Here is a 72,089-nt window from a genome sequence, read left to right on the forward strand (position 1 = left end):
ACATTCTTAACCAAACCCATAGATTCCAAGACTTTATACCTCTGACTTAATCTATCATTGAATGCACACCATCCCTAAGAGTGTGACCTGGAGCAGGTGGCTCTTTGCAGCTGAGACAACCCATGAAGAAGATACAGCTAAAGGCTATTTGCTGACAGCACTCTCCACAGCGGGTGCAACGTCACTATGTCCATCACAATCTCCAAAAGCAATCATTGTTTTAGTCACAAGACTAGCACATACTAGATGTTCAAAAAACTATTATAAGAATTAAAAAGTGGACTTATCTCAAGTCCATCCATATTCCCTACCACCCTAGTCCAAGTCATCCTTCACATAATAGGGTAACAATGCCTCTCTGAACTGTCTTCCTTCACTTCTGCCTATCCTATAATCCATTTCCATACTGCAGCCCGAGGACAATTTTTAAAATATAAATCCAGTCATGTCAGTACCGTATGTTAATCCTCCAGCAACTTCTCTTTGCTTTTTGCCGAAATAAAGTCTAAACTACAAGATCTGCTCACTTTTCTAAAATATTTTCTTTCTTAAGCAGCGTGCCCTGCCATCCTTCTTACACTGTTCAAACACACTAAGATCTTTCCCACCTCAGCATATTTGCCCTTAGGCTTGCGAATTCCAGAAACCGTCTTTTCTTCCTGCAAACATTTCTGTCTCCATCTCCTCCTTCAATTCTCGCCTCGAATATTACTGTCTCAGAGAGGCTGTCCACAATCATCATATTTGATGTAATTCTGTCTCTCTAATCCCTCCTCACTAGTAAATGTCACATCATCCATTTACTCTTCTGATAAAGCTTACCACAATTGCACTTCTGCTGTTTCCATATTTGCTTACCTGATCATTGCTCTGGTTGGCACTACTAGAACTTAATGATCTAAGTACAAATTACTGAATTAGTTAATACATAAAAAAATAATTTTATTTGAGACCAGGATGAGGAATAACTTTGCTTGAGCCCTGTACTTTATAGGTAAACTGAGGCTTAAAGCATTTAATGTATTTTATTAGAGTCAAATAATAAATTTATTTTTACTGCAAAAAAAGTTTTCTACTACTAAATTCTTTCTACTTCTGCATTCCTCCAATATTTTTCTACCTTCATAGCATTGTAGCTTTAACAAATTGTACTCGAGTATGGTCTTTTTATATACTAGCTTCAGACTAAATATACCTTACTCACCACTAATGTCATCCTTTCAACATTTTCTACAACTTTAGTGTTGCTATATATACATTATCAACATGTTAGATTTTCTTATACAACTACCTAGTACCTTGCACATATCTTTAAAAACATTTTTGTATATTCTTTTCTTTTTTTAATTAAACTAAAATCTACATGCTTTCTACACAAGTGTTGTTGACTGCTTTATACCAATGACATAAACCTGATCTTTTGTTTTTCTGGCTTTTGTTTTCCTCAGAGTTGTCATTAACTTGTCCATATATCTAATAACAATTTGTACTGAGGTGGAGAGACACTCATCTAATGTCTAAGATGCAACCTAGCTAATCTTCTACACTACAGAAATTGAGATTACTTGTATACACAATCTAGGTGGTGACTTCAATGCACACTGTCATATTGGGTAATTTTGTACTCTTTTCACACAAAGGGGAACCATGAATGTAAACCCACAAGACATCACTTGAAATATTCATGTTCTTATTCCACTGAAGTTCTTTGTATTACCTAAGAGCAATTTTTCTGATGAGTGATGAACATACCATGTTACAGTCTTTCGCATCTTGCAGAACTCATCAGTCAAGCATATTTTGAGCTTGCTGGTGAATAACAAACTTACCCCCTTAATAACAAACTTACTGTTTCTGTACTCCTTTGGTTTTCTTGCTTCTTTAGCTAGTCATGAGTTTTTGGATGCCCAATAAGAAAGGCATTGAGCTGAATTCTTTTCTCTGCAATATTTTTAAATAAATAATAGCAGAGTTGGTTTTATTTTAATAACCTGTAAGTCGCAGAATTGGGCCTCAAATAGGTTGACTAAATTGTCCAAAGTCACAGAGCTAGTAAATGACATAACCAGATTGGGAGTACAGGCCCATTTAATCTAAGTTTCATCCATATTATTATTACAATAAACTGCAATTATACCAAATAAGAAAAATAGGGCCTTTTTATAATAATATTTTATGCCAAATAACCATGGCAGAAAGCAGTGCAGTATGTTTTAACTATGTTTTGAACAGCTGCTGTGTCAGCCTGCATTTGCCATGAGGTATTCCACTTCCATGGACTTCATAGGCTCAAGCAGTATCTCAGGAAAAAAACAAAAAAAACTGGCTAAATGTCTAGTCTGCTAGCTCACATAATACATAGAATAAAATACTATAGATCACCTTCTTGAGGGTGGAATCCTACTTTTACATTGTTAATGGGTGTTTTTCAGTCTCACCGTTCAAGTATCCTTTATGTATTTACATTTTCAACTTGTGAGTCTCACCTCAAGACAGAAGCTATACATTTTCTTTCCCTGAGTACCATGCACTATGGCACAGGCATGTGACCTGTGTCAGCCAATCAGAAGCCTACAGTAGATATTTCAGTTTCAAAGGGATTAGCATGAAGAAGGAGCTATTATCTGTGGCATCAACTGAGGCAGAGGGAGTTAGACAGATATCACCTTGCAGAGGCAGAAGAGGGAGAGATGCCCTATGTCTACCCATGATAAAGCTGGTTCTGCATGATCTTAACAGACGGCAGTCACAGGATTATTTGTACAGATTTTCTGGCTATGCATTCTATAAACCTAATTCCCAGTACTTCCAAAGGTTCTCCACTTTACCTCATATCTTTTAATACATTAATCTTCTACTTACTTTAAGTAGGCTAGAATAATTTCTGTTGCTGTTCAGTATAAACTGTGTTACACTAGTAAAGATCTTTTATAGACTTTTTATAGTCTTTTTTTTAACTTAAGTGCAAAATAGGGCTATAACTGAAGGGAATTATTAGAAAAATATCATTTTCTTCAGTAGGTCTTCAGTAAATATATGTTTCTATACTATTATTCTGTTAAAAAAACTCTTAAAATACATTAATTTGTCAGATGCTAATTCTATCATTGATCTAGTTACATAAAATCTAAAATTTAACAGTACATAAAGGTAAAGAGTAACATAATTTTCTGCATGTTAAAATGGAAAAATAATGGCAAACCTAGAAGGTGATATAGTCAAGTGAAATGTTTTACTATAAATATATGAAATTTATATCTTTTCTCATAAGGTTAACAAAAACTATTTTTTTAATAAGTTATCAACCTCTTATAATCAACAGAAAAGTCAGGTTGGCCTTAGTTTTGTGTCCAGGGTCTGTGTTTTTACTTGGTGTTTAAAAAATTAACAATGACAAACAAAATGAGTAACAAAATTCACTAATCAGCTTCCCCAATTAATGTGCATATTTCATCCTAGTATATTCTATAAAAACCAAAGATAGTGGTTTAATTATTCTGGTGCATATTTTCAATGTGCATGAACTTAATGAAATTCCTGGATTCTGAACTCTGATTTAAACTCTTTGGAAGCATTTAATACAGTTCTTGAAATCCTTTTAAAGGAGAACTAATTTGCAGAACTTTCCTTTTCACTTTCAATTTCAGTGACAGATCATCAAAATACTTTGCTTTTTTTCTTTTACCTTAAAAGATATTGAACTAGATACAGCTAATTAGAGGACTGCTTTCACTAGTAACTTTTCTCCATATCTTAGTTTAAACTCTAAGCTAACATTAATTCTTATTAGAAAAGAGATTAAATAAGTATCACTGGAAAAGTAAGGTCATAAACTTAATTCTGCATGTAAACATATAAATGGTAAATATATGCATATTTGTCTTTGACATTAATAAAACCAAATCACATTTAAAATGTATCATCTATTTAAAATAATGATTACATGGCTATATTTTGAAAAATACTATATGTATATTATTTCCTAAAGTGTCAATATGCAATGTAATATAGTTTTCCCACTCAAATTTATAATGAACATGAAACTGACATAAGACTTTCCCAGTCAGAAATGTATTCATTTCTCTCCTCTACACTAATTTTACCCATGAAAATTGTCACATACTCCATTTACACTAGGTTATTTCAGTATATGTTTCATCCAGGAAGACTGTGTGTTCCTCTGTAGCCACTAGCAACGTTTATATTTTCACGACAACAAGCAGCCACATACCATATAATTCTGTATATAAATAGCTGAGACCTGTGGGTTTCTATGAAGTCATTCCAGGAAGAGCATATCTTGCCCTAGATCATACCTAATGTCAATATTATTGCAGGTTATCACATTTCTACCATCCAAAAGACCTACTTACAAGCCACAAATTAAGATAAAATTAATTAACATTAAAAATTTTTAAGTGACTATTTACCCAATCCTGGAGTAGTAAAGATCTTAACAGTGATACTCTCAAAGCTGGAAGAGGAAGCACAATTATAGAATTATAAACGTGGTTTTCTAGAGCAGACTATGACAAAAATCAAGAAGCAAATAATTTACAAATTGCGATGCTAGTTGCAGATGAATGACTAAATCAAAAACTATACCAAAAACACTTTAAAAAGGAAAAATTAGAAAATATAGAGAAAATTCATTGAACAGCCAATTCAAGTTGCTAACATGAAAATATGTTGAAAGTCACAGTTAGTCATAGAAATAACATGAGGGTGAGATATCAGTCACATCCATTAGACTGGGAAAAGTTAAAACAGAAAAAGATTGGTAGTAAGTGTGGGAATAAAGGAACATGGGCACTTTTATCTATTGCTGATGGACACTTAAAAGGTTATACTTTTACAAAACAATCTTACAACATCTATTAAAATACCAAGAAAATCTCACACGTATACCTGTATGCCATGTATCCATTAATGGGGATATATTCATAGAAGTCAAAAGATAAAGGTACAAGTATATATGTACAATGATGATTAATATGCAATTTTGAATAATGGTTTTAAAAAGTGAATGAAAATACATGCCCATGAATGCAGTTCTTACATTAAAGCTCAAACAGGTGATCTGTAGGACTTTTATGAGGAATGGCTGAGAAAAATAAGTATGTATAATCTAACTCATGTTGGTAATATTTCTGTAAAACTAACAATGATGAAATTCTGGTGTGTGTTTGTGCACAGGTCAAAAACATAAGAGGCTGCGTGTAACACTTACATCTACAAAGTGTTACAATAAAGGGAGTAAGGGGCTTACAATCAGAGAAGCTGTACTAACTTTATGAGCTTGAATCCCCTAGCTGGCAGTCCACAAACGCTCAGGAAGAAGCAGCTGTGCATTTTATATCTTCCTACAAGTCTTTCTACACCTGCAGCTAAAGAATAATGGCTTCTGTTATTCTTCAGTCTTCCAAATACCATGCAAGAGCCTCCCATTGGTAGAATCTGATCCAGAACTAATATAAGAAATGCACATCTTAGCTTCTCCCCTGGAACCAGCAGTTACAAGTGCATAGAAATAGCATAGAAAGATAATCACCATCCGGATTGGGGGTGGGAGGGAATGGCGGATAAGGGGGATCAGAAAAATAGGAGGAAATGGGAGAACGCTGAATATAAGGAGGAAAATATTTGTTCTAAGAAAATCCAGTATATAGTTACATAGTATAATCTTATTTACCTAAAATCATTTATATACTTATGTATATACACACAAACACACACAATATACACAGAATGTATGTATATTCATATATGCAAATGTTTAATAGATGTATTTATTTTTTATCAATAGAATTAGACTGAGTTTCAAGTATAGCAAGTATATATTGTCAGGTGAAGCAAATGAATTTAAGGTTAGAGTGTGATTCTATTCTGCATAAAAAGAGATCACCATATTTTGAAAAATAAAATTTGTGTGTGTTAAGTGTTATGGCTGTGTACATGTGTGTGTGTATGTGTGTATAAAATAGAGAAAAGATGTAGTAAGTTATAAAACTTGTAAATATATCAGTAATAAAATTTTAAGGTACTAATTTTAGCATCCCTTACCCACCAAATAAGAAAACACTGTACATTTACCCTTAGATTTGTATATTTGTGTTCTAATCATCAATAATATACAGCAGTTAGTATTAGTATTGAATGTCAAAAGAAACTCTATAAATCTTATATTCTGTCAACATATATAACATAATACAAAGACTGTGACTATATCAATTGCTTTCCTTAATTTTCTTTAAGTCCTAGTCATCATGATTTTAACAAACTCATTTGTATTGAGGTAAACACATAAGTTTTTTGTACACAGATTCATTTAAAATTTCATGCAAAATGAATAACTGACAGCTGAGACTGAAAAGAGAGATTTTCACCAACGGCTATGCTTGATTTATTTTGATTTGAAAATTGACGATGTAATGCCCATTTAAACAGGTGAAGGTTAAAGAGCTGAGCCAGGTTTCTTTAAGTGCTAATTACTGCAGCCACAGAAAAGTACAGATAAAACTCAGGAATGAAACACTGTGGAAGCCATTACTGTTCACTCCAGTTTAGGAGAAAATGTGATGTAAATGCAAGTTCCTGCAACTAAGTCAGTCCTAATACCACTTCTGTAAATATGTTTATCTAACTGAAAGTTACAAAAGAACTGTTGTTAAGATATTGCATAGAATGCAGTTGTGGTTCAAAATGGTGACCTATTTTTATATACTATATACCACGTACATCATGCATTCATATATATCCATGCACATGTATTTTAAATTTTATATATATTTGCTGACAAATAAGTTATTTTTAAAGGAAATATATATTACAACACTAATCAGTCACTTTAGTTCAGCCATGACATACAAACATGGTTGTGTATGTGTTTCCATGTGCACATGTTTGTGTGCATGGTGTGAATCCACTTCTCAATATATGACAAATTATTATAATTTCAAAAACCCAAGGAATAACATTTTTACAGTATTAGTGTGTAATATAAATTGGTGCTATACAATAAATAAGCATTTTCCTAACTTCAGTTTCTATCTGATTTACATAGTAATGCATCAGAAACCGAAAATTGCAATTTTCATTATTTTCTGTGTACATGTGATAATTTATTATGAAGTGTTGGCTCAAATAAAATCATAACAATTAAACAAATAGTTACAAGAAATAACACTTTTGAAGCTATCATAATACTGAGAACAAAATATCTGAAGGACTACAGAAAATTCAATCATTTTACAATATTTAAGGAGAAGAAAAAAACACAACAAACTGATCATAACCCAAAAGTCAGGTGGGAGAAGCACTCATATTTTTATTGTTGATTAAAATTATGTTACATGCTATTAAAGCACAAGTATTTTATACATGAAATTACAGCATAAAATATCTAGATAAGGTGCTTCATGCATGGGAGTTAGAAAATAGTTCTCATCTCAATATTTTATGCTAAATGGAGTTCAGACAGAGTTCAAAAGAAAGTGATTCATGATCATGAAAAGATATTTGCCTTAGAAAGATTTTAAATAAGTTTTCCAGCCCAGGGAACTGCTCTTTTTAAAATTAGATTAATGATGAGTTTTATGACACTGAGTAAGTAAGCAGGTGGACATTTACTTTTCTTGTTGACATTTTTAAAAATGATAGTTCCTTGTTAAAATATTGAAAAAGGACTACTGAAAATAAGCTATAAAACCGTATCTTTTTGTGCAGCTTCTATGATTACCATCACTTGTGATCCCTCTTTCTGTTTCCCTGCAACTCAAAATACTATCAGTATTTATGATTTATTAATAATACCTAAGTAATTATAAAATTTTAAAATAATTTCAGCCAAATACTTAATTTATTATACCCTGATATTTCAAAACATAAAAATGCAAAAGACAAAGTGATAAATGTATCTATAATATATGTGACTAGTGAAAAACTATTTCCTCCATATATAAAGATGTTTTTACAAATTAGCAAGAAAAAGAGAAATGTAAGAGAACAATGAATAATTGTCTATAGGCTTGATTAAATGCAAACTATGGAAAAAGCCCCAATTTATCATTATGATCTTTACCTACATCCAATTACAGTATAGTATTTAGTTTTATACATTCGTAAGTTAATTTTTTCATATTTCATATATTTTTCATATTTCATATACCACTCTCTCTGCTATTACTCATTTATTCATTCAAGAAACATTAACAGTGTTCTGGCAATTGACAAAACTGTAAACAGAAAGTTCCCGCTCTCAGAGCTTATGTTCAAATTGGAGACATAAAAACAAAATGGACAAAAAAAATAAATAAAAATACAGTCAAACACCAGAACATTATCAGGGCTTCACAGCACTTACACTTTTAACATTAAATATAATGAAAATCATGACAGGAGGCTTATTTTGGATAGAACAGGCAGAGAAAGCACCTCTAAGGAGTTGACTTATTGATCAGAGACTTGAATTATGTGAAAAGCTGTATTATAAAATATGTGAAAGACCCACATCCCAGCCTCCGAAAACAGCAAGAAGAATACCTCTAAACTGGGTGTTTGCTGGTTGCGTTAGAAGAACAATAAAGATGTTGATTAGATTGAAAGAGAACAAGAGAAGAAAATAGGGTAGAAATTGCGTAGAAATTGACAAGAGATAGGTTGCTAGAGGCAAATCCTAGAGGATTATCAGCGATTCGCTTTTAGTTTTGTCAGCAAATGATAAACGTGTGTGAGTGAGAGAGAGAGAGAGACAGGGAGAAGAAACATCAGTTTATTAGTCTAAGCACTTTGGAACTATGGAATGACTTTTGGATTAGATTTCTTAATGAGATCAGCAATGATAGGGGAGAAGAGGGTTTGTGAAGGATAAAGAAGAGTTTGATTATAACTATTAGATTATGACTCATGTTCCTATTAGTTGATGTTGGATGATAAGTGGATAAATGTAAGATTTTTGGTGAGAACTAGCAGCTAGAAGTGTAAATGCAATGGTCATCAGCAAATTGAGAGGGTTCAGAACATGGAATTGCAAGAGATCACATTGAGAACAGAGAAGTTCTGAGACCAGTCTGGAGTCACTCAAATATTCAGAGGTCCTGAATTTTAAAATACCAACAAAATGAACTGAAAAGGAGTGTCCTGTGAATGAAGAGATGAAGCAGAAATGTAGGTTATCCCAGCAGCCATGAGGAAGGAAGTAATCACCTCTCTCAGTGCTGGTGTAATTTTTATGGTATGATTTCTTTTAATTCATGATATATGTTGTATCAATGAAATTAATTATAATACAAGTGTACTGTATTCCTTCTTCCTAACAACCTTCTGATAAGTATTTATGCAGATCTTTCAATTTAGTCTTTTGAGGAAGTGTATAATTTTTTTTCCTGGAGTTTGCAACTAGTAAAGCTGGAAATGTTTCTACCAGTTGTGATTTTACCATTTTTCTGTACTGAATGAATTTTAAAAATATGAATCCAGTTTACATGGTTTCAAAAACTCTTCCAATAATAATTCAAAACTTAATATATTTAATTGATATTGCTGGTTAACTTGAGGTCTGATTCATGTAAAATCACAAAAAGTTATACATAAATTATCTGCAAATATTATAAGTTCTTTCTTCTCAGTTTGATAATTTTGTTTGGAAATTGTATTTTTAATCACAGTTTTCCTTATAATACTGAATTTTAATCATAATTTATTACTTTTATAGCATGACTAATTTATTATTTACTCCAAAAATGACGTTATGAAAAATATTTAATAATAAAACAAGTAAAAATAATAAATGCACACTTGGGACACTGATCTTTGAATTTTACATGTTTACACTACTGAGAGGTATAACTCGTATTCCATGAAAACTTCTACCCAGCTTCAGAGCTCCATGGGTTTGAAGGAGGCCCTATTTGCAACTGTACCTCATCTTAACATATTCCTTCTCCTGATGCAGCATCCTCCCTTGCCCTTTGCTCACTAAAAACCAATTGCACTACAAATCTTGGTCTCATAGTATGCTCCAGGGGACTCGCCGAGTCATATAACCAAGAAGAAAATAAACAAATGAATGACAATTCACAATGAAGTTATAGATCAATAAACAAGTTAAATCTTTCCATCAAAACTTAAATCTTTCCATCAACAGATGGTAGGTTCCCAGCAAAAAAAAAAAAAAAAAAAAAAAAGCCTAAAGAAAATTATTTAGAAGGAAAGAAAATAAACCCAAGATCAGAGCTTCAAGAAAAAGTGTGGTAATCAAAACTTTAAGATTTAAACCATTGACTGACAGCATAAATGAATAAAAATGATGAATAATTTTGGTGGAAAATGAAACAAGCTACTATTAAAATACCGGACAATAATAAAGTGTAATATGAGATGGTATTTGGAAACACAGTTTTCTAAGATCTTTGTACTGTAAGGGATTAGACTGAGAGCAGTGACAAGATTTAGTAATAATGATAATAATACACTATTACGAACAATTTATATAAATGCATTTGGAAATGTTGATAGTTTAGATAACATCCTAATAAAACATTTATCTGAAATTGTTTCAAGAGGACAGAAAATAAATTAGCTCATTACCATTCATATTGTGGTATAACCTTGATTAAAAATGATTATGCTAGAACAGAAAAGAAAATTATAGCCCAATATTACTAAAAAATAGTAATGGAAAATTACTAAATAAAATATGTATTAATCAAATCCTACAGAGCTTGGATATTTCTGGCAACAGTATTTAGCCCAGAAATATAAAATATATTAATATTAGGATTACATTTCAGAATATTCACAAATCAGAATGGAAAAGTGTAGTATTAAAATTGACATGAAAAAGCATTATATAGAATTCAGCGCAAAATCATAAATAACAAAACAACCACACCATCACCAACCAGCTCTGAATGAAAATCTTCAGTAAGATGGCACTACATAACCACTAGGATGTCTATAATCAAAAAGAGATCATAGAAAGTGTTTACGAGGATATGGAGAAACCAAAGCCTTCATACATTGCTTGCGGAAATGTAAAATGATAAAGCCACTGTGAAAAACAGTTTAACAATTTCCTAAAAAGTTAAACATAAACTTAAAATATAACACACCAATTTCACTCCTGGAATTTAGCCAAGAGAAATGGAAGCGTACATCCATAGAAAGGCAAAATAGGAGCTCATGGCAGCACTATTCATCATTTCAAAAAACATGAACAATCCAAATGTCCATCAACTAGTGGACAGGTAATACATAATAATAAAATGTGGTCTATCCATGCAATAAAATACCATTCAACAATTTAAAATAATAAAGTCCTGATACATGCTACAAAGGAGATGACTGCACAAACATTATACTAAGTTAAAAAAAGTCAAACACAAAAGATTACATATTCAATAATTCCATTATATTAAATTTCCAGAAAAGGCAAATTTTAGAGACAGAAAATTAGTGTTTGCCTAGGGAAGCAGTGGGAGTGGGGTCTTTTCCAGGTGATAGCAATATTATAAAACTAGATTTACAGTTATTGCTGCACAACTTCATAAATTTCAAAACGTGGCAATAATAAATTTAGAGCTCAATGGCTTTTCACCAAGAATTACCATCCATGGTCATATAACCAACACACAGATTGATAAATGGACCTTACATCCTAGGGATGCTACTCATGGCCTTTTCTGTCACTTCCACATTACCCCAAAGGTAAATCTAATGTTTAAAAACTCTTATATAACAGCAACAGAGACAAAGTGCTATTTTATGCCTGCCTTCCTTTGTTTAGCATTATTGTGAGATGCATCTGTTACTACATATGGCAGTAGTTTATCATTTTCATTGCTGTGGAGTAATACACTGTATAAACCTGTTTTAATTCATTTATTCATTTGTTGTTTTTGATGGACATTTAAGTTGTTTAATGATTTTGGCTACTGCAAAAAATTCTACTAACTTTTTTTGCACATATCTTTTTTTTGCACATCTGTAGGCATTTCTGTTGAATATATGCCAGAACAGGATTTGAGTCATAGGAGGATCTCTATGTTTAACTTTAATAATTATTTGTAGTTTTTCAATATGATGCCAATTTATACTTTGACCAGCAGAATGTTAGACTTTAGTTGTTTACTCTTAGCCATTTAAGTGGGTGTATCACTGAATACTACTGTTGTTTTATCTTGTTACTCCCTTACCATGGGTGACGTTGAGCATCTTTTCACAGTCTTTTAGATAGTCTCTTTTACAAAGTTCCTATTCTGTACTTTTGTTCATTTTAAAAAACTGTTGTTTTTTCCTACATTGATTTTGGATAATTTACACATTCGGACTACCAGTTGTGTGTTAAAAAGTATGTTCCTTCACTCCATGACTTGAATTTTCTCTCTCTTAATGGTGTCTTTTGACAAAGAGAAATTTAAATGTCAATGAAGACCAATTAATCAATATTATTTCATCATTTGCTTTTCATATATGGACTTGAATTTAGAAAATTTGTTGAATTCTCTTATCATTTTTTTTTCCTTTTTACATGCTCACTCTGTCACTTGCAAAAAGTAAGTTTTATTTTTTTCATTTCCTGTTACAATTTTTATTTTTCCTAACATTTTGCATTAAGATTCCTAGAAAATATAAAGTGATGAGAACAGATATTGTCTCATTCCTACCTTCAGAGAGAACATCTGATATTTCACAAGTGTAAATATTATAGGAGTTGAGAACTCTTTACAAGAGTACAGGCATTCTCTTAGTTTTCTTTGTCAGACCCATATTACCTCATTACAACAGGCTTATAAACTGTTCCTCTTCTGGCAGCCTATTCTTCACTTCTATACATCCTCTTCACTTTTTTCAAAAAAATAAATAAATCTATCCATGCTAATCTTCTGGTTTGAGTTTCACTCTCCATACCAAATATCCAGAACCATTAACGGGCCAGCTAGTACACTTCACAAACTGGTTCCAGTTGAACTCAGCAAGTTCTATGAACCCTAATATTTTAAAGTTATTTCATCTCCAGCTGAAATGTTGTTTTACTTCCTACTCTGCTTTGTATGAGGTATAGTTTTTGGGGTTGCTTTTTTTTTAAACTAGAAAATGCTTTCCATGTTAAAAAACGGTAGTGGGGTTACTCTTTTTAAAAAAAAAAAAACATATGCAAACTGGTTACACTGGTTTGAAATTTAGAAGAAAAAAATACAGACAAAATAAAATACCTCATACCCAATGTTTTTAATGTCTTTCTTATATAATACCCTTTGTATTTCATATTTCTTGATATTCTGAATCAGACAGAATAAATTATAGCTTGATTGTCCAAAATAAGAATGTTAAAGCAAAAGTCAGTTGAGAAAAGAGCATGTGAGGTTTCCAATGGCAGGGGGATTGTAGCTCAGAGACAATCAGATTTGCATATATGAACACCAATCCCGACATTTTCCCTACTCTGACAGGGAAAGCAAGGAACTTCTGTTAATTCTACTCTATTACACTGTACTTAAACTCTGTTTTTAGAAAATCTGTTATTAACGCTTTTTAATCTTGCCAACGTATTCTACTCTACACTAAAATTAATTTTTTGATTTGTGGTGTTATAATCATTTAACACTCAAATTGAACTTTTACAGATATTTCAGCATTTCATAAACTATACTGTAAGTTATAAATACACTAAGTGTACAGTTAACAGCAAGTTGAAGACTAGTAAGATGTACCATTAATCGATTTTGAGAATGCCATATAAGCACAGAACACAAATGAGTAAAGATTCCCAGATATTTTAAATGATTTTTCTTATTTTAATTTCTTTAGAACTACTATAGACAATAATCTTGCAATTAATTAATACTCCTTAAGTACAATATTTTATTTAGATGCCTCAAAATCTATTGCTTTTAATAAACACATTTAATTCTTGTCATACTTTAAAATGTGTCATATACTTTAGCTTTTTTCTCTTGATAAAGTTACATTATTTAAATTTCAAATAAATGCATTTTTTAAGTTTCATGAATAATAGAATCAGGAAATTAAATTTAGAACCACTTTAATGTTTAAGTAAAATAACATACATATACTTGTTCATAAACTTTCCATTTTTAAATCACCTTGATTTAGTCATTTTTTTGTGCAAAGTAGGACTGTGCTTCATAAGCAATCATTTTGATTTTATGTTGTGGAAGTAATCATTTAACAAAGGTATGATAAACTCCAATTAGACTCTTATTCATGAAAACTCATATAGCAATTATGTTGAATCATTTTGTTTCTCAAGAGCACCTAAAATCAATTAAATGCAATGCATTTCACATGAAAATCTATCTCTGTCTTTTTAGAATAAACACGATATATCTTGACATGATAGTTTCTCTTTCATCTTCTTTCCTAAGGAACTGAACAGACACTAATGGCCTTGTCCCAAGCTTCCTCTTACCACATCCATGTATTTTTAATGATTCTCTTTTTATCGTAAATTCTGTTTGAAAATATGTGAAAGGGTTTTGGCATGACCCAGAATAGAATTACCTTTTAGAAACAGGATCTAGGAGTTCATTCAGAAACTAAAAGGGCATACCTGTACAACAAAACAGACTTCAACAATTTATACAGTTGTTACAATTTATATTTAAGATACAATTTATAAAATTGTATTTATAAAATTGTATCTTAAATAAGAATGATTTAATATATAATTTGTGCTTATATTGTCTTTTTCTAGTAAAAAAAAGCAGGTGTTTAGACTGACATATTACTAAAATATTCATAATTATATACTACATTGAGTAAACGATGAGTATATAAGTCCTTTCACAGAAAGTGGCACAAGAGATGTCAAAGGGGAAAACTATGGAGGCTACACTGCCTCAATTCTTTTGACTAAGGCTTGGGCAGAGTCATGAGACACCAGAAAACCTGGTTTACTTGATGGGGAGTCAGGATACAGAGGCATAGTGGGTACCTGTATCTTCCTTTCTGGGACTCTGTGCACTATCCAGTGTGACCGTACATAGTAAGTGAGTAGTAGAAAACCAAAGTTTGGTCAAGTACCTGGATTGATAAATCAGAGTATAGCCTGTGACTCATGAATGTCCAATCAAGTTTGGAAAAAAGAAAAAAGCTATCCAAAATTCTAGGAGCCTCAGTTTTATTGGGCTCCTATTTCTAAGAACACTGGAATTTTAAGTTAAGGAAGCCTCAGGGGAGAAGTATAAGAAAAACGCAAGTATAATCACTGGCTATTACAATGTGAGTATATTGTCCAAATGGATAATTCCAAAGTCCCACACCAACAGATAAAGTGAAGATAGATCTCAATGCCAAGGAGTAGAATGGGTGAAACAGCTCAACCAGGAGAAGTTAGTAGACTACAGAATAAGTGCTGAGAAAACTCCTGAAAAAAAAAATGATATTTATTCATGAGTGGCAAAGCAATAGAATAATACTCATATTTAAATTCAGCCTGAAAAAAAATCTCTTCATTGGTATAAATTTCAATTTAGTGATAAAGTAAATTGCTGTTCTCAATTAACTGGAGATTTAAGACTACTGTTGAGTTATAAAAAATGTTTAAATTTTATGTTTGTGAATATATTGTTAACTGACTGATTATACTTGTAAAAATAGGAAGTAATTCTTGCCTCCTTGTATTTAAGCTTGAAGATAAATGTTCTTCCTTACTCTTTCATTAGAGAAATGCTCATATTAGCCTATTCCATACCACTACAGCGGTGGGTGGCAGAAGAAACATCCCTTTCCTTTTAAAAATTATTTCAATTCAATCTAAAAACTTGAAAACTCTTTACATTTGATATGAGGATCAAATATATAATTTTTAAATTAATATATAATTTAAAGGGGGAAACAGAGACAAAAATGCTATAATCTATGTAATCCTATACCATTTTAATATTTTAGGACAGATCAGTATAGAAGCTGTATTCTTTCAGATATCCACATAATCAATTGCAAATTCTGTTTTGTAATGACTAGTTTTCCCTCACATCTTTAACAGAAAATTACACTGAGCTTCTGTTTGAAAAGCTTATAGTCATTCTTGCTTCACATATTTTAAATTTACATGCATTCGTTTTAATTTAAACCAACTGTAATTTTATCTATATAAGTAAACTCTTTATGATTATCAGTCCAGAATGTAGGTTTAATCATTATAAATAAGTAGTATGATTTTTGTAGAAATGTTTCCTAAGTAGTGTCATACTGTGGCCACTGAGTAATAATGTTGTTTCCTCTAGGTAGGGAAACCACTAATTTAAGAATTCTACTGCAAACAGTTAACTTGAGTTTCCTATATACAAATATATACTGTTTTGTTTTTTAAAGATTCTTCTCTAACGGAAAGAAAAAACATTTCTCTTGCCACGAAAAGTAGGCAGAGAGATGGCATAGAGAAAAAAGAAAAATAAGAGATAAGTAATAAAATATAGAAATAAGGACCCAAAGTCCTATAAATTAGCAGTGAAGGAAGGCAGGAACAAAGAGAAAAAGAAAGAATCAAAGAAAGAACAGATGGAAGGAGGGAGGGAAGCAAGGAAGGAATGAAGGAAGAAGAAAATTTACAGCTACAATTTCAGAGTTATTTTGAAAGCATAATGCTAAATTTCCCAGGTATTTTGGAAAATTCAAGAAAATCAGATTATGAAGTGGAGTAGGCTGATGAAGTGTAGACCCTATGGATCTATTCTCACAGGATAAGCCATCACAGAACCAGACAAACTTTTCCAAAAATAAAAAATCAAATATATGAAAAAAGCAGTGACAAGAATAGAGTCAGCACCTTCTTTATATTCTGGCTGTCTTTCACAATTTGGAGCCACTGACACACAGAGGTACTGACAAAGATCAGAAGGACAGTGAACATTAACAACACCAAAACAAACCTCACCATGCACTTTCTTGACAGCAGAGACCAGAGCAGAGTACCTCCAACTTTAAGCTCCTCGGGCTCCTGAGAAATGCTGCTGTGAGCACACTCTTATAACTTAGAAGTAAACAAATCAAAAGAGAAAAACATCAAAACTTTCTCTTTATGAATATACTTGGAAAGAAGACATGTTCATATCATATCCTATATCCTGACATTATTTGATTTATAAAGCTTGGACCAAACTGAATAATGATGGTAAATAAAATGGAAAAATGTATATCCTCAGAAGGAATTATATTAAGTCATGAAAATCAATTATGTAATGCAAACAGTTGAACTTTCAAATATTATTCTTTATTGCCACTAAAGAAAGAAAAAAAAAAGAAGAACAGCTTCCAAAACAACTGCCACAAAACATCTTGGTACCTAATATTCCAAATATTCAAAGCTCACAGTCACAGGAAAAACAAATAAAACTGCAGCATTAAACACTAGTGTGCCTAGACTTTCTTCACATGATGACTACGATGCTTAAGAGATTCAGTTAAACCCGTAAACTGGATTCTTTATCTAACCTTCCTAGATGTTACATTATTCTGATATATAAAGCAAACCTTCTAAATATGAATTTGATAAATTACATAGTTTTTACCTAACATGAGCCATGAAATTATTTATAGCAATTAGGGAAATTTAAGAAATCGTTTTAATCCAAAAGGAAGATATTTATTTCTGCATCCAACATAGGAGTATTTAAATATATAACTCAAATATTAACAGACCTAAAAGGAAAGTAGACAGCAATACAGTAACAGTAGACAAGTTTAATACTCCACTTTCCTGAATGGATAGATCATCCACACAGAATATCAGTAATTAAATACTGGCTTTAAATAACTTATTAGACAAGATGGACTTGACACATACAGAACATTCCATCCAAAAGCAACAGAGTTCACTTTCCTCTCAAGGGCACATGGAACATTTTCTAGAATAGATCAAATGTTAGGCCATAAAATAAGTCTTAACAAATCCAGAAGATTGAAATTATGTCAAGCATGTTTTCTGCCAACAATAATTTGAAACTAGAAATCTGTTACAATAAAAACTGGAAAATTCACAAATATATGAAGATTAAACAACATGCTCTGAACAACCAAGAGGTAGAGACAAACAAAAAGAAGCTAAAAAAATACCTTGAGACAAAAGAAAATGGAAATATAACCAACACACCAAAACTTCACCAAGACAAAAAGAGAGAAGATTCCAATAAACAAAATCTAAAAGAACTAAAAAGTATATATTACAACTGATATCAGAGTAATACAAAGAATCATAAGAGACTAAAATGAGTAATTACTTGGCAACAAATTGGTCAACCTAAAAGAAATGGATAAATTCCTAAAAATATACCGTCTACCAAGACTGAATCATGATAACATAGAAAATATGAACTGATTTATAGACTGATTACTAATAAATGAATCAGTACTAGAATTACTAGTAATTGAATCTTTACTAGAGATTGAATCAGCACTTAAAACAAATAGAATTCTAGGATCAGATTCCTTTACTGGTGAATTCTACCTAACATTCAGAGAAGACCAATCCTTCTTAAACTCGTTCAAAAAATGGAAGACAAGGTAACACTTCCAAAATCATTTTATGAGGCCAGCATTACCCTGACACAAAAACCTGAAATGGACAACACAAGAAAAGAAAATTACAAGCCAATATCCCTGATAAAAAATTGATGCAAAAATTCCCAGCAAAATACTAGCAAATGAATTCAGCAATAATTTAGAAGCATCATTTATCATTATCAAGTGGGATTTATTCCAGGGATACAAGAATTGTTCAACACCTACAAATCAATTTGACACATCACATTAACAAAATGAAGACTAAAAACCATATGATTATTTCAATAGATGCAGAAAAAGCATTTGACAAAATTCAACATCCATTCATGATAAAAATGCTTAACAAAGTGGGAATAGAGGGAATGTACCTCTCAACATTATAAAGGCCATCTATGACAAGCCCACACCTAACATCATATTCAAGAGTGAAAAGTTTTCCTCTATAATCAGTAACAAGCCAAGGATGATCACTCTCACCACTTTTATACAACATAGTATTGGAAGTTCTGGCCAGAGCAATCAGGCAAGAAAATGAAACAAAAGGCATCCAAACTGGAAAGGAAGAAGTAAAACTGTCACTGCAGATGACAGGGTATTATATTTAGAAACCATAAAGACTCCACCAAAAACACTGTTAGAATTAATGAATTTTGTAAAGTTGTAGGATATGAAATGAATATGCAAAAAACTGGGCATTTCTACACACTGATGACAAACTGTCAGAAATTAACAATAAAATTTACAAATGCATTAAAAATACTAAAATAACCAGAAATAAATTTAACCAAGGAGGCATAAAACTTTTATACTAAAAACATATTTAGAATTGGAAGAGAACACAAACTAATATGAAGTTACTCTATCTTCATGGACTGGAAGAACTGATACTGTTAAAATGTCCATAGTGTCCAAAGCAATGTATAAATTCAATGCAATTACTATAAAAATTCCTATGGCATTTTCCCCAGAAGTAGAACAATCCAAAAATTTGTATGGAACCACAAAAGATCTCAAATAACCAAAGCAATCTTGAGGAAAAAAAACCAACAAAGCCAGAGGCATCACTTGCCATGATTTCAAACTATATTACAAAACTGTAATAATGAAAGCAGTATATTGTCATTAAAAACAGACACATAGATAATGGAACAGAGTACAGTGCCCAGAAATTAATTCATGCATATATGGCCAATTAATTTATGACAACAAAGCCAAAGATATACAGTAGGAAAAGGACAGTCTTGCCAATGAATGGTTTTGAAAAAACTGAACAGGCACATGCAGAAGAATGAAACTGGATCACTGTCAAACACCATACCCAAAAACTAACTCAGAATGAATCAAAGACTTAAAAGCACTGAAACTATAAAATTTCAAAAAAAAAAAAAACATGGGAAGTAAGCTCTTTGACAATGATCTTGGTGATGAGTTTTTGGATTTGAAACCAAAATCAAAGGCAATAAAAACATAAACAAATGGAGCTACAGCAAACTAAAAACCATATGCACAGTTAAAAACAAATCAATAAAACAGAATGGCAATCTACTGAATGGGAACAAAATATTTGCAAATCATATCTGACAAGGGGTTAATGCTCAAAATATACAAGGAACCATACAACTCAACAGCAGAAATACCCACAATCTGATTAAAACACAGGCAGAGGATCTGAATAAGTATTTTTCCAAAGAAGACATTTTTCAATATGTACAAATATCAAATTATGTTGTACATTTGAAATTAATATTCAATTATATCTCAATTAAAACCATGTAAATTAGAAACATTCTAATTATAAAATATAAATAATATTTATCACATTTATTAAATATTTGTATCTATTTGTATATATTCAGACTAGTAATTTGGTATCTCTTCCCACTCAGGTAATTTCTTATTTGCTTCACGAATCTAGCAACAAAATCCTTTCATGTAGAAACGCACCAAAAGTCTTGGTTGCAGCACCTTGTAGCAGCTACAGAAGAGGTAAAATAACACCATATGGATGATGCTAGAGGACCACTAATAAATTCAGATAAGATCCCATCAGAATACTTGGAAAGAAAATTAATCATTGAAATTAAAAAGAAAAAAAGGTAAAAATACAGAAGTCATTCTTTTACTAGAACCTATATTTATCCTCACTTATAGTAAAAAAAAAAATACGTAAACTCAATATATTCTGAAATAAAAAATCTCCCCCATTATATGGAAATATAAAATAAAATTGCCTAAATAAATATTTGCTGAATGAATGAAAAAAGGAAATAAAATTTATTGGCTTGCATTTGTAGAATGGGCACGTTTACATACAGTAACATGACAGGATGCATAAGGATTTAAGAGTGTATATCAAAATACAAATCTTCAAACCTTGATATAGTAATAATACTAATAACTAACACATATGGGATATTTTTACTAACAGGTAGACACTGATTTCATTGTAAAGAACTAGCACATCTGTATGTATTTATTAAGTTCGTACCATTTTGCCCCCATTAAACAGAAGATGTAATTGATGCTTAGAGGTGGAAAAAAAGAGTTTATCAATCAAAACAATAAATATCAAACAGTTGTAAAAATAAATGAGAAAAATCCTGATATTCTTTTATGAATAATCTCTAAAATACATCAAGCAAAATTTAAAAAATCAGTTTAGAGCAGATTGTATATCCATGTACATATTTGCATATAAAAGCAAAAATTATCACTGAAAGATGACTGGATAGATGGGAAAAATTTAGGATTGAGGTATGGTAAGTACACCTTTTACATTTTTTGTATTCAGAACCATGTAGATAGATGCTAGCTATAAACCATAAGTTAATAATAATGGTAACGGCTCTCCTAGTCGTCATGCTATTGCTACTCATCATAGTTTTATCATATACATGAGTCTGTTTCTGTTCTATGAATTAGTCATTTTTTTTTAGATTCCACATAAAAATGATATCGTATGGTACTTTTCCTTCTCTTTCTAGCTTACTTCACTTAGTATGACAATCTCCAGGTCCATCCATGTTGCCACAAATGGCATTATTTTAATCACTTTTTATGGCTGAGTAGTATTCCATTGCATACACGTACCACAACTTCTTTATCCAGTCATCTGTAGAAAGATATTTAGGTTGTTTCCCTGTCTTGGTTCTTGTAAATAGTGCTGCTATGAACACTGAGGTGAATCCCCTACCACCATAGCACACACACACTGCACCTTACTGAGACAAATCAATTTTAGAGACTGCATTTGTGACTCCATGACAGCTACTGGTGACCACTCCTAACCAGAGAATGTGACTGGATTGTTATGTGTAACCTACAACAATGCTTAAGAGAAAATTGCTTGTCTCTGTTCCCTCTTTTTTGCTCTTCTCTAGTTAGAATTTAGAACTATATGGTTACATAAAACATAAAAGTGTAACCTTAAAGTGCAACTTCTCTCTCTGCATTAGCAGCGAGAGAGAAATAAACTTTTATATATATAGTTTAAGCCATTAAAATCTTGAGTCTATTACAGGGGCATAACTAATAATTAGCTAACTAATATTAGTGGTATTCTAATGGACTTGCCTTTTGATTCCACATTATATTTTCAGATTCATCCATCTCTACACATATACCTATAGTTTATTCATTTCTCCTGCTTTATAGCAATACTGAGTTGCACACTAAAAAAAAAAGGTATGGAAAAAGTCGTGCCTTTCAAGTATTGATGAGCTAAAGTAAGTTATGAAATATATGTACCTATTGACAATAACATAAATTTCAAGCCCCCTGAGATGCAAACTAAGTGTTAATTTAGAGGACTATGTATAACCTTAAACTATATATTAAAAACACAGTACTTAAGTCTCTCTCACCTTTGGAGACAGCCCACACTGTAGTGTGTATCTACTTTTACTTTAAACTAAACACCTCACATCTCTCTCGGTCTCTCTCCCTCTCACCTTTCTGAGATGGCCCACATTCTGCCTATGGAGTGTGTATCCCCTAAGCCGTTTTCCCTTCTGAGTCAGACAGACTGCACTCTGTCCATGGAGTGTGTATCTCTCTAAGCAAACTGCTTTCCCTTCACCAAAAAAACAAAAACAAAAAACCACAATACTGAAAACTGAACTAAGTTTTCATTTCAAGAAACAAGGAAAAGAAAAACTGAAACAAAGTAAAAAAATTAAAGTAATGAAAGAAAATATTGGCAATTACCTACAAAAACTTTAAAAAGTATAAATCAATGAATAATATTGTGGGCTGTCTGATTAGAGAAAGAGAAAAGGTGAGAGTATATTTGGTAATGCATGAAAACCCTTGTAAACATTAAAAAACTGAAAAGAATTATACTCTTACAAATTAATGCATGGAACTGGGCTAAGACAAAGTTATAAGAAGCTCATATTTTAAATATATTCATTGTTTACAATATACAAATAGCAATCAGAAATAAAAGTATCTACCTATGTTTTGGTATGATTTACACTGAATCATTGCCTGATATAAAGTAAGTACTCATTAAATGCACATAAATAATTGAATGCAAGATTGAATAACAAAGTTCCAAGGTTTGTGAGTTAAAGGTTACATAATAGTAACTGGAACTGTCGCTTTTATTGTTGTATTTTAATCCAAATAATATTATGTGAAAAGCATCCATGCATTTTTTTACAATTGTTCATCTTCTTATTTCTTGTGCTATTTGCGCATTCAATGCCTCATTGTTCTTCTATTTCAGCTTCTCTAAAAAAGAGAACATCACTGGAATTTAGCCCTTGGGGTTTGGCATCCTTAAAAAATTAAATAAGCAATAAAAATTAGGAAGTTGTCATTTTGAGCTTTGTATAGCAACATTTTAATTACAGATGTTAAGACAAACCCACAGGCAGATGAATTATTTCCTTTATTACTTTTCAACCATATGTATGTGAAGGAGCATTTTATCTTGATATCTGCCCATCATGTCAACATATTCTGAACTCCATGCATCTTTGAAAATCCCAAACCCCTGTTTCTCTTGATTTGTAACATTGTACAGATTTGACTGTTTTATGTTTGTACCTTCTTGAAACTGCATAGGGCATACTATAAAAGGAGTTGTTACAGGGTGGATTAAGCTCACTAATACAAACATGAGGGGAAAAATTAAGGAGATGTAACAGAGTATATATAACTTACTTCATCATGAAGTGATTGCATTTAAACGTGATTGGGAGAACGTTGTTCAATTGTTGCTGAGTCACCAGGAGAGTAAAATTCAACAGTAAAGGTAGTTTCCCCTTGCTTTGCTCCTTTGTATATCTAAATCATTCCAGTTCCACTGATAATTTGCTCTAAAGGTAAACGTGAATTACAGATCACTAGGAGGATATCTACTTTTCCCAATGGAGAAAATAAATAGGAACTGAAATATAACTTTAAAGGAAGTTATTATACAAATGCCTTTCAAATGGTCATATTTCTGACAAGTCAGAAGATAAACTAGTTGATTACTACGACTGATAAAATGCATATTATTTATCATTAACAGAAGGTACATAAGAGTAAGCATTACAAAAGACAAAGAAGAACAGATCTATTTTAAGGCTTGATTTAATGATAGTTTTTGAAAAACAGCCTCTATTTATAGTTGGAGGACCAGGATCCTGTGTGATTTTTCAGAGGTTCTGTAAAGTCTTTGAAATTACGAGCATCTTTTATCTGTGTATATGCCCATGCACATTCTGAGAGCAGAAGATCTGTATTTATCCTCATATTTTTTCTAATGCAACCCTGGTGCCTGATTATGGAACCCCTGCATTCCTTAGGAATGCAAGTAAATAAAGAAAAATTTAGATTAAGAAAAATAAAAAGCTGCAATGAATTTTTTTAACATAGCATCTGCATAAATATCCACTGCCACAGACAATTCTTACTGGTATATTTTATATATCCAAAGATTGCTTTTTATGTTTACCTATGACATTTCATTATATTAAAGAAAACATAAAATAATCAGAATATCACATGTTTTGCTGATAATTTGGAAGCTATTCATCAAATAAATAAAAGGAGCTCATCTTAAACAGATTCAATAACATATTCTTTCCTACTAGCCTATTAGAGAGGAGTCAATAAATGTCTTCAGCCACCACAGAATTATCTTAGCATTTTTTTCTGCTTTGAATCAGCATACATACCAATAATTGTAGGTTCCTTGTGACCTTTAAAATATCAATTCATTTCACAGCAGAAGACATGGGAAAAAAAACATAATGGAGCAGCTTGAGCACAAACAAGCATAATTTTAAAAAATTCACGAAAGTATAAAATTATATGATATCGCACAAGAAATAAAACTACAGGGTAGTAAATATTTTTTAAAAAGAACAAACAAGGATACACATACATACTTTGTATATACATCATACACACACACAATTTGTCTTCTAAACTAAAAATAGAGGGTTTTTCCCCCCTACAGAAGTATAGTGGTATGTTTTCTCTAGGACTGAATACAAGAACAAAAATCAGCATTTAACGGTGGATCAAATGAGAAGAGAAAATAAATATGTACTCATTCCTTCTTTTTTTGTTGTTCTTACACATTAACTGCCTTTCTTCTACTCATTTCATATCACTGATTCTTTCTCCCTTTCTTTACGCTATGGAGACAGGCTGTTTATCTTAAAATTGACCAATGATAAATTTTGGTAACCACTGTCAAACAGGCTTGGCAAAGAAATATATTTAGTGGCTAGATAGTTTTCATCGTTTTGTCACTGCACTTGCATTTGGCAAGCAAAGGGAAAGCAAGAGAGGTGTTACTGAGGTGAATTACCAGGACTTGTTAGGGAATCATTGATAAAGAGGAATAATTAGAAAACTCATTCTCAACCTTCAAAAGAATTTTTCTGCCCTGGTCTGAATTTTAAGAAAGAGAAGAATGCAACCATTTATAGTAAATAATTTTATATCAATACTGTTATTCTAACATTAAATATGTAGTTTCAACATAATTTGTACTTTCTTCTTCCATAATACTTTTATTCTTACCTAGTCAAATTACTTTTTTGAATAAAGATTGAAGGATATATGCCCTTTGTTTTCAATATCTAAGGATAATCTGTCCTGGAAGACTGAAAATTGATTATGAGAAAACGGAGTCTGTGGATGCCACATACAGTTTATTGAGTGTTAAGGAATTAAAAATCCAACTTTCCTCAATACATTACATGTATAAGGAAAAAATATATCAATTTACCCACAGTTGTTGTGATTCTGAATGACTGCTTGATTATGTTACATTGAATTAAGCCAACCGGTGCAATGATGTCATTAGGCAGAAAATATATTCATAAAATCTAAAGTAGAAATGCAAATACAATTATAATATCCAGAGGCACTGAAAGATAATGGAAATTTGCTTTTGAGTTTTAGACATAAACATTTAATACAAAGATTATTTTGCCAAGTCAAGCAAAATTATTTTTCATTTGGAAAAACACTAATGTAAAGCACTAAACTGAAAATTTTTCAGCGAGCTTTTAAGTCACTTCTTTCTCTTTTTAAAATTTCTATATAATAGTAAATACATATCCTATAAATTTTGAAAAAGAATAAAACAAGTTTTTTTTAACTTTAAAAGGACTGACAACCATTTTCAAACTATTATATTCTTAATTTCAAAAATGAACAAAACATCAAATTTAAAAGGGCTCTTTCACTTAGGAAAAGATGTACTGAAACTGGAATTAAATCTGTGCAATGTGTTAGAATAGAACTCGTAAGCACTCATGGTAGATTATTGTTTGCTGGATGAAACTTAAGGACTCCATCTGTTGAGCTTTATGTGCAAATTTTATAACTCAAATTTTGGATACAATAATGTGAGTAAAATAGATGTAGCAGCAAATCATATTATTGCAAGTGAAGACAGATTATATGATGAGTTTAAAATGTAAGATATTTTTTACTGCGTAACAATGTACCGAAAATAAGATGAAGTTTTCTTCTGAAAGGCACCATGCCTAGTTCATCTTTGTAGACTATAACAAAATGCAAAGCACACTGAAACATCCAATAAATAGCTTTTATGTAAACAAAAAAATCACATTTTAAAATTAATAAAATATCTCATTTGTTCAATACTAATCACTTTTTCCAGAAAAACTGGTGAATAAAACAGGTAATTGATTATAATGTGGCTTGGCAACTGTGTTTATTCATATCTTCCCGTATCTATCCATATCTATATCAGAGAGAGAAGAGACAGATTTTTTTTTCAATCTGAATCAATTCCATAAGTCCATGGTTCTTAGACAAGGTGATCTATTTAACTAGTAATACAGAATATGCCAAAATACACTATAACAATGATTCAAACAAGCGTACTAAATATTTACATATAACAACAATATAATGGAATACATTATAATGTTATGCTACTTCTTAAAGGAGATCTTTTTAATCTGACATTCTCTCAAAGAACCTTACAGTTTTTTTCACATCCTTTCTAATCCTTGAAACTATTTCATTAGTAAGTCTTACCCACTAGTCTTTAGGTCTCGTGACAATGGGGATGATGTCTATACTGCTCATCAGTTTATTCTCCAATAATAACAATTTCCTGAGGATAACACTACAGTGTCACATAAATATACACCAGAAGTTAGTGGTAGCACAAAATAAACCCAGGAAATTTAGGTTGGAATTTGAGGAGTTAAGAGTCAGCAGAATACAGACAATAAGAGAAGAGTTTAAATAAATATTTGGGAAGAGTAAAGACTGATTTTTTTTTCTTGCTTTGTTGCATGCCTTTAAGTTTTTTGCTGACTGCTAGACATTTATTACATAATAGAAACTGACATACAAGGGCCTTTAGTGGGAGAATTTATGTTACGTTAGATAGGAGTTGGGCTTTTTTTAATGTTTGCTGTAGGTATGGGTGCCAGAAGCTTCCAATTCCTCTAGTGTGCTTGTTTCGGTCTTTCGTCTTTGGGATTGCCTGTATGCTGCCCCTTAGAGTGACTATGGGTCTGTCTTCCCCCTGTAAGCCACTGTCATCACACTACAGCTTTTTTGGTGTGGTAACAGATGGAGAGGAAGAATGTTCTATAATCTCCTAGTGAATTTCAGTGCGTAGCTACAGTTTTCTATTTCTTTGAATCCCAGTTCCTTGTTGACTGTATTTTCATCCTTTTAGGTGAAACAGAAAGGCTGGAGGGTGCTTAAGTGGGAAGGAATTCCCTTTTCCCTTGCTGGGGTAAGCTTTCTGACAAAGTTCTCTAGGCTGGGAAGTAGGCGTTCATTAAGAGCAGAGTCCCGGGCTGTGGTTTACAATGGTTACTCTTCCCCCTTCTCTGCCAGGGCCATGAGATCTTTCTTGAATTCTGTGTAGCATTCCTAGAGGCTAAGTCCTGGGAACACACAGAGAGGGGACGTGCTCAATCTGTTGACACCACAGGCGTTTCTCACTTTCCCCCTGGTCTAGACTCAGCTTCTAGAAATTGAAGTGTTCCTACCAGTTTATGACTCCAAAAGTTCTGCCCCAGGTAAGCACATCTCAGCTGTGACTCCAGATTGGCATGATTTTTCAAATGTTGGGGTGATGGTTTTCCCAGCAACCTTAGTTCTCTAATGAGTCCAAGAAAAGTCACTGAATTTCAGTCTTTCCAGTCATTTCTTGTTATAAGTACAGAAGTGGTAACTTAAAAGATCTTTACATGCAGAAACTGAAACCAGAAGATTCTCTGCCACTATTTTTTAAATTACTTTTTCAGTTTTCCTTAGAGAAAAACATTTTTGTAAAGTGAGTGGATGAGCACTATGAGGTACATCCTTACATTCTTAGTTGTGAAAGAGGGATAGAATCCTGCATTATATTTTATGTCTGTATTTTCTTACTCACCCAATAAAGCTGGTGCACAGGAGGAATTTGCAGATAGGTATTCTGATTGCTATAAAGAGATTCTCGTATTATGACTTCTCCCACATCTCAGGAACAAATACAATAACAGGACTAGAGTAGAGAAAGTGATAAAAATATATCTCCATGCACATCCCAATTATCTGGTATCCTGCTGAACATAATTACATTTTGCATGCCATATGACTATTCTTTGACCCAGGGCAAACTGATTTCATGCTGTGAAGTTTGTCTGCACTATAGTGCACTTTGCAAAAGAAGGTAAGGGATGAATTTTAAAAGGTGCATTCCCTCCAAGCAATTATAATCAACACAGATTTCTTCTGAAACCTTCCCTACTTGCCTCTGCACTAGTACTGGAGGTGACAGAGAGGAGAGAGGTCAATGCTCCTAAAAAGTGACTTAAATTAAGGTTCAATAATATATTATACAATGTTTCCAATTACTTAAATGGCACCAGTGCTCTTAGGAGTGAAACCTATGTATTTCCATAGGAAAGGAATAACTGATGAAAATAAAAAGATTTCTTTAAACATTTGAAATTTTTGAACTATAAAGCACATTTTAAGCAGCACGAGGGACGAATGTGATAAACAGTGAGGTTTTTTGCATATTGCATTTTACAAAACTTATTTCATTGTCCAAATGTAAATATCAAAATGTTTTATATAAATACATCAATGTCCTTATTTTGGTGTGAGGCAGATCATTCAAAATTGCATACAAATAGTTGACTGGAATTGCTTGGGAGCTGATTTCTTTAAATTGGGGAACACATTTTCCAGGGCATTACCATAAAGTACAAACGTATTTTACACATTCGTTGCATTTTCCAGCCACCTATAAATAACCAAGTTCATATGCTGTGATGTGGAGTGTGACCACACAGTGAAACTATGGCAGATTTAAACAGATTGAAAGAGTTGACATATTTTTTCTATTACAGACCCTTAATTTGTATCACTAGAGTTCAGATAGTTGAATATAGAAAATGGTATTAACAGACTTCAAGTTTTCCTTTTACTGCCTTGCACGTTTATTGTTATAGTGCTATTACATTATAGTATATTGCATAATAGTTTACTAATGCTACTAGGGGCCACATTATTTTTTCTCTTATCACAGTGTAATACGGCATTCATGATTTACATACCACAACGTATCAAAGTTGCCCTCCATTTCTGACCAAACAGTAACTTCGACGACTTTAACAATCATCTCTTCCACGGCTATAAAGATACTACCCACCACTCAATAGTCAGCCTAAATGCTACATTTTTCGTGAAATCTTCACATGAAACCTTTCAACAAACATCCCACTAATTATACACTCACCAAGAAGTTTCTTTTTATTTCTTGGCACATTAAATTTGACTTCTATTGAGTAATATCAACTTGTAAAATCAACCCAAACAGGGCTTCAAACTTCTAGAAACAGATGATTTTTCTCTAAGACTTTATTTTTAGATTGGTTTTAGGATCACAGCAAAATTGACAGGAAGCTACAGAGATCGCATACACACTCTGCTCCCAGACAAGCAAACCCTCCCCACTGTCGATACTCCCCATGAGAACGGTGCGTTTGCAACAACTAATGAGCCTAGTCTGACATCCCTTATTCACCCAAAGATCATAGTTCACATTCTAAGTGCTTTACATGTATAGTTTACTACCTAACTTACGAGTCGGAAGTATTGTCTCCAATTTAAATATGTGAGAACTCATGAAAAACTTGCTGAAATTCACAAAGGGGCAAGGAGGCTACAGTTCAATTAGCAGCAGGCATGCTTAGCATGATTGAAGTCCTGGATTCAATCCCCATAACCTCCATTAAAAAATAAACAAACTTAATTACATCTCCCCTCAAAAGAAGTCACAAAAGTAATAATTGGCCAAAGTCTGGTTCCAGAATTGGTGCTTCTAACAACGTTAGTATCCTGCCTTTTGTAGTTCTCAAAATTTCATATTTTTAAACCACTTATACTGGATAAAGAAATCACATCTTAGCGTATTTGATAAAAATGTACCATTGAACAATATCGTCACATCGTAAAAGTCCATGAAAATTAAGTGATTTATAGGTTTCTAAAGATGGCACTCTAAAAATTGTACTATATTCCTAGAAACTGCTCTTCAATACAATGCAGGGAGATTTAAGGCCAAAAAGTATGCTCTGTGGTGTTAACAAATCTACATTCTTCATAGCAATACTATTCCTTTCTTTCCTTTGTTAAAATAGCTCTACTGAAATAAGATTCACATACCATACAAGTGACTCATTTAAAGTATACAAGTCAATGACTTTAGTATGTTCACAGATACGTGCTACCACAATAAATTTGAGAATATTTCATCACCTCAAAAAGAAATTCTATACAATTAAACTGTGAGCTTCTTATTTTGTAATCTTCCCCACTTCCAGCCCTAAGCAACCATTAATCTATTTTGTCTATATAGATTTCTCTACTCGGAACCTTCACATAAATAGAATCATAATATATGGACTTCACTTGAATGGCTTCTTCTATTATGATTTTAAAGTTCATACAAGTTTTAACATTTATCAGTACTTTCTTCCTTTTTAGGGTTGACTAATATTCCATTTTATGGTTATGCCACATTTGTTTATTCATCCACTGGATATTTATTTTTCCACCACTTGGGAGTTACTAGTAATGCTGCTATAAATATTCTGCAAAATTTTTGTGTGTTTGAATGGGCATATGTTTTCTTTTTTCTTGAGTATATAATGAGGGTGGATATTGGAGGGTCCCTTGATAACTATATTTAATGAGGAACTGCCACACTGTTTTCTGAAGAGGTAACACCATTTTGCATTTCTATCTGCATATATGATAGTTCTAATATTTCTACAGCCTTAATACTTATCTGACTTTTCAATTCAGTTTCACTTTTAGCCATCCTAAGGCTGTGAGATGGTATCTCATTATGTTTATTTGCATTTTCCTGATGGCTATGTTGAACACCTTTTAATGTGCTTATTGGCCATCTGTATATCTTCCTTAAAGAAATATCTGTTCAGATCCTTTGATCATTTTTTGAAATGGATTGTCTTTGTTGTTAAGTTGTAAGAGTTTTTATATATTCTAGATACAAGTCCCTTACTCTATGTATGATTTGAAATACTTTCCCATTCTGTGGTTGTACCTATACTTTCTCTACAGTGTCCTTTGAAGCACAAGTTTTAATATTGAAGTCTTTTTTTAATTGTTGCTCATACTTTTGGTGTCATAGCTAATGATCCTTTGTCAAGTTCAAGGTCATAAAGATTTGCCCCTGTTTCTTCTAAGTTTTGTAATTTTGAGTCATATTTAGGTCTTTGATCCATTTTGAGTTAAATTTTGTATACGGCATTAGGTAAGGTTCTACCTTCATTTTTTTACATGTGGCTATCCAGTTGTCCCAGCACCATTTGTTGAAAAGACAATTCTTGCCACATTGAACAGTGAGCACCTTTGTAGAAAATCACTTAATATGTGTGGCTTTATTTCTGGACTCTCAGCTCTATTCTGTTGATCTATGTGTTTATTCTTGTGCCAATACTGCACTCTATTATCCATTTTAACATAAGATCACACAACAGAGAAGAGAAAGCTTTCTGACAGAAGATTAATTTCCATGTATGTGCTACTGAATATAACATTTGATTACGTGTATTAAAGATTTTTGAAACAATGAATAAATACAGAGAATATATAACATGAAGTGATTTTCCATAATTTTTTTAACAACACCCTTTGTGCCTTCCATTAGTGTTCTTACAACATGGCACCGTGTAAATGTATAATTATTTTAATCAGGGAGGTACCTACTTAGTAACTAATGGAGTCTACACTTAATTCTACTTACTGTTCAGACTCATTTCTTAAATTCTGCACTTTACAGTACACTATTGACTATAATATTTACCACTGATGCTTTTCTAACCTTTTTCAGTATCTGAGATTTTTCTTTCTGCCACAAAAAAAAAAAAATTCCTAAAAAGTGGTGTTCTTCTTTCAAATATCCTCTGTACTTTAAACCCATTCTCTCAATTATGCTTGGTTATTTTCCACCCAAGCAATCTAACATCATAGACATTAAATAAACAATAAACCCATTCTACCCCCTTCATGAAATACTTAATGATTCAATAAATTATTACATGCTCTTTAGTCTAATTTAAGAGCACATCATTTGTATTCATCATGTTTAGGGAGAATAGACAAGTAGAGGTATGTGGTATGGGCTGGCATTTTAAAATTGGATTTTTTCCTTTATATTTTGTACTACAGTCCAGAATTTTTTCAAAAAAAATTTTCCAAGATTTTTTTAAACGGAAGTATAGTCAGTTTACAATGTGTTCATTTCCGGTGTAAAGTCTAGTGATTCAGCTATACATATACATATATATTTTTTCCTTTTCATATTCTTTTTCATTATAGGCTATTACAAAGTATTGAATATAGTTCTCTATGCTCTAGAGTAAGTCCTTGTTGTTTATCTATTTTATACATAGTAATTAGTATCTGCAAATCCTGAACTCCCAGTTTTTCCCTCCACCCACCCCTTTCCCCTCTGGTAATCATAAATTTGTCTGTACAGACATAGAAAGAATTTGTTTTGATACAGAATTTCTCCCCCTCTATCGAGACAAGCTTTTCATCAAGGAAATATACCCAAGGAAAATATCCAAGCCACTTATTATTTGCTGCTTTATTTATAAAATACGTAATTCAAGAAGGTCTTTTAAGCCTTGAGAGAAAAGAGTCTCATTCATCACCCTCAGGGAAATCCTGCCAACAAGTATAGAATGTAAAATAATTTTCCTACCTCTGCAAAAGGAGCCTACCTGATAACAAGAATATCTACTGAGAGCTTAGTATTTACCAGTTAATGTTACAAATAATTAACATGTAGTAACAGAGAAAGCAACTATTATACTAATTTTAAAGATGAGGAAACCGAGGTACTGTGTTTAAGGGAATTGTTCAATGCCACCCACGTGAGAAGAGGAGGACCCAGGATTTTAGCCCTAGTTAACTGACCTACCTCATAATTATTTTAGTATTATCAAATTATTTTAAGAAGGAAGACATGAGCATAGTATTTCTTATTTTATGATTATCTATGTGAATATATCTGTAGATGTATGAAAGTCAAATGAAGAGAAAAAATACATTTGAGGAGAGTCGTGAAGCAGATATTATAGATTATTTATACGCATGATTGATTTTAATCCTTAAAATAATTATAACATTATAATACCTTGTATTCATGGGGCTCTGGTATACACTCTGAAAATGATGATATATAAAAATTTACTTAATCCTTCCATTAACCTATATAAATAACATAAATGAGCACCACGTGGCCTATGCCACTGCATTGCCCAACACCTCAAGGCTTCTCACTTTACATGTAATACAATCTTAAAATAATTAGAGTTGAAAATAAGTTTTATCACTAGTAAGAAAAGAGTATTATTAAACTGTAGGAAATGTTACTGACATTATTTTTTGCATACCCTTTTTATGGAATTCCACTCAGACTTTGTTATATTAATATTCCAAAAGCCTCAGCAAGAAAATAGCGAACTAAAGCAATGCATTTATATCAACTGGTAAACATGTTAAATTCTCATAAGTCTAAATATTTATTGCAGACTCCTTATTTCAAGTTATAGATCTTAGTCTTTGCATCAGTTTCAAGGTTTCACAGGCTCACAAATTAATTAAATATTGTTTATATAACTGGTAATTTTATATGCTGCTGTTTTCCACACTATACTACTTATGTAACAAATGTTTACAATGCCCCAGAGTTATAATACCAATTTGTTGTACTAAAATGTTTTTGTTGGTTAATTGATATAACTTCAAAATACAGTGATAAATTTGTATTTGGGATACAAAATATTTTAACATGATAAAAATACATCTAAAACATCATCACTACACATAAGTCTATAAACCAGTATGAATACTTCTGCTTAAATCATATTTATTATTATAATTCACAGCTTTATATGTATAACCACTATAATCACAATTTCCCACATAATATAAACTTATTCATACAAAATTCTTATTTAAGAAATGTTCATTTTTTTTACAAGATGGGTCAAAAATACTTTGAGGCTTCAGGAAGAAGTTCTCACTAAATCAGAAAAATTATCAGTAAATTAGTAACAATATTTCTCAAATTGATCTTCGTGTATTAAAATTATTATTTTAAAATATGTATATTGTAACTGTTTGTGTGATTTTGTTTTATTGGGAATTCCCTAGGCAGAATAATTATTCCTAAAGTTATTTTGTTAAAATATGTAACTGTAATTAACAAATACTGACTGATGGTCAGTTTTTGATAAATACCAGAATGTTAGAGAAGTACTTTTCCTTGAGTTGATGAGCTATACGCGGAAGTCACTGTAGTTGGGTAGTGGTTGTAAATGGATTATTCTTTCTCATTTAGCTTTATTCCCTTTTAATAAAATCTCTGTATGACTTAGAAAATTTAATGATCATCTACCCAGTTAGCATTAAGCTTCAAACTCAATTAGAATGTTCTGAGGAAAAATAAGGAAAAAATCTGCAACCCAATTAAGTACAGCTAGTAACTTTACACAGTGAAGGAAGGATTCTTTTTCCTTGTACAACTGCCTCTTGACTCACAGCTGAATCCGTATGATCTTTTTCTGTTTTACTGCCTTATTGCTTGATGGGTATAAATATACTGAGGCATTTAAATGTGTTATTTTAAATCAATTAATCGTAACAGTTTAGAAAGATTTCAAAATATTTCAAACATTCATTATTTTTCCACTTGAAACAAAAAAATGAGGTTATTTTCCTCTAAGTTATTCCGTACATAATTGCCACAGAACTTACTTTTTATGTGAAATACACTTGATATCCAATTTTGAAAATGTATTTGATGGATTAAACAAGACATCTAGGGAAATAAAGTAGGTAACTCTATAGATTAGACTTATGTCTTGTGGGATCTAATCTCAACATATTCATTGTTTTTTTCCCCTCTAGTTTAAGTCTACCCTTTTAAAATTCAAGGGTAATAAGACCATCTCTCCTCAGATCTCTCACAAAATATTACTTACTAACTTCACTATAAGTGGGCAAATACTTTCTAATTATAGAAATTTGTAAACCTGGCCCTATGTTAATAATCAAAATGCTGAATCTGATTTAGGGGTGACACTTTACTCAGCCCAGCTACAGGGGGCGGTAGTGTGATGGGCTCTTCTTCCTTCCCTGGCCCAGGGAGTGGCTACTCTTCCTCCTTCTGGCCTGGGGTTGCTCAGCAGGTGTGAAGAGTTGGACAGGGGGAAAGGTTAAGAGGGTCAGAGAGTTCTGACTTGCCTGGTATTGAGACATACCTGCTTTCAGGATTTGACTGTGTTTAAAGCTGATTTATTCCTTTGTCTGGTCTTTAGTAGCTCCGTAGACATTTCTCACACGTATACATCATTAAAATAGTCTTATTTTTAATTACCTTAAAAAGGTTAGATGTAGCCAGTGGTGTGCTGGGGCTAGCTAGCATTTACTAGCCCATGAGAGACAGCTGTTAGATGTTTATGAATTTTGTGAGCAGTTTGCTAAACACCATTATTAAAAGTTAAAGTATGGAAATAGAACATTAAAATTTTACAAAAAATATAAACATATCAAATATGCAGTAATTTAACTTATTTTATTATGTTTTACTATTTTATATGCTCTTGAGGTTACTCATGGCTTTTGTTCCTATTTGATGAAAACTGGTATGTTACAGCACATCTCTTCAAAAGGCAGAATTCAATGTCAATTTAGTAGCTTGAAAATTTAACAAGGTGGGAGTATTTACACCACAGAAATCAGAAAGTACTGTAAATTGGAACTTTAGTTTTTAATTGTCTAGATTTAATAGAGTAATGGGTAAAATATTAATGCATTTGAAACTAAAGTGTGTTACATATAGGTATTACAGATATTTCTGAATAGCTCAAAAATTGAGGAAATTTTTAAAATATTCATAAAATATTGTAAGATGCAGCAAATAAGTCATTCATCTGATTGTGGAAAAAGTGAAGCTCTGACATACATTTTCATTGTTTCACTTTTATCTTATTAATTTAAATAAAAATGTAAATGAGTATGTAATGTAACATGGGACCAGGCAAATAAAATGACAGTTTACACTGGAGCTACATCATTTCATCAATTACAACTGTCTTTTGGCTACAGATACAGGAGTTAGGCAAAAATCAGTAAAATAATTTTGTGATACTCAATGGACTCTGTAATAAGAAATACTGTATATTATTTGTAATGTTCATCCTACAGATCCTATGGATAAGTCAAGCTCATAATAAATCTATGGGCATATATACATGCTGACTTCTTTCCAGAAAACAGGCAGTTAAACATTACTAGCACATCACTGGGTACACGTCTGTCTATATATATTCTAGCTGATGATTTATTCCTTCCAGAATCCTAAGAATCCAGTTTCTCACTACTAAACCCGAAGAACTTCAGGCAAGGACATACAAAACACGAGGTCTGTGAATGTGATCAATTATTTGGTCAACTGGAAATATACATGGGTACTCTGCACAAGAAATTCTGAGAAGGGAGGTGGATGCCAACACTCCAGCAACTTTACTATTGTCATTAGAAAGGTTAAACTGCATGTCTCTTTAGCTTAAGTTTTTTTGGGTAGCAATCAGAAACTAGCCTTTTCTCTCCCTAACAGAAAATGACTCACAGGTTAAATACAACAAATAATCCCCAGAAAGTCCTTCTCACTTAACTTCAGACCATTATAAAATGTGTTACACATATTCCAAATAATTTAACCTGAATAGTAACAAGGAACTATGTTAATAATCATATTTTCTGCCAGCAGAATCCTCCCCGTGTCACTAACTAGTGATACACTGTTTTGTCATTAAGGAAAAATTAAGCTACATGAACCAAATGTTGCATATAAAGTTAAGAATAGCACAGTATTAAGTCTCTAGAAAATTAGTATTAAAAAGTCATTTATCGATGACATATCAAACTTCATGATTTTTAATGTAACTACAATCTACTGGACATTTACTGGGTCCTGCATACTACACTGATCAACTTACACCAACTCTGAGAATATTTTCATGTGTAGATATATAGGAATATTTTTAAACACACACACACAATGTTTTGAGATTACATAGCAAGAATTGGAAACCAGGATTTGAGCCCAGTTTTGTCAAAAATTGAAGATGCCTAAAAAAAGAATTAGAGTGTAAAATTTAATATACATGTAAAATATTTTAAAAAGAAACAGCAATGCAAATCTCTGAAGTAGAATATTTTATGAAAGTAACTCAAATTTCATCTCCATTCAATTTTCTGTCCAGATAGAAGTTATGTGGAAATACACACAGGGACACATGATAAACTGAACACAGATTTCTGAAGAAATAAAAATAACAGAGTTTTTCTTCAATTCAGCTCTCTCATCTTACTGATTAACAAGTAAAGCATAAAAAAGGAAGAGTTTGAACTTAGCTTTAATTAGCAGAACCAGAAACTCTAGTTCTTAGAGTATTTTTTAAACCTAACTAACGAAAATTATGACAGTAATTTAATACACTATCAAGTCAATTTACCTTTCAGTTATGTATCAGGAGAAAACAGTAATATAATGACTTTCAACTTCTCTTGTTGAAGCATGTTTATATTTATTTCATTCTGGTCCTGTTCAAAAGATACAATGAAATACAAAATCTATTCTCAAAATGTATTTTTCATAATCTGCATAAAACTACTGTGAATACGAACTAGGGTATTTTGTTTTGAATTCTTGTCTTCAGAGGGTATTAGAGGACAAATTTACAGATTACAGTGATTCCTTTGTATGAAAACTCAGGCTAATGACTAGAATTTGGATAGCAAAAAGCTGAATTCCACAACTGAGTTAGAAATGGCCACTTAGGCTTTGTAGCCTGTCTCTCTGAAAGCAGAAGAACGAATTTAATCAAACAGTGTGAAGAGAGTGACAGATGAAAAGCACATCAATCCCAGTAGATCTGGCCTGACTTGAAAGACAAAATCTATCACAATGAATTAAAAGCACAACGTGAAAGGGAAACAGACAGACCTGATTTACGTGCTCGCTCTACCAGAGCAAAGATAATGATTCCATCTACTCCAAGCACACTTTAGCTGCCGAGAAGAGTGTCAGGCCAGCACAGCCCCCAAAAGACAAGGCAACAGGACTCCCACATCTAACTTTAGCCATTAGCGGAATCATTTAGACTTTAGAGCAACTTGCAAAATACTTAATGGAAAGTTTAGATATAGTACTTCAAAGTTGAGAGTTTTGGACTTTCTGGGTAACTTAAAATTCCATTAGAAAACTACTGAAAAATATGATTGAAGTGTACAAATTAGAAAAAGGACATGAAATATTTGTGTGTCTGATTCAGCAGAACTTTGAATCTTTGCAATATTGTAAAAGATCACTCATTACTAGACTCAGCATCTTATTTTTAGACAGTTATATATTAAAAATTCCAGGAAATAGTTCAAATGGATTCTTTCCTTTTCCCATAAAGTCTTTGTTTTGGTCTTTGAGGTATATGTTAAATATGTGCAACTTTTTGTATATTAATGTACACATTTTAATAAGTTTGGCCATTGCATAATCCATGATACCATCACCACACACAAGATAATAAAAGCATCCATCAGCTTCAGAAATCCTTGTATTCCTTTGAGGGGGTGGAATATGTGTGTGTGTGTGAGTGTGCGCGTGTGTGTTAGGAATACTTTGAATGAGATCTACATTCTTGACAAGTTTTAAGTGTACAATACCACATGAAGTTTTAACTCTATGTTGTATAGATCTCCAGAATTTATTCATCTTTATAACCATGGAGGTTCCTCACTCCAGAATGTTGATGGGATAGGGGTGGGTGGGACATGGTGGAAACTCCGTTCTGTGAATAATGCAGTATTATCTAAGTGCGGAAGATTTTTTCACATGTATTTTTGCTATTTCCTGAATAATTATCAATTTAAATACTCAAACATATACACACAGATCTTTTGATATGGGGCAAGGAAAGAAGTGAGACTGTCTTGTAAAATCTACATGATGGGTCTGATTTCTTGGCTTTAATTTTACTTATTTACCTATTAGAACAATGGAGTGGCAAAAATAAAGTTGAGAAAATTGCTAGTACCAAATTAAAATTTTGGATTATAAGTGTAGATTGAGAAATATTATGCTTATGCCTATATTGATATAAAATATCTTTTAAGCAGGAGTCAAAATCACAGTACCAAAAGTAGTAACGTCCAAAGTGTGGTCTTTAAACTTCATATGAGAAACCATCTTCATAAAACTGAAATTAAGCTTCTAAGGTCGGATATAAACAATCATTAAACATTTAAAGTTTGGGAACAACAAAGACAATTCCAGTAGTTACTATTTGGAGAAACTACATGAGTTTCCCAGGATCATAACCCTAAAATAAATTTCCAATACCTAAAAAAAGTTGATGTAGATTTTGAAAGTTATATTTTAAATCACTGAGATAATCAACATACTAGCAAAAGCTCCAAGGCATCAAATTGTTTAGAATTTAGTTTCTTTAGTTTTAATTATCATATGCATTTCCTTGCTTTGATGTTTAGTAAATTATTATTAGAACACTTGTCCATAAAATATTGTTTGCTGCTTTCAGCTCCTACCCATTATTAACTATTTCCAAAAGTCTTGTTAAAATCTACTTCCTATGTTCAAATTCTCGTATACATATATAATTCCATGATTATCTGCTAGATAGAAAAACTGATTAGAATAATTTTTAGGTTTGAATTTATAGCATTGAAATAGTTTTGTTTAGAATCTGTATTACGATTTTACCTGAAGAGTAGAGGATTTCAGGCTTTAGAGACAAAACAAGCAGAGAACCACTTAGCTTGTTGAACTACTAAGAGACTAGAATCTGGGAGCACCATGTACAAAATAAAATGTGGGCAAAATTGTTTAAAATTCTACCTATAGGAACAAGTGACATATTTACCTGTAAAACATGCTAGAAAGCAGAGCATCTGCTAAGATAGCAGAAATTGACTCTCTGTCAACATTTTTTCTTGAGGAGACAATGGAATCAGGAAACAAAAGTAGAGGGCAGGATAAGAAATAAAGCAAAAAACAAGAAAATGAAGGGAAAATCTCCATGACAGGGCACTGATCTTGTTTTCCCATCTCTCAGGCAGACTGACAAAAGGCACTTTACTACCAGAGAGTAAGTTAGGGGGCCCTGCAACTTCATCTATGAAAAAACTGAAAGGCCCCCAAAAAGTCATTGTCAAAGGTTGCTTTCACATTCAGATCCACTTGCTTCAGGAAATAAGTGTGATTTGCGCCAAAGAAATCTTATCAACGCAAGAGGTTCCCTGGGAAGATGAATCTGGGTGGAACACTGCCACAAAGGAAGTTTCCTGGGGAGTGCTCTCAGCATTGGTACCTGGGGGCCAGGAAGGAAGCAGGACTGGGCAGAGGGAAAGGGGGAACTGCAGTTCAGTTACAAAGGCCTGAGCTAATTCTCTAATGATTCTGAATCTCAGATCTTCATATCCAATCAACAATGACTATTTGGTTGGGGGCTGTCCCAGGAAGAGGTAGGTGACTTTTGAGGTGTGACTTCATCAGAGATGAGAGGGACTTAGGTGAGACTGCTGGCTGCTAACACCGCCATTAGCTGGGAAACCAAAGCTTGAGTTCTGCAGGGCAAATCTGGAGAAAACATGACATAGCCCACTACAATCCACATTTATTCCAAGAATTTTAGAAGTCTCAGCAGGATTAACTAAAATCAATTGTGACCGTATCAAGACCTAAGTGTTCCTCAGCTGAATTTTCTTTCCTTAAGTTTCCCACAGTCCTTGATGCCAAGAATATGTGCCAATGAAGTTCATGCATGCACCTCTCAATAACTCTGAGTGCAATTTCTGTGAAACTCAACCTGTGATTTGTACTTATAACAATGTTCACTGATCCACTTGGCAAATGTATACTTTCAAAAACCTGCAATTCTGGACACCATAGGCTTCGAGATTCTAATTCCTAGAGGAGAAATTCTTCTACCAGATGCTATAGCAGGAATTCCACTAATACTCAAAGTTAAGACTGCTCCCTGCCCATTCATTTCAGTCTTCTAAGACACCAGCAGTCAGGAAAAAAAATCACCTACCATTCAGTGAGAATTGATTGCAATCATTGGAATGAGGTAAGCTTGCGGTGACACAGCAGTGTCAAAGACTAAGTATAGCACCCTGGAGATCATCAGTGTAATTCTGATAGTCAGTGGACAAGCACAGCATCAGTGCCCATGTACAGCCTGGGATACAAGGCTAAGATTACTCAGGGACGAAGATCTAGGTCACCCTACCGAGTAAGCCACCTATTCCATCAGAAGAGTGTAGAATGGATAACAGAGGAAGGATCTTATGAGAATCAGCTGTGACTTAGGGAGCAGATGGGGGAGACTACCATTTGTTCCTATAATCATTCTTATCAACGTCCCCTACAAAGGAGGCCTAGAAGGGAAGTTTTAAAGTTAACAGACTGAGGTATGAGACATACTACAATCATTGTATAAGAGCAAGATTAATGAAAGGACATAGATCTCTGGAGTTAATAAAATAAAAATATAATTTAATAGATACTATTTAAGGAAAAATCTTCATGCATAAATCAAAGCAAAAAGTGGAATAGAGTAAAAATTAAAAATAAGAGACCTTAGTACCTATCGAGGAAGAAGATCTAAAGATGTTTAGAAAAGATGAACAAAGAAATGAGAGAGAAGTTCCTAGAACTGAAGGCTTTAAGTCTCCAGATTAAAAATGTTTACATAATACCAACTACAATACATATACAAAGATCCACAAAAATATGTTCATCATCAAATTCCTGAACACTGGAGATGAAGGTACAATATTTAATGTGTACAGGTAAAAAAAATAAATAAACATAGTCTACTCAGTCACTATTCTCCATGTATGTGTTTTTCAAAAGCATGACTGGATATTAGAGAAAAATTTTCCATGACTGCAAAATTCTGTGAGAAACCTCAATAAACAAAAGATGGAGGACAAAAAAAAAATACATTTTCAAACTTGTAATTATTCATAAAACATCCTTCTTATTCAGAATTTCTCAGGAAATTTATAAAATATATTCTCCAGAACATAAGGAAACAGACCTTAAAATAAAGTGTTGAGACCTAAAAAAAATCTAACTCAATAAGGAAAAAAAATCTCATGACGACACTTCTAAGCCTTGAAGAATCGCAAAGTATCACACATCACTAATTCTCCTTCCAAACGCTAATCCATATGATGCCAGAAAACCAAGAAGTAAATATATCTGACTTGCACATACAACCCCCTCAAAAAGAGACCAAGAGCAGAAGAAAATTGTTAGCCAGCTTATGTACGAAGATTAATGGTTACAGGAATAGGAATTAGGGATGAGAAGATATCCTTACAAGTCTTCTTTTATTGGATAATAACCCTCTACATTGTTATTTCAAAACAAAAAAACTTGGTAGCAAATTTTGCTGGATTACATTAAGATGTCTATAGCATCTTGCAAGGAAGGGGAAGTTTCCCCATATAAGGAATAGCCCGTTTCTTCTTTTCCCTATCCCTACTCTTTATCCAGAGAACTTGATTATTAGAGTTGAAATACAGTTCTTAAACAGCATGTTCTGAAACAAATATTCCTTATCAACTATGACTTTAGTATCAAGTTCTCTTCTCTGTTCTCAAGGGGCTCTCTTAACCACCATCTAAGCATGTCATGCATAGTGAAGTCTAAGTATGTCTCCTAAATAGAATCCATCATCCAAGCTGTTTAGTAACCCCAGGAGAATATTGCACCCATGAGGGAACACAACATGACATGAAAAATTCAATCATGATTAAAAGCAATAACAGACTTCTGGTTTCTAGCACAATATATAAAGAACTTGGAAGTTGTCATTTTCATCTTCACAACAAGAAAAAACCTGAACAAACTGCTCATGACAACTCTTTTAAATCTATCAGAGAATTGATGTCACAGGTCAAATCACCACATTAAAGACTAAGATAGGTAAATATGGAGAATCAAAGGCATTTGAGAGCCAAAGCTGCTGCCCCTGGAGCCAACAACTGATAGAAATCATTAATGGGTAATTAACTACCTGATGAGGGCTGAGATTGAGACATTAAAAACTCTTTGGGGCCCAGTCTTAAGGAGATCCCCCAAACCTTTGAGTTTTACTTCCATGTGTCCCACCAGGTTCTCAGGGTAAATAATTGTGAAAAAAATCCCCTCCTGCTTCTGGCAGAGGAGGAGAAAAGTAATCATTTTAAAATAGTCCTCTAGCAGGCTGTTATTAACAAAGGCTTGGTCCTAAATTGAGCTATTTTACTAAAGCCTAACCAACTCTGATTTTACCAGAGCTTAACTCACCTGCGGGTAGGGAAATATCTAACCCCCTCCCTTACCAACCCTCCTGTCTCACACAGAAGGGTGTGGCAGGGAAGCTGAGGAGCACTTACGGAGGTCAGGGCCAAGGGCCCAGACTCACTCAAATACTGAAACCTAATCATGGAACTTTAGCACACTTCCTCCTCTACTACACCTTAACGCCATTTCAGTCCTGGTTCTATGTAGTAACAGGGGTTACAGGTGAAGGAACTGAAGGGCTCAGACACTATTCAAGAAGTGGTCTCTAGAGAAACATAAGACAAAGGGGGAAATAAAAATGAGAACTCTGGAGATCTCAGACTCTGATACCTACATCCAGAGATAACACAACGCAGTTTGACTCCTAATCTAACTTATGCTATGAGGTCAGCATTATCTTAATACCAAAACAAGACAAATGTATTATAGGAAAGGAAAATTACAAATAGCTCTCATGAACATAGATACAAAACCTCAAAATATTAGAAACATTATACATCAGGGATATGTAGAATTTACTTCAAGTATACAAGGCTAAGGCTAGTTTAACATTGTTACTGCATTTTTTATTTCCAGCATCTCCTTTTGATTCTTAGCATTTCCATCTACTTACAATACCCATCTGTTCTTGTATACTTCTTCCATTAAAGCCTTTAGCAAGTTGATTGAAGTTTTTAACTACAAATTATCGATTCCCAGTCTGGTAATTCTCAAATTTCTGCTATATCTATGTCTGGTTTTGATGCATGATTTATGTCTCCAAATCGGGTTTTTTGTCTTAGTATGCCTGGTAATTTTTGTTGAAAGTTGGACGTGTACTGGGTAAACAGGAACTGAGGTAGAGAGGCTTTTATTGTAAGATTTTGTGTTTATCTGGCTAGGAGTTGGCTGTAATTACTGTTTGCTATAATTGTTAAATTGTCCTCTGATGTCCTTGCTTTGGCTGTCATGTTTGGGTTTTCCTAGAGATTTCTCCTTAAATAAGGTTTGAGCATGTAGTTCTGTCTTTTGTATTCCCCTGTTATTGCACAGGACCTCTACTGATATGTTCTAGTGAGCCTAAGCCCCAGACTATGACCTTCACGAGTGCTTCCCAGTTGACTTATTTGGCTTTTCCTCTCTCAGGTGTAGTGGAAAGCAAATAGGGAATGAGAGCAATTTTTCTCCTTCCACACGTGGAAAGCTAAAGGGGAGGAGAGTTAGATATTCCCCTCTTTCAAGATCAGTTATTCTACTAAACCCCCAATAAGTTAAGGTCTGGTAAAGAAGTTCCCTTGAGGATGGTCCATTTAAAAAGAGCAGAATTCCCTGGATGTATTTTAAATTGCTACTTTTCCCCTCCTCTTGCCAGAAGCAGCAGGGGACTTTTCCCAATCTGCACTCTTGTAACCTGGTAGATCTCCTAGAGGTAAAATTCATGAAAGTGAATATGTGTATATTGGCGGGGGGGGGGGTCCTAAGGCTAGCCCCGCCCTCCTGGAATTCTTAACTCTCAACCTTGCCTGCATTGAGCCAGTAGCAATATAGTTTTTTTTCCTACCAAGCTAACTGTCTCTTCAGTTTTTCAGGCAGCAGTTTTTCATATGATCTTAACTCTCTGAGGAAGCTAAGAACAATTGTTGATTTTCAGCTTGTTCAGCTTTTTTCTTGTTCTGTGAATAGAGAGTAAACTTCGAGTTCCTATGCTGGACCAGAAACTGGAAGTCAGATCATCTTTATTTAGAGGCTTATAAAAAAGAAAAATGTAAATTTGAGTTATAGTTGAACTAATGATTGAGAATTTTTCCAATAGAAAAATACTCTATTTTAAAACATTTCATGGAGCAACAACTACAAACACATAAACTCACCATAGAAAAATCCTCTATCTCAATTAAATGCAATTTAAGAACATCAGTAACAATAGACTTAAAATAGAAGTCTTCCAAAAACTGAAAAAAATTACACTTATTTGCAAAGAAATGAGAACTATATAAATATCCATTTTTCAAGAGCAAACTAAGATGTACAAAGGTAATGGAGTAATAGTGTAAAAGTGTTGAAGAAAAACAACTTAGAGCATTTAATTTTAATGCCAGCTAAAATATCTTTTAAATGCCAAGAAAATAAACATACTCTCAGGCAACCACAGTTAGTATATCAAAGAACCTCTCAGGAAACTACTCTCAGAGAACTACTGCATCAATGTAAGGAACTAATTCATAAAAACTTAGAAAGTATAAAACATGTTTAAGTAAATAACAGTGAATTTCACTGCTGTCCAAAAAAACTCCTATAAAAAAATGAAATGCAGTGTAAAACATACATACAAAGTAACCCCAAAATGGCAAGAAATTATGAAAAATAGAGGTCAAGCAAATTCCTTCTGACAAGGAAAAGATATAGATTCCATTAAACTTAAAACTACACACACACACACACACAAAATAGGCATAATTATGAGGCTATTTCATTTTTTTTTTAATGTCTCATAACAAGAGCCTGCAGCCAGGATAGCCCATGAATATTATTTCAGCTGATCACAAATTCAGGGACCAAGAAAAGCTTCTCTATGGTTATGCTGGTGTTATGTTTGCAAAGGAGTTGTAGCAGATCCAAGTATTCTGTCCACAAAAAACATTATCCAAAGCCAGAAAGGGATGAGTTGCGGTTTTACACCTATCTAGGAAATTTTTCCCTAACACCATCTCGATCTCCGTCTCCACATTAGCCAAGAGTGCTTACCAAGGACATATCTAAAACAATCACTGACAAAGAGAATGGAATTACTATGATTGCTAATTAATATTCAATCACTACTCAATTATTAGACTTGGAATATGATTCATGAAACCCAAATAACTGAACAAACTTAAATGTACCATGGACTGAGCATTATCTCAATAAGTAGACTGGAACTATCCGGGTAAACGGTAGACTTGATACAGTTTGGAAAAATATGATAGCTAACGGTAAGAAGTTTCCAGACAGAAATAGGTATGTATGCAGCAAATAATAAAAAACTGGAAAAATTAATTCAAAACAGATCTTCAATAAAAAAATTATTGGCCCTGAATTACAGTGTTTACATAGTCAAAATGATAAAAACACCTATCTATAAAATTAAATATAATAACAATATTGGAGAATGGAAAGACAGAGGATATTGAATATTTATATTTTCATTATTATAGGAATCTACTACATACTATGTAAACCAAATACATCAAATAATGTAAGTGTACCATTTAATATATAAAGCTAATTACCAGAAGTTAATTGTCTTCCATTATGACTTCAAACAGTAAAAGACACTTAAAGGAAAATGATCGAAGGTAGAAATTTAAGGTGTCATTTTTTGAAATTTAAATGTTAGAAAATAATCTATTAAACCTTAAATCTTTCCTTTAGTCATAGCACAATATTTAATCAAAAAGACTATGCATTACAAATATGTTGATGTCACCGTTTCTTCATAAAATGGAAATATCCAAATATGCCAACTGTAAATAACTTCCAATAGATGATTACTTTTCGGACTTCATTAATGGACAGGACAGGGGCTACATAACTACTATTTTCACATGTTTCTTCCAGGTGGCAGCAATAAAGAGAAATGCCAGTTAACTTTTTTTAGTTTTCTAAAATGTTAATGTAATACTTAAGATTCTCAAGTGTCATAAATTTTATGACCAAAAATAATTTGACAAAAAGCCAACATGAAAAATATTTACTGAAAATGGAAAAAATATAGTTTGATAACTGTACCTTCAAGCCTTTATACCAATTGGAAAGCAATAAAGCAGTGAGATTAAAATTATGTATTCTAAAGTAAACACATATTTTTACCTTGTTTCTACCACTTTATTAACTGTATAACTTTGGAATGTTACTTAAAATATGAGTTTCCAAGAATTATATAATAAAAGGAACAAAAATATATAATACTGAGTGTATACCACATCCCAGGAAAGATCCTGTCAACTATGTACAATTATCATTGTCTCTATTTTACATGAGGAAGCTGAGGCACTACAGAATTTTAAAAGTTGTCTAAGATCACACAGGTTCTAAATAGCAAAACTGAAACTCAGTCTCAGCCAGGCTGACTTCAAAGTCCATGCTCTAAATCAAAGCTATACTGCCTTTTCATAAGATAGGGTATGATATTGGGAGAATTAAATATAATACATCTAAATTGCATATGATTGCTCAGTGAATTTTAGCTTGCACATTTTTATTAGCAGTTAGAACTCTAAATTATCACTAATATATCATTTTTGTCTTAATGATGTGCCCATTGAATTACTGGCTCCAGACTGAGAATATCTCCAAGATAAAGTACTTGACATTAGCATTGTAAAAGCGGCTTGGCAAAACTGTACCTATTGTTGTGACTTGACTCTGCCCCTTTGCCTGTGTGTTATTGTGGATTCTCTTAGAAAAAGGTAACAAATATGCTTTGCCAAAGTTGAACTCACTTAAGAGCAGGCAGTAGGGATTGATAGAGAAAGGTAAAGGTGTGAGCTATTGGAGGGGCAAACGGACTGGGCCAATGATGGACTGAATGTGAAATTAAGGAAGACTGAGGACTTCATGATGTACAGGACTCCCAGAATGAGCATCAGGTTTCTGGTCTGGCAACTGGATTGTTGGTACAAACAGCTGAGAATGATGAGTTCAGTTTTTAGACATCTTGAATCTTCTGCTGCTACTCAGTATACAGATGGAAATAGCCTGGCAGCTACAAGATTGAATTTTTTGAAACTCTGGAAGAAAACTAAATTTTAAGGGTAACCAATGCATAAGTTACAGGATATTTTAACGAGACCGAACTGATACCACTCTGAGCCTCCAGACCAAAGCTCTTTATCTTAGAATATTTAAGGACAAACAATTATCCAGATTTATGTCCTTGGGAGCTAGAGACGGGATATTGGTTCAACTTTAACTGTCTCCAAATGTGGGGTACAGGCATATCTACGCAGTGGGGTTCTGGCCGAGTGACACAATTCAGGTGATAAACAGACAAAAATCAGCATAAGGGAAAAAGAATAATAAACAGCACAGACCCAGGTTTATGCCCAGGAGGTAAACAGACTAAGATACCAATCTTTAAAAGTGCACAGAGTAAATTTCAGATCAGTGACAGAGATGTACAAGGCCTCTTAAAGATTCTGGAAATTTTATTACTTTTTCATAGGCTTTTTAAAATGGACTGTCAATTTCCTTTCATAATTAGCAGTAAAACTCTTCAATAATTGCAGGCAGACTTACTGCTTCATTAGAAAGGTAAGTGAGGCATATTTAAAAAGTTTTTTCTTCTCCAAAGACAATTTTGAGGCAAGAAAAAAAGAATAAAACAAATATTTTTAAAAATGGTATTATAAAGGGTAGTTTTTTTGTTGTTCTTCCTTTAGGCTCTAGGATGATTTAGGAATCAGAAAGTATAAAATTAATATATATGTTTTTCTTTTCACAATCTTCTTTCACACCCATTTTTCTTTGGTGTGAGATTATTATTCCTGTAATACAGAACTCATTAGGTGTGAATTCCAGCCTGATAGCTATGTATTCACCTTCCATAAGGGTCTCTATGTGGCAACAGAAGGTATTTGTTTTGGCCCAAGGCTTTTCTGAGTGTTATGAAGGCTAAAGAAAACAGGTTTTCCTGCAAATCTAAGGGGTTTTTTTTTTCCTTTTTTTTATTGGCTCTCTCAGCCAAATAGTATCCTAACAAACTTTAAAATACCACTGGAGTTATTTTGGAAGGTTTCCCTGCCCCCAAGGTGATAAACAGGGAGGAAGGAAGGAGAAGGGGAGGGTAAAAAGAAAACTATAGACCATATTAACATTTTTTTCCTATTTTCAAATACATACATACAGACTGTATTTATCAATACATGCTTTATGCAATGAAGAACTCGTGTATTACTTTTACACTGCTGCATAGTAAGTTACATGTAAGTACAGCTTAAAATAACACACTATCTCACACTGTTTACAGGTCAGGTCAGAGCACAACCTACCTGGTTCCTGGGCTGGCGTCAGCAGGACTGCTTTCTCATCTGAAGGCTGGACGAATCCTCGATGGAGCTTATTTAGGTGGTTGGCCAATTTCATTCCTTGACTAAGGGCCCTCGGCTTTTTGCTAGCTGTTGGCGAGAGGCTGCCCCCAATCCTAGAAGCCAGTTTAAGTTTTTAGATCCAACCCACAGTGCCAAGCCCAGTGGGCTTCTCCAACATGGTGGAGTCGTCAATGAACGAGTCAGCAAGCAGATCCTCTCCCTTCAGCTGGAGCCCAGGCCCTCCTTTAAAGGCTTTTACTTTAGTAAGTCAGGCTCAGGCAGAATCATCTCCTTTTCTGATTAACTCCAATCAGCTGAGTTGGAAGCTTAGTTATATCTAAAACATCCTTTCACTTTTGCCTTCATTCTTCACCTGCCTGGCTCCAGACGAATACATGAAGCTGCCTAGTACTCCAAAGCTTAAGTCATTTATCCATGTTTAACTTGAACTGTACTTTGTTAAAGCAATCGTTACTGAACCAGATCTTCTGCCGGATGCACAGCAAGCCAAAAAGCTGAGATGCCGAGGTTTGCAGCAAAGAGGGTTTATTCTCAAGGCAGCTAAGCCAGAAAACCAAAGAACAAATCTCAAACCCACTTCCACCAAGGCAAAGGGCTGGGGTACTTACGGGAGAAAATAAAGAAGCAGGGCGCTGTGGGGCAAGCGGAGCCTCAGGAGTGTGGGGAAAACTGAAAAAAGGTAGGAGAATCACCACTCTGCGCAGGCGTAGTAACTAAACTACGGGTCACGGCAGGTTCAAAACGTAATTTAGCGGATGCCCGCGCATGCCCAGTTGAAGAGTCAGTTCTCCCGTGGACTCTTAACCAGCTCAGCTTAAACTAGGCACAGCTGACTCCAAGTGCCTGGAAAACAACTCCGGCAACATCTTACTGTTTAAGCCACTGCCCCTTGGTGGACAAGAGCATCTTTTGTCTAAACAATTACAATGACCTTGATTGGTGAAGGCAGATTACAGGTAAAATGGATTTAATTAATGATTACCCATGGTTTCATAGTCATGTTTTAAAACTATATTAGTGATAGATTAGAAAGAAATCAACCAAACTTGCTCCTGTACAGTTCTATGTGGCTCCTGTATATTCCCATGGGAAACTCAAAGTCAATATGCACAAAACTGACTTTTTTTCTTACTTTGAAAACTGATCCCTCATTTGCAATTTTCTACATTGGTTAATGGTACTAATATCCTCCAGAAATTAAGTTATCCTACATTAAACAAGTCACTGTGCAGTTATACCCTTAACCTTCTAAATAAGTTGTTCTGAAATAGTAGCATGTGTGGACTTGTTAAACAGGCTGCTGAGCATCACTCCCAGAGCTTCTGATTGAGTAGGTTTGGAGTGGGGCCTAAGGATTTCCATCTGTCTCAGGTTTCCAGGTGATGCTAATGGAAACAGTACAGTACTGCAGATCCCTCTGTATTGAACTAATCCAAGAGAGTCCTTCAGCCTGAGTTGCTTCACGGATGGGGAACACCTGGCTAAAATAAGGCAAGTTAATGACTTCTCAGTGGTCCAGTGCAAGACAGGGTCTACCCAGAGGATATAGGGGATTAAGAGAACCAATGACAATCTCTCTCTTGGAAAATTTAAATGTTAGAGGTAAAGAGAAAGGGGTCCGAATTGATAATGAGAGTAATTATCAGGAGGAGAATCTCTTGTGAAAAACCATAAGCCAAAGGATGCACAGGTATAGGAAATTTGGCTGGCTGGTAGTAGTGTTAGGTCGTTAGATAACCGGGTATGTAGGTGGAGGACAGGGAGGATGGTCCGGAAGAGGGTATTATTATGCCCGCCTCCAGTGTAAAGGGACTTTACTTCTAAACTTCTAAATGAGTGCCAGCAAGAAAAGGAAAAAGAAAAAAAGAAAAACTGGTTAAACCCGACAGCCACAACTGCATGGTAGCAGAAAGGACTTAACCAGACACAATCAATGTTCATTGTGTCACAATGAACATTGTGGTTTAGCCACCCCCTCCCATGGGTTTTTCAGTATACACCGCAGGTAAGGACCTGCCCAAAGGGCCAAACATGACTAAGCATTCCAGGGACAAGAGCCGTCAATCAATCAAAAAGACCACCTCTAAGCGAGGCTATAAGAGAAAGGGGAGACAAAAAAGGCCACTTTTTCCTCTCTTGTATCAGCCCACCTGCCTCCCATTCTTGCGGGTGAACTTTTCCTTTCCTTTTAAGTAAATATTTTAAAATCTTTTGCTACACAATGTGCCGCCTTCTGACTGCAAACATGTCTTTCGGGTGTGACAAGAACCAGGGTCTTTATCTTTTGGGGTAGCAGTAGCAGCGGTAGATGAATCAAAGAGAGGGAAGAGCTACGACACTGATTAGTGTTTAAGGAACTCATCCCTTGGCGGGCAAAGTGGGGGCAGGGGATGGAGATTCGTGGATAAAGTGTCCCTGGAGATGGGAAAGCCTCTGGGTTACATCCCAGCCTTCGTAAGGCTCAGATCTGTTGTGATTCCTGTGTTTTTGATAAAAGTTTACCTTCAGCCTTTTTCCCAAGTTTTCCTGGGCTCTGTTCACTTCATCAGGATCCCTGTCTTGTTATAGTTGTGATACAAATTTCAATTCACAAGCTTAATCTCAGAACAAACACATGGATATCTCAATACTACAGCACTTCCTAATTGTCATATTAACATAAATGCCTGGATTAATTTCTGTTCATTGTAACCTGTAGAGGCTGACATACTCTCAGTCTCACTCGCCTAGCCCTAACCAAATAGCAAGTTTTTCCTGGACTGGCTCAAGCACACATATATTCCATAGCAAGCTGCATGGCACTGGCTGATAGTAAACAGATGGGGGCTTGGCAACACAGCCAGGGGTGGTGGGGTGCAGCCTTAGCTGATATCCATTCTGAATGCTCCGTTAGTAATTAGAACAATGATAGGGCCAGATATTAAAGTAGCACAAAGTGGTGAAATATTACTGCAAATCTGAAGCCACTTCAGGATTAAAGAAAAGGTGCAGGAGTTTCTCAGGCAGAAGGAACGCCCAGGGAAATGCCTAAAGCAGCCTATGTCAAAGGCTAGTGTAACTGGAACAGCAGAAGAGAGAATGGACGGGGGCCAGGCAGGAAATATGAAAAGGAAAAGAGATGGTGGAGGAGTTTGTGGGCCATGTAAGAACTTTGCCTTTTACTCCTGAAAACTAGGAGTAGTGATGGTGGTATTTTCAGCAGAAGAGTTACACAGTCTGCTTTCATTTTAAAAAGATCATTCAGAATGTTAAGATGACAAGGAATGCTTATTAAGGAATGAGCACATTTGCTTCTTTTACAAGTAAAGGGAATGTTTAATAAGACGGTTGTTAGTAAGCATGCAATTCAGCCATGGGAAGTTATCACGATGACTTCGTTAGCCAGCTAATTACAATCCTTAGCTAATTACAACTGAGTATTTCCTTTTCTGTAACTGGGATTTAGCTGCCTAACAGATTGGAGTGGAGTTTATGGGTCAAAGCAACCTTGGTAAAGGAACCACAGCACTCTGCAGAAATTGTAGGCTTTGTTGAAATGGTGTTCTCCTCGCTAGTTACCCTCTGCTCAGTTCAATACTACACATTGTGCCCATGTTCAAGGCCCCTTCAAGCCCCTTCTTATTCTTCAGGTTCTCCTGTTTACAGACTTGCATTCTCATGCCACTGTTTCTTGTTCTTCAGTTTATTACCGTGCTTAACTCCTACCCAAGCTGCATAACACAGGTTAAAACATTCCTTTCTGAAGTTTTTCAAAAACTGCCCCAATGAGATTCAGAAGCTCCTTCCTTGTCACGTGTTGGGTATTTTACATCCCATTAGTATAACCTTCATCACATTTAATCTTATTTGTTTGAGAGAACAATGAGTTCCTTGAGGGTAGTAATAATGTCTTACTCAAATTTCATAAAACTCCCAGGGCTACAAGGCATGAGAAATCATACTGTGGCATTTGCATAATATCGGAAGTAAATAAATATTTGGAGCCGCTGAGGAATGAATAGCCATTTGTTCTTTCCTCCTGATTTAGTCGATGACTTGTTATTCAACTCCTTGTACTTGTTCAACCTCGTACTTTCTCTTGTGAAATCTTTTGTCACTGTGAATTACTAAATGCGGAGGGATTTTTTTGTAAGTTTTCATGTGTCTCTTTCCAATATTTGCTCTTTGTGCTGTAAATGTACTTGAATTACTTAAATCAAAGAGACTAATGATCTTATTAGAACTTCTGTTTTTCTCTGGAAATATTTAGTGTCCCATGAAATACTTGGTAAAATGTAAAGCATTATACAAATGCATTACCCCTGATTTTATTATTCAAAAATGATAATTGCCAATGAAAAGTGGTAAGGCAAATCAACACACTGAAACATGAGACTGACCCCAAATTATTACATAATAATAGGTTATTCATCAATTCTGACAGTTACAGTATTTTGAGACTCAACAGAAAGCAGGGCTCATGTTACTTCTCTGGATGATCAAGACTTACCAACAAAATGTCAAATTGTATACTCTGATTAATAAGGGAAGAAATGTTGATAAACCAGAAAGACTGCTGGCAAAATATAATTTCATTATTTCTGCCAGAAAAATGACATGCCTAAGAAAAAGAAGGCACACAGTTATTTTACTAATGTACTCTGTATCATGTCCTAAAGAACCTAGATAGACTTGCTTTATTATGTTTGTCAGGTTATAATCAAATAAGTCATAGTAATAAGAACAAAAATAAATTGTCTAAACATTATACATCAATTACCGTAAATAAAAAACTCTTAAAATCTCTCCTTCAGGAAAAATAAATATCTAGCATCTATTGCTGATATGACTTGTTTTTACAGATGTTTATGCCTTTGGCATGAAGCATATGCAATACTTAAAGAACGTGTATTCTTTAAAAATGTGGAAATGCATTCATTTCTTTTTCTTTTTTCTTTGTTTCTTTAATCTTTCTTAACCGCACAAGTGACATTGACCATTTTTTTTTCCTAGAGGGGAAAATGTGCCTGTCATTTTAAATAAGGAAAAGAAATTTCCCCATTTCATTATTACGCACACAGAAAGGCGCTCAGAAAAATGAAAATCTAGTGAAGTAGCCAAACCTTAATGAGTATTTGTAAATATGTTTGTTTTCTGCTTTTATAACTAAATAAGGAGGTGGATTATGGATAATAAGTTGGGTTTGCTCTGCTGCAATTGAGACAGAAACATATTTTACCAAAGTGTTAAGGGCTAAGATATGTAATTTTACAAAACTGCTTCAAAAAACTACACATTTTATATTTTGATTAATGTATTTTTTTGCCTTTGGCATGTTTGCCTTGTTACTCTATTTTTTTTTTTTATAGAATTGTTCATACATCTGTTCCCTTTTTAAAACACAGGTTACTGGAAGCATTTTTTCCCATCGCCTGACAACTAGTTTCATGTAATAAATTCAACCTAGCACTCACACTACCATTTCCTATTTACCTCTTTATCTACTGTATCGTAACTATATTGACTCAAGAAAATATCTAAATTCAGTTTGAATCCAAAATACTGAAAACAGGGAAGAAGAATGGATCTTATAATTAAAGTGTTTGAAAAAGAGCAGATTAATAGGGCTCTCGGAGTAAAATACTATATAACATAATAATATATTTGAATGTTGACTGTCATTCTAAACTTTAGTTTTACAATGGCTATAAATAGATTAGTCTATTTATAGCCTAAAAACAAGGCCTGAAGTCTTAACATTTACTGAAAAGTATACTTTAATACCCAAAGTATTTTTGAGAAAGACACATTTTATAATCTAACAGAACTGCATTAAAAAAAGCTATTCCACACTAAGAAAACATTAAATGAGTAAAAATATGCAACAACTATAATATGTATCGATGTCGTATCAAGTAACGCACAATGGCAATCATTTCCTTTACCTACTGTTCAGTAATGGCCTACTCTTAAACATAGCAGCTTCAAACAACTATCATGTTATTATTTTCACAAATGTGTGGGGCAGCAGATTGGGCAGGGTTTGACTGAGCAGCTCTGCTCCATTTGGTGCTGGCTGGGGGAATATCTCAATTGCATTCAGTTGTAATGGCGGTGGTGTGGGGTTCAAGAAGCTTCCTCTTGTATATCTGCTTTTCTGAAAGGGACAGCTTCAAGGCTGGGGTTAGCTAAGTCTTTCTCCCTCTTTAAGGCACCTCAGGTCTTCTCCAAGTACTCTCTTGAGGAACGGGGTCAGCCTCCCTCACATAAGAGCTCAGAGCTCCAAAAGGAAGGAAGCAGAAGATGCCAAGTCTCTTTAAGGCTAGACCAGTCACTGACATTGTGTCATTTTCACTGTACTTAGTAATGAGAGTCACAGGCCAGTGGACTTCAAAGGGAAGGGACATAGATTCCACCTCTCAGTGGGAGGAGAACTAATGATTTTGCTGCCATTTTAATCTGCCACAAACATAATAATAGCTCACATTATATCTTGGCTTTTTTTTTCTCCCTGTCTTCCCCTGTATTTCTTTTTAAAGCAGAAAGACAACAGCAAACTAAGTATTTTTGCACTTGCATATTGTAAGGTCTTTAAGTACTTCATAATTTTTATTAGTTTTTTTTTCCTTGAAGTTCCCAATCATTTTGATGAAAACCAGGGTAAACACAACTTTTGAAACAAAACTAATTAGAATCTGGATTTTTCACTACTTTTACATTGTTGTGTCCAGTCATGGCTACCAGAAGTAAAGGAAAGAAACAAGTACATAAAGACAGATACAATGGAATGGAATCCAGAGCCCAGTCAGAAACTCATGCAAATAAAAGGAGTGAAGAATGGAGAAAAGACAGTTTCTTCAATAATAGTTCTCTCTCTCAATAGTTCTTCTCAATGGAGAAAAGACAGTTTCTTCAATAATAGTTGCTAGAAAAATTGTATATTCACAAGTAAAAGAATGAAACCAGACCCCATGTTACAGCACTCACAAAAACTAAATTGAAATGGATTAGAGGTTTAAATGTAAGACTGAAAACTATATACTTCCTAGAAGAAAAGATAGGGAAAAGCTCCTTGACATGTGTCTTAGAAATAATTTTTTGGATATAACACCTAAAGCACAAGAAACAAAATAAAATTAAACATGTGGGACTATGTCAAACTAAAAAGAATCTGCACAATGATCAATAAAATAAGAAACCAATATATAGAATGGGAAAAATATTTGCAAACCATATATCTGATCAATACCCAAAAAGATAAAAAACTCATACAACTCCATAGCAAAAAAAAAACTCCACAAATAATCGAATTACAAGTGGGCAAAGAACCTGAATAGACATTTTTCCAAAAATGATATATGAATAGCCAACAGGTACATGAAAAGGTGCTCAACATTACCAATCATTAGGAAAATGCAAATCAAAACCACGAGTGGTCACCTCATGCCTGTTAGAATGACCATCAACAAAATGACAAGAGATAACAATTGTTGACACGGATGTGGAGAAAAGGGAAACCTTGCACACTGTTGGTGGGAATGTAAATTGGTGCAGCCACTATGGAAGACAGTGTGGAGTTTCCTCAAAAAATTGAAAACAGAAAAACCATATGGTCTAGCAATTCCACTCTGGGAATATATTCAAAGAAAATAAAAACTTATGTTGAAGATGTATCTGCACCCCCATGTTCATAACAGCATTATCTACAATAGCCAAGACATGGAAGTGGAAAAATGGGTAAAGAAACAGTGGTACGTATATTTATGTAAAATATTATCAGCCAAAAAGAAAATAAAATCTTACCATTTGTGACAATATGGATGGACCTCGAGGACATTAGGCTAAGTGAAATAAGGCAGAGGAAGACAAATTCTGTATGGTACCACTTACACGTGTAATCTTAAAACCAAAACCAAGACAGACAAAAATCTCCCCGAAAAGGAGAAAGATTTGTGGTTAGCAAGAGGCAGGGGGTACAAGATAGGGGAATTAGACAAAGGTGATCAATAGGTACAAATTTCCAGTTAAAAGGCAAATAAATACTCAGTATGTAATGTGCAGCATGATGACTATACATAATACTGCTAGGAAAAAAAAAGAAAAGAAATAACCAAACAAAACCCCCAGAAAATTAGTAAGGAAAATAAAAATTTAAGAAAGAAGTTGTGATAAAAATTCAGAAGTGTGAGAAATGTATGTGTGCATATTTGTATGTTGGCTTATATTTACATGACATATATATATAGGCGGTTCCAAAGAGGAATAGATGTACAAAAGATAAAAGATACAGAGAGGAAAATGTGCAATTCAAGTGGAAAAATAAACAAAAGCTAAAATTTATGTTCTGATGTTTAGGATTTTCTCTTTTTTCTCCATGTGGTTTGTTGAATAATTTTCCAGTGAACAAAAGAATGGAACAAAGACATACTCAGCGTTCTGATGGCTCTTCAAAGGGACAAAGCTTCACTGAAGCTGAAAGAATAATTCAAAGAGATACCCTCACTGTGTGCTAGATTGCTCAATATTACAGTCGGTTCACTGGATGCTGAGCTCTGTGTTAAGACCCATGTACATTTGGCCCCAGTGAGGTGGGAGAAAACAATAAAAAGCAACTGGAGATACAGGCTGTGATCACATTCTTCCCTGAGAAAACAGTTCACATAAAAGAAAAAAAAATAGACCTTGCTCTTAATTTGGCAGAAAAATGTTAAAGAATCAAATGAGTAAATCTTCAGAGTTGACCGTCTGTTTCTGGATTGCTGAGGAAGAAACAGCCAGCATTAATAATTGATAGCAATACTTTCAGGTATCAGAAAGCAGCATAGATTAATTGCTAAAGGAATCGTATCTGTAAACCTTCCTCTGAGTTCAGAAGAGAGAGATTAGTAATGACTACTGCATCATGCATGATGGACTTCCTGAAATATGACTATTCTGAAGTAGACATTAAAGAGCATCACTTAAATAGAGCAATCTGGAAGAACAGCCCAGATAGGGAGGTTAGAATTATAGAATTTTACTGCCTCCATCTTAAATTATTATGTAGGTAGTTTGCCATGATCTGTTTGAAAATAAAAACTATATCAAATAGAAGCTGGTTTGCATAATATTAAATCAATTGGAAATTACTAATTGCTATTTAGTTACTTGGTAAGTATCAGCTAGTGCCATCTATATCAGTCATTGTGATAAAACCTGGATTGGTTAAAAAAAAAATTAAAGAAGTAAGAAAATCCCTGCCATCAGGGGACTCAGTGCAATGGGGACAATGAAAAATCAAACCTAGAATTGCTTTGCAAGTAAAAATGCCTATAATTATAACAGAAGGGTGGAATAAATATTATTGCAACAGAGAGGATGTTTACTTTGTTACAGATTTGGAGAAAGGCTAAGGGCAGAGGCAACTTATGTGGTTTACTGCTAAACTGCAGGATCCTATATAATTCCAGATACATGGTAGGGGCTTGAAATCAGCACAATAAATAAATACATGGACAACTGCTAAATAAGAGTTGAGTCTGAAAAAAAATCTTGAGGACATTATACTGGTAGAAAAGAGGCATGAGATGGGGCTATGTGGAGGAAGCTTTCTGTCAAATGAACAAAATATGTAAAAAAGGCATAACAAAGAGAGAAAGTTAATGTATTTAGGGAATAACATTTATGCACTGTGACTGGGTTAGAGCACAAGTTTTTAATTAAAGAGCAGAGAAAACATAGCTCAGAATGTATTAAATGCAGAGGAAAGATCACAAAGGACCTTGTTAACCAGACTCAGATTTTAGATTTTTTTTTTCCTGAAAGCAAATGAGAGGCAGTGAAATGGTCTGAGTGCTGAAGGGATATGATCAGGTTTTCAATTTACAAAGACCCCTGTGACAGTAATGAGGATAGCAGATTGGAAGTTTTCAAACCTGGAGGCAGAGAGAAGAGCTCTGAACAATTATAACAATGTAGATTAACAATGAAAGCTGAATTCAGTGACAAAGAGCAAGTAGAAGAGGGGGATGACTTAGAGTTCATCTTGTCACAGGACATGAAGAAGGACTGAGATGCTTATGCACTCTGACACTGGAGTTTGGGTGAATGAGTTGCCTTTATTCAAGGTATACAGAGGGCAGACACTGGGATTGAAATACTGGGGTTGGGGGTAATTTCACTTGAACATAATGATTTTCAGGCGCCTATGGATAATCCAAGTGAAGATTCAAGTGAAGTAACGCAAAAAAAAAAAAAAAGGGCTTTGGAGTTCTGGAGACAGACTTTGGTGGAGTTATATAAATCTGTGACTCATCAGTGTGTAGTGCAAGTCTTAAGCTGGGATAAAATCTGAGGGAGTTACAAATAAGATAAGAATTACAAAAACAGAATGCAGCAGAATGTAGTATAAAAATAACATTTCAGGGTGGTTAGAAGACAAATCCATGAAAAATTGAGAATCAGTTGAGTGTGGTTATAGAATTCAAGAGTAGAGAGAACATAAAATTAATAGAAAAAAGGAGCAACTATGTTGAAAGGCACAGAAGTGTCAGGAAAAGTCATGAAAGTGATTAATTGTATTTGTGTGAAATTCATATTATTGTGTGTAGAGGAATTTTAAAAAGTGAAAATGCAAAACAAATTAAGATAACTAGTCTGAGAAGCTTGGCAAAGAGAAAAGAAAAACGAGGAAAATTAGATACACAGGATTTTGCTTTATTACTGGGGGAAGCAAGTTATAATAATGGTTACATACATAATCATAATACAGCTGTACACACACAAATTCAAAAAGATATAAGTTATATTGTATATTTTATATGGTGAATTTAAGTTTATGTTTAATCTTACTATTTTAAAATGTAGCTAATATGTAGGTTAGCTTTTATAAACACAATTGTCATTCAACCAAAAAGCTACATTTTCAATGTTTTAATAATAGAGTTCACTATATTTAATTTTAAGATATTGGTTAAACACACACACACAATACACAGCACAAGACCTATTATAATTAAGTATCTGCATGAAGAAAAAATATATGGATCATACAATTAAAAACTGCAAGAAGTGAAATACATGCTGCCAAGACTGATGACGATACATTATAATAAATTCATCTTTGAAGACTTTCCACAATTAGAAAGTAAATGCAAATGGATTAAGATAGTTTTCAAAAAATGATAATCATATTCATTCTGACATTTTTCTATTTGATAAATACTAGATGATTTATTTGCATCTCAAATATATATATTAAGATATATGTATAAATATACATATATATTTAAAGTACTGTACCAAGTGATTTCTCAAGGTTAGCAAACATGATATTTTTACCATTTTCTTCATGCTTTAGTAAAGACTTAGGGCCAAGCTATTAGGATTTAAGAATCCTAATTTCAGCTGCAGCTGAAACATTGTCGTGTAAACATTGCAAACTTAAAGTGCCACGTTATTTTTCAAGAGGAAAACTTAAAATTAGAAAGAAGTTCTTTCCTTGAATTTCTAGAATTCTTGTAGACACTAGAAAGGCCAACCCAAGTTATGAGAACTACAGAGGGAGAAGAGAAAACAATAAGATCAAAGCCTTAGAGCTCCAGAAGGCTATCATTGTACTTTGAACTTTTTTCAAGAAAAAGAAAAAAAATGCAATAAATTGGTGGGAACACCTCACATTTAGGATTAAGTTTATTTTTAGATTGCACATTCTAATCACAGAGACTCTCCAAAGATGCTCATCTTATCTTGTACTGGCAGATGCATTCAACTCTGAGACTGCTTCCTTCTCACATGAATTAAACTAATCAATTAAAAGTCATCCTTACCTAATCTAATTAATGTGATAGCATGGGCAAACAGTAAACCATTGCTTTTGATTTTGGTTTTTAGAGAGTACTTTCATAAAAAATTACCTTTATCTTGAATGAAAGGATACACTTAAAACAGGACAGAAATCTGATTTCAGCGGTTAAATATGGAATGTGTTTTCCTAATCTTTAGAATTCTGATGGCGTCAATTATTTGCCTTTTGCCACTTACAATATCATCCTCCTATTCTGAGTAGTCCCTCAGTGAGTCCTTTGCAATGTACAGAGTAAACATTTCCTTTAAAAAAAGGACCAATTCTGAAACATTTGTGTCCAGTCCACTGAAGTGTGGAGACAAAAGATATATCCCGTAGACACTCCTCAGTGAGCCAGTGATGGTGCACAGTGACCCAATCCAAAATTACCTTGCTTCCTCATCCCTGCACCTATTCCTGCATTTTCACCGGCTGTTACAATACTGCTTTTGTTTCCTTCAGAGCAGTTATCATTCTATGTATGTGTAATATTACAGACATAACTAGGGGCAACTGCATAAAATATTTAGGACTAAAGCCCTAGCTAATAAGAGAAGTGTACATTCATGTCCAGTATCTATATATTTCGCCCTCAAGCCTTCCATGAGTCTTCATGGCCACAATACAAATTATTTTTTGTACATATTTTGTTTCCCTTAAAAACCTTGTGTGAAGATATTTTTATTGATACAGTGGACAGTAGAAATAAGAAAATGTTAAGAATCCCCTTGATGTCCAGCAAAACAGTCAACTTGGAAAATTTTCCTGTAGAGAAAACTTTGTTAAGATGATGACTTGAAAAGGAAATCGTTTTAAAATATTCTGCCATGAAGAAATTGACCTTTAAGTAATGGATAGCGCACTTACTCTGTGTAAGAACACATCCTTCACACAAATGTGCCTGATATATCACAGCTGAGTCACTGCTGAAGTGTTAACTGAATATTTTATCATGAAAAGATGTTATTATAGGTTAATTTGAAAAGATGTTTTGGAAAGGTTTCTGTTTTGTTTTGTTTTGTTTTGTTTTGTTAGGGTTTTATTTTGCTTTGTTTTAGAGAAGGGTGTAAATGACAATGAAGGAAGGCAGGAGAGGAAAATACAGAAAGTGGCAAGGTATTGGAGGGTAGACTAAAAGAATAAAATGACAGGAAATCTTGGAGAGGGCAGTGAGGAGATCATGAACTGTGAGAAGAAAATAAATTTGCCATGAGGACCACTATATCCATGCATTTAAAATGAATACGTTGTAGTTCAGCACTCATGTCAAAGGCTGCATGAGATCATCTCTCAAATTTGTGCTTTTAGTTGCAAGGAATTTGACTATGCAGACCTACCCTCAGCCTTAGTAGAATATGTTGATTTACAGCTATTATGATTTGTATTCAAAGCAGGTTTTCAACTGCAGCTCTTCTAACAGCAATAAAGCTTGCTAGGTCAAAATGTTTCATCTTGATGAATAATTTATATTACACTAAGTCACATGTTTAGCTGTGGGAAGTATGACTGTAGGTGAGCGTTTTGGAATATGAATCCAGTTTCCAGTTTCTACTTACTTCAGTTGAAGGAAACTAAGCACATATGAGTTTAGTTTAGTTTCCTTTCAAAGGAATCAGGAAGCCCTTGAAAAGATAAAATGATTCTCATGACAAGTGCGGAGGATTTCATCTTGCAGTTTCACATCTAAAAGGAACAAAAACCCTAATTGAAAAACAAAAATATTAAACATGTATTAAATCAAAGAAACACATAAAATTTCTGTGCAATACAGAATTCTATTTTAAACTAGGCCTGCCTAATAAAATATACTTTTCAAATAATTAGATTTCTCTGGTCTCAGACCAGGATATCACAATCTACTGCAACAAAATTGTTGAACAACCGAGTATCTTGCTACTACCAGGATATTCAGCAAGAAGGCTCTCTATTTATCAGTATCCATTTACCTCTTAGAGCAAAGCGCTGTATTTTCTCTTTCTGTCCCTTGCTCAGATATTTCAGTCATCTCAAGGCTTCAGAGAAATAAAATGCAGTCGCATCTGTCAGCAACATTAGAGATCTCTGCTATACACGGTTTACTTCCACTACAGGCAGAATAAATATTTACTGACATTAATTTATGTATTTACACATACACACAATAAATATGGAATTTCCCCTAAGTTAGAATGATTAGAAAAATAATAAATCACTAACATTTGTGGAGTGCTTACTAAATAATTTTATCTCCATAACCTAATATGACCTTCACAACAGCATAACAAGGTGGGTATATGACCACAGGAGAGCTTACAGCACTAAGGTTTACTGGTATTGCGGAACTTGCCCCAGGCCATGATGATGGTAAACAGCAGAGCAGGAATTTCTATTTGTCTGATCAAGAGCCCATTGTCCTAACTACTTCTGTTTTGTCAATACTAAAAAGAAACAGAAGAGGAAAGCAAAGATAAATGACTTCAAAGGACCCTGTATTATTCTCAGCTGTAGACAGACTGGAAGAACCCAGGCCTGTTACAGATTCTCATTAAAATTGGTTTTATTAGTTTTTATAGGTCCTTTCTTGCTTACTTTCATTGAGGGTTGGATGAATTCTCAATCTCTCATGATGTCTTATGGTATCATTAGAGCATGCAGGTAGTTACATATGAGTAGAGAAAGAGGAACACAGGACAAATGGAAGGAAACTATACATCTTGTGAACAACAGGGGTCCTTAGACAGACCAAGAAAAGCAGGAACCTCCAGACTGATAAGAAACCATACATTCTGGCTTAAGTGTCCTGCAGGCAAAGAAAGGTGGGACAAGACACGAATCTCCACCATCCAAGTGTAACCTGTTGCTCATTATACTCCCGTCCAGATATAACCTTTTATTTATTATGACCTCATCTGACTTCTCCATCAAAACTAAATCAGGACAAAAAACTCCTTCCTTCCACCAGGAAGGTAGAGCTGGGATGAAGTTCAGGGAAGACGACCCTAAACCCCTCCCTGCCAGTGAAGATTTTGCCCTTTCATTTGTACACCCCATATAACCAGCTTGCCAAAGAGACTCGGGGGAGCTACCCACTTCCCTTGAGACCATGCTATCTGTCCCTTAATAAATCCTTGCTTTGCTTCCTTGACCACCATATCTCACTTCTCAGTTCTTTCTGCAATGAGACAAGGACCTGCTCTCCAACACAATAATACGTTACACTGTTTTTAATAGATTATAATTGTTATAGATTCTTTAGAATTTTCTACATAGATGATCATGCTATCTGCAAAGACTGTTTTTTTTTCCCTTCCCAATCTGTATTCTTTTCTTTTATTATTGTATTAGCTAGAACTTTAGTAGGATGTTAAAAAGGAGTGGTGAGAGTGGATGTTCTTGCCTTGTACATGATCCTAGTGGGAAAGGTTTGCATTTCTCACCATTAAGTATGATGTTAGCTGTAAGTCTTTTGTAGATATTTTTTACCAAGCTGAGGAAGTTTACCTCTCTTCCTTGTGTGCTGAGAGTTTTTCATCTTTATGGGAATATGACAATTTTTTCAAACAAATACATAGGCAATTAGTAACTATTACATGCTATGTTTTTCAACTGTTGGAGTGGTGATATCAAGAATGTAAAACAGTAAATATTTATATTTGTGATGTATGCTTAATTCTCAGGGACATTACATGAAGAGGTAAAGATTTAGACTCTGGTATCAAACATATCTGTGCTTGAAAACTGGTTTAACTATTTATCATCTGCGTGACTTTGTACAAGTTATATAATTTTCTAAGCCCCAGTTTTCTAATCTGTAAAATGGGGACACTATTGGTACCTAATTTGGGTTGTTATGTTACCCTAAATTCAAACAGAAAAAGTCCAATTCCTGTCTTACCAGAAAGATAAGATTTACAGATGGGAGACAGGAAGCATTGTGCAGAGAAAAGGTTTTAAAAGATTTATTTAGAAAGAGAAGAGTACATCTTCAAGAATGGGAGTCCAGCTGATCCAAGGGAGGAAAAGCGGTGCTTTTTGGCCCCCCTTTTTCTTATACTCTCGCTTAGAGGTGGTCTTTTGATTGACTGACAGCTTTTGTCCCTGGGATGCTTAGTCATGTTTGGGCATGTCCTTTGCGCATGTCCTTGCCCATGGTGTATACAGAAAAACCCATGGTGGGGGGACCTAAAGTACAATGTTAATTATAATACAATGAACATTGGGTCCTGTCTGGTTAAGTCCTTTCTGCTACCACACAGTTGTGGCTGTTGGACTTTAAAAGGTTTCTTGCTGACACTCATTAAGAAGTAAAGTCCCTCTATGCTGGAGGTGGGCATAACGCCATCTTCTGGACCATCTCCTCCACCTATCTGTCTGGTGCCCCCACTTATCTAACTACCTAACGGTTAGCTGATTAATGGAAATGTTGCATACGAAGGTCTCCATATTGTGCCTTATTCAGAATAAATACTCAAGAGTTGTTAGCTTGACAAAGAAGACAGTGGATGTCCTTGAAATCTAATGAGATTAAAATAGTTCATTTTAAGACAATTCATTCAATAATGACTGAAAAATGGTATCTATTTCTTACTCTCCATATTTTATCACATGATCTCTTTTTCTTTTTTCTTGCTGTGATGTTTGTTTAGGTCTGTGGTTGAATGCAGAGCATTTTCATAAGCTGAGATGCCACTTCTTAATATCTAAATTTATTTTCTGTCTGGGTTATATATCCTCAAACTCCTTTCCTAACATTCAGGTGAATAATGCTCACAAATGAATGGTTTAAGAATGTTTCAAATGATAAAGAGAAGAATTATAAACCCTTACAATTTCTATATTGTGTAATCCAGAACTATATGAAAAGACACAAAGAGTAGAATATTTTACTTGTTATACATAATTCGATGGGAATCACTGGCCTCCAGGATAGTCCCACTAATATCATTATCTTTGGCATTTTACTGATACATAAGTCACTTTGCTATTGGCTTCCACAATACTAGAATGTAAAATGCATGTGCATATCTTGCATAACAACAAATGCTAGGTTTTCCGTAACCCAATTTTGAAATAGTAGCTGAGCAAGTAGTCTTAAGATATTGCAACCCTGTGGTCCATTACATGACAAGCCGAAATTTTAAGTGCATATATAATCAAGTGGGGCAGGTAGAGGGAGGAAGGATCCTGACTGTCAATAAGAATGTTAAAATATAATTGTTGGAAGCTCCCTTTCTCAGAGTCACATATAAGTTGGCAGTGTCCAATGTGTTGGGCAAAACAGTGCTCTGGTTTGAAGTAGAGCTCAAACAGTGTCAGAGCAAATAACCAAACAGATTTTGGAGTTCCATATGGCTAGGGACATGAAGAAATGCAACTGCAGGAAATGGCTAAAGTTTGTTTAATCTGTTATTTTCACAGCAGCAGGCTGCATAAGTGGGAATGACCCTCACTTGTTTTCATGGGATCAGGGCTCTTCCTCTGGGAGATACTAGGAGAAACAAAACACAGGTTTCCATGATTGCTTTGACACTGCTCCATTCATCTGATTCTACATGGAATAAAAGAAAACAAATGTTGAAGGAGGATTTTTCAGACTCCAAATCTCCCTGCTTACAGAGAGAAGGATAGATTAAAAAACTTTTTAAATGGCATTGCAGGATTCTAATTCTTCATTTGCATAAACCTGACAACCTGCTGTTGATAGCAATTAATTCCTGCTTAGTTTTAGCCTTATTTAATAAAAGCAAATCTTATCAAAAGAAACTTGTTTGGAAGAAACATAAAGTCCCTATCAACCTAGTATACTAAAAGTAACATTAATTGTTGTATTTTACGTTTTAGTTTGACAACAACAAAATTGATTTTTAAGTCAATTCAAAATCCAGATCAAAGTAATCTCATCACACTCACACACACACACACACACACACACACACAGAGTTAAGCAAATTAGAATGCTTGAGTAAAATGGCAATTCATTTCTAGGCAAAGTGTTCCCTCATATAAAAAATAGTATCAGAATGTATTGCTTTATGACAAATATTCAGGAGAATTGAAGACAGAATTCTGAAATGTTTTATTGGTTAAATGAGACTATAGCATAATGTTCCTAATCCCTGGATCCCAATAAACTTCAAATGGTGTTATTTTGTATCAAAACAAAAGACAAAATATACAAAAATGTTCTGCCTAGTGGTTAGCAGGTTCGAAGTGATAAAATTGGGAAGATGAAATGCACAAAAATAGTGCATAGGGAGTCACAGAATTACATCTTTCACCTGGATTGTGGTCTGAGTAACTAGCCTGTGAAATATGTAAGGTTGTACTACTTGGTATATAGCACTTTATAAATACCTTATCTCTCCAAAGATCCATAATTTCTTGGCAAAGAACACCTCTTATCCTTGCTTTATATTCTACTCAGTGTGAAAGGCCCTCTAAATAATTTTAAGTGTATGTTTGATGGTAAAAAAAAATAGTATGGTAAACAAGTGTCTATGGTAACAGATAATTTAAAGTAAATATGCAAAATATTCCCACATAGCTTAAAAATTTCTTATTTGTGGGTTTTTATCTACATTATTCAACAAAACAAATATTTTGAAATAAATGGACTTTCCATGTTATTAAGATCCAGCATCAAATAACCAACTATATTTTTCCCTTTGCATTTAGATGGATTTAAAGATCACATTTTTGTTCATTTTCTTTTCCTAAAATGGCACACATCACATCTAGGTAATTGAATGAAATTGTTATGTATTTCTCTAACTGAATGCTTTCAAGTGTAGCTACAAATAGCAAAATTTGATGCATTGGGGCCTCTTTTAAAGTATGTTTCATGTACTAGAAAAAAATTTTTCTGTGATCTAGAAAAAAAAGATTCTATGGCTTCAAGCTGATTCAGTAAATTTAGGAACATCCTGCAGGAAAAAAAAAAGGCAGCCCCAAAGTAGCCCTGAAAATCCCAACAGGGCCACTTAAGTAAAATGAGTCCATGACTTAGCTGTTTACAAGTTATAGAAACATCCTGCTACAGAATACACAAAATATATTTTTAATTCAGAGAATTAATTTAAAAACTAAATATGTGTTGTACATTACTACATACTCATTAGAATGAACCTATTTTTAACTGAAAATAATTAACAATCTCATCCCTACTCCTTTGTTCCGCTGACTTGTTCATTGGCTGTCTGTTGGTCATTTTATTACTAAACAGTCAGTTTGGTGTACTGATAAGAATTTACTTCAAGCTATGGAAAGCCACAGAAAAGAGAAGGCACTTTTCATCTGCACCACCTCTTTTTGAAGCTTTCTAACATCGCTACTAGTTTTGCCTCCTCTTCCCTTCTAGTCCCTAACATCTGACATAGCACCTCCACTATTTGTTTCATTCAATTTTTCGATTGTTTGGTCTTCTTCTGTTTTCTGCCTGCCCAGTAGTTACTCTTGTGTCCCTGATATTTCTCTATTCAATGACACCCTCGACACTTAATATTATGCCACATCATAGCTGCAATTAATGCAGACGCCAACTTTGTCTTGTGATCATGTTACAGAAAATGTCTCCTGTAGTACTTTCAGACTAGGAGAGCAATTACACACTATATAGTTCTTTAAGCGTGAAAGATAATGATTTTTTAATGCTAGCTCAATGAAATGACTCTGACTTTGGGATCCTCAGGCACATCCAAGAAATAGAAATTTTTAAAGAAATTTCCTCAAGCCAATTAAGTCATAGAATGGAAGTGAGGCTTTTTCAAAGACTATTTATAAAGTGTTAAAATACTCCTAGGAAACTGAATGGAAAATACAATGGTGACTCCATCTTAAAGACCATCATTTTTTCCTTTTAGTTGTCTTTAGTGCTAACTCAAAAGAAGAAAAATTCCTCTGGCAGAGTGTACTTTATTACTTACCTTTTTACTTTATTCACTTGATCACTAACTCATCCATTCCTTCAGTACCTATCGAGCATCTCTTCTGTGGCAGATATTACTTGTATATTTTGGGAATACAGCAATGAATGAAGCAGAGTTGTCTGTCGTGTCAGAGGAGGAGTACATATAATGTGTCTAATACAGTTGGTCCCTGACTAACAATGGTTTGACATAATTTTTCAACTCTACGATGCTGTGGAAGAAGTTTGCATTCAATAGAAACCGTGCCTCAAATTTTTAATTTTTATCTTTTCCCAGGCTAGCAATGTGCTAAAATCCAATACTCTCTACTTTCTTGTGATGCTGGGCAGCCGCAGAGAGCTGCAGCTCCCAGTCAGCCACACAATCGCTAGGGTAAACCATCAGTACCCTTACAACCATGCTGTACTCATACAGCCGTTCTGTTTTTCACTTTTAGTACAGTATTCAATAAACTGCTGAGATATTCAAAACTTTACTCTTAAAATAGGCTTTGTGTTAGATGATTTTGCCCAACTGCCGGCTAATGTAAGTGTTCTGAGCACATTTAAGTCAGGCTAGGCTAAGCTATGATGCTCAGTAGGTTAGGTGTATTAAATCATTTTCAACTTATGATATTTTCAACTTACAATGGTTTTATCAAGATGTAACCACACTGTAAGTCAAGGAAGATCTGTATAAGTGGCAATAAGAAGGAGAGAACAAAATAAAGCAAGAGGAAGGTGATACAGAGGGGAAGCTATTTGTATAGGGAAGGATGGCTTTCCCAATAGGCTGATACTGAAGGTGAAGCCTGAATTAATTGAAGGAATAATCCAGGTACCTGTATGTGTGCTGAGCACCCAGGCAGAGGGAAGAGTGCCTGCTAAAACCCAGACAAGAGCTTGCCCTCTGTACTCCAGGAAGACCAAGAATCATTGTTGTCACAATCAAGTGAAGCAATCAGAAAGTCTCTGCAAAAAGCAACTGTAAAGCTCAATAAAACTGACAGAAATAAACACTTCAGTGCTCTGGAAATGGCTCAAAAGTGTGTCATTCACAGAAGCCTTTATTCTTGAAAAAAAGTGCCAAACTTGCAGTGAGAACACAGAAATCTGTGGCCTTTTTCCCTCAGGCTTGCTCTCATCAGCCACTTCCCCTCCAACCCCCCCCCCCCCCCGTTAGTAGGCATGAAGGTTTTATGGGGTGGGGAGGTCAAGTGTGAGGACTGGTTTCTGTCTGCCAAGTTCCAATGAATGTAACTCATTTTTGAGCACTGGACAGTGTAGCAGTATTGTCTGTGGAAGTGATGATTTCAGAGGTAGGTCAGTGCGGATGGCCACCCCCTCTACCTGAGGTTTCCTTCTTGGTTGGAACAAGCATCTATCTGGCTGAGGCAGTACGCCTGCATAAGGGAGGCTCAGAGAGGGCCCAAGCTAACCCAATACTCATGGCCACCCCTGAAGTTGTGCTTATGCCCACTAAAGAGAGGCAACAAGGGCCCTGTGAAAAGTACGAGCCAGGGCAGCCATTAAAATCCTGAATGCCCTTCCCTACCTACCCAGAGACCCATCAAAAAATGAGCGCCTTACTGGATCAAGGCATTTAAGAACAACTCTGTCCCATCACTGTCTGTCCACTAAGTTACACAAACACAGGGGTAAACTCTAGGAAAACAGGCCTTAAAATAATATCAAGAAAACACACAAACCAAAAACTAAGGCGAAACATCAAATGCCAAACATTGCAGGGGAAATCAATTTCATAGCTCTGAACTGTGCAAATTATTAAACAAAGAAATAGCAAACAAACAAACAAACAAAAAACCCCAGCAACAACTGCAAACTTCACAGGGAAAAAAAATCAACATTAAAATCTTTGCATTTCAGAAGATACCATGAAGAATCATTCCCTTACTTCCTTCTGGCTAGACCAAGTACTTGCTCTCCATAAAGCTCACAGGAGTATCCGGCATTCCTTAATACTGCCATTCCTTCTGTATGGAATGACCTGTGCAGAATTATGCAAAATATATCTTATTGGTGGGATAAAATCTCATTTGAGTTTTGTCAAAGTCTGTTCTCTCCTTTGGTCAGAATACATTTGGGGTTGCTAATAAAGCTTCTGCCTTTTTCATTTGGGCATTTTCTATGACTTTTATGTGGACCAGAGACAAGAGTCTTCCAATAAGTGTGCAGGCATTAAATAGGAGAATTGTCTACAGAAAATTCATAAGCAATAACCATAATCCTGTATAAAGTCTAAGCAACGGCAGGGATAAAGTACTTATTTAAAAAAAATACATATTGTTTTTAAATTCTGAAAAAATGTTGGTATTACTGTTAAGTTTATATAATATACAAAACTCAAATTAACACATTTTATTTCTTATCTTT

At 34.0% G+C, this 72,089-nt stretch overlaps 1 long non-coding RNA gene across 1 annotated transcript; it reads right to left on the minus strand.

Moving 5' to 3' along the window:
* Positions 1 to 23,211: 23,211 nt before the first annotated feature.
* LOC140685531 (uncharacterized) lies at positions 23,212 to 50,660 on the minus strand. Its single transcript, XR_012058786.1, has 3 exons — positions 49,951 to 50,660; positions 23,695 to 23,849; positions 23,212 to 23,259 (listed from the first exon to the last, which is right to left on the minus strand). It is a non-coding gene; the product is annotated as an uncharacterized lncRNA (long non-coding RNA).
* Positions 50,661 to 72,089: the final 21,429 nt, after the last annotated feature.

This window comes from Vicugna pacos, chromosome 14, assembly GCF_048564905.1.
Source record: "Vicugna pacos chromosome 14, VicPac4, whole genome shotgun sequence".
NCBI lineage: Eukaryota > Metazoa > Chordata > Mammalia > Artiodactyla > Camelidae > Vicugna > Vicugna pacos.